The sequence below is a fragment of the Macaca thibetana genome, chromosome 13, assembly GCF_024542745.1.
Source record: "Macaca thibetana thibetana isolate TM-01 chromosome 13, ASM2454274v1, whole genome shotgun sequence".
Lineage (NCBI taxonomy): Eukaryota > Metazoa > Chordata > Mammalia > Primates > Cercopithecidae > Macaca > Macaca thibetana.
The window spans coordinates 100,932,741-101,004,829 of NC_065590.1; positions in this window are offsets into that span (position 1 = coordinate 100,932,741).

Genomic DNA, 72,089 nt, shown 5'->3' on the forward strand with positions numbered 1-72,089 from the left:
TGATCAAAATAATTGGTCTTTTTGAAAAACAGGTTGGGCCGGGCACGGTGGCTCATGCCTGTAATCCCAGCACTTTGGGAGGTCGAGGCGGGCAGGTCCTAAGGTCGGGAGTTTGAGACCAGCCTGACTAACATGGAGAAACTCCCTCTCTACCAAAAATACAAAATTGTCTGGGCGTAGTGGCACATGCCTGTAATTCCAGCTACTCAGGAGGCTGAGGCAGGAGAATAACTTGAAACCGGGAGGTGGAGGTTGCGGTGAGCCGAGATGCTGCCACTGCACTCCAACCTGGGCAACAAGAGCGAAACCCCATCTCAAAAAAAAAAAAAAAAAAAGAAAAGAAAAACAGGTTCAGTACTGTCACTGGCCAGCCCATACATCATAAAAAGTGCTCATTCTAATGACCTTAATAGAATGTGTACAGTTACATGTAACATTTATAAATAGGTAGAGACATGTTTACTAATAGACAATGAATCTTGAGAATGTTTCATATGTGTTCAAAACACATTTAACCACTTTACTTACACTGATTAACACAGGGAAACATCAGGAAAATAGGAACAAAATCAGTTTAAACAGCATGGCTTTAATTTTCTTTGGCTCCTCCATTATTTATATTGTGCTGTCTCTTCAATCTGATTAAGGCTCTTTTTTGAGGACTGATAACTTTCCTAGAGTCCCTTTTATTCCTTAAAAGAAAGACAATATTTTCTTGACAATATTGAAGTTCTTTAGACATTTTTTGTTTCATGTTCTTAGCTTTCACTGTAGCATTTAGACTCATTTCTTGAGGTTCTGCTTGTTTGTTTTTGTTTCGAATTAAGTGGATTTTCTGGTTCAGAGTTTTAGACAATGCCAAAAAATGTAATTAAAATCACACTGGTCACCAGAGGAGACTTTTGGCAAAAGTATATATCATTCCCTTCCTGAAAAAAAAGGACGTTGGCCAACCTAATTCTTATCTAATTGTTTAGAAGGCGCAGGAGCTGCAAACTCTCCACACAACTTGTCTCGCTGCCAGCCCCCCGGGTTTCAGAGGCCTCTTCTTCAAAGTTCAAAGACCAACTTCACATCTTCTGTGAAGCTTATTTTGAATCTGCCCAAGGGAAGCACTTTGAGGTTAATCCCATGGCCTAACTCCAAATGAGGGGCAAATGCATGGCTTTTCTGAAAGACTCACTCAAATCAGAATCTCAGGGCGCTCCCAAGAGTAGCCTTTGACACAGAGAGGTGGCCGGCTCAAGTCAGTTAAAAGGAGCCAGAGGATGATAGACATTTACATTTGGTGACGGAGATGGACCATTTAGACCAGAAAATAGAAGGAGATGGCTTAGTCTGTTTTCCTTTCAAAGATCCCATGATAGAGGTTGCTGCAGAGTCATAGTGAGTTTATTCTGCTTAAGGATATGATGACTAAAGCATGACCCTTGGCAAATTTCCATCTTAATGCACTCATAAAGCAGCTGGAAACTTCACTGAAATAATCAGAAAAAGCTCATTGGGAAATGTTTGGTTGCCCTTTTAAAGAATTTCTACAAACATAGATAAAGGCAGATTGATAAATTCCTACAAATATATGTGAGGATGGAAGAAAGGCTTCTGATAAAGTAACCATAGTTTGTGTTTAAAAAAAGTTTATAATAAATTAACTCTTGGGAAGAGAGGAAGAAGGAAGGAAGGAGGGAGGGAGGGAAGGAAGGGAAAGAGGGAGGGAGGGAGGAAGGAAGGAAGGAAGGAAGGAAGGAAGGAAGGAAGGGAGGGGGGGGAGAGAGGGAGGGAAAGAAGGGAGAGAGGGAGAGACAGAGGAAGGAAGGAAGGAAGGAAGGAAGGAAATAAGGAGGGAAATAAAGGATGGAGAGGTAGGGAAGGAGGAAAGAAAGACAAAAACAAACGGGGAGGAGGGAGGAAGACGGTAGGGGGTAAATGTAAAATCTGTGAAGATGCGCCGGCAGAGGACTGAGGACGCCTTCCTCCCTGCCTGCCTGGATCGTGCCTCACTTACTGGTGAACCTGAAATAGTTACTTTTCCTCTCTAAATCTCAATTCCTTTATCAGCACAAATTGCAGAACTGGAGTAAATAATTTTTAATGTTTATTCATCTCTAAAATTTGGGTGAGTATATGTGTATATGTTGTAAATTGCCCTTAAAACCTGATAGATAGCAGAAAAAACCTTTCTGAAAGTGGTGCGATTATCAGGCTTTTGTCCCACAAAACAAAGAAAACAAATAAACGAACAAATAGTGACAACTTATTACATTTTTATTTTTGCACTTGCAATTTTGCATTTGGAACTTAATCTATAAATGTACATTATTTCTTGGAGTTTCCTTCTCCCTTGGATGGCCCTTGAAAACAACAAACTATTGATATAGAAGTAGAGGTAATTTCCTTTACTCAAATTTTAATTTCTTGAAATCATTTCTAGTTTTTTGGAATATGCTGAAATTTCCACATAAATGATATTATTTGTCTGACAGACGTAAAAACCTCCTGAGTAAATACCTTAATACCTTCTAGAAATTTTAGTGTTTTTAAATGTTCATGTTATAGCATTGATTTTCTTTTTTCTTTTCTTTCTTTTTTATTTTTTTGAGATGGAGTTTAACTCTTGTTGCCCAGTCTGGAGTACAGTGGGGCAATCTCGGCTCCCTGCATCCTCCGCTTCCTGGGTTCAAGCAGTTCTCCTGCCTCAGCCTCCCAAGTAGCTGAGATTACAGGCATGTGCCACCATGCCCGGCTAATTTTTGTATTTTTAGTAGACACAGGGTTTTGTCATTTTGGTCAGGCTGGTCTTGAACTCCTGACCTCAGGTGATCCACGCGCCTTGCCTCCCAAAGTGCTGGGATTACAGGCGTGAGCCACTGTGCCAAGCCGCAGCATCGATTTTCTTCCTTCTGTACCTATGTGGAGTTAATACAGATAAATAGTCACAAAGAAAAGAGAAATTAGCAAATTTATTGATTAGGGGTCTGACGTATTTGTTAGCTTCAGATAGTCTTTATGTCTATATGGCAATGCAATTTTGTACAAATATAGGACAAGCCTTGGTCCTTGGTTGTTTACACTCACTGTGAGGTGGGATAAAGGCAGTGCTGTCAGATCAAGCTCCTCTTATGTTCACGATCCCCCAGCACCTCCTCACTTTGGCACACAGGTTGCTCACAATCTAGCCTCTGTCCTCCTGTGTAGTTTCCTCTGCCAGCACTCCCTTCTCTCTCTCTTCCACAACCCACGCATGTGTGTGCATGCAGACACACACATACCCTCCCTTTTCCCCAAGTAAATTGCATCCTATGGTTTCTTTGACCGTGGTGTTCGCTTTGACTGGGATGCTCTATGCCATCCTCTTTAAGTGGCTGAACTTTATACGTTAAGAATCAGCTTGAATCTCATCTTTCAGGAAGTCTCCCCTACTGTCTTGTCCTTCTTCTATGTTTCTTCAGCACTTCATTGCATCATTTATGCATTAAGTTGCATTATTGGTTTACCAGTCTAAATACAGTAGGGAGCTCCTAAAAGACAAGAATTGCTGCTTCTTTTAGTATCCCCAGCACTGAGCCCTGAGCAGGTATCCAACCAACATTTATAATTTGGGTACTAAGGAGGGCATTTAGATTAAAAAGCAACAAAAGGCATGCCTAATTTAAACTGATAAAGAAGCAATAAATGGCATTCTAACTAGAGCAATGGTGTGCATTCTGGTTACTGAGTAGTTGAATGGAGGGCTCAATGATTGTCTTCTGAAATTTGATATCTGCATCAGTAACTCTGGGTTACATAAGAATGGAAAACTGCACTCCAGCCCTTCACTTCATTGGGTTTTGTAGGAGAAAGTTACTTTAAACCCTCAGTAGCCAGAAGGGTTAACAATGGCTGCCTTCCTCATGTATTGGCTTATGCATGGGGAGTAACTTATAAGCAGGCTGTAAAGACAGACTAAAATCTTGGGTCACAAGTGTATGGCTGTGTTCAGTAAGGGAGAATTAGAATTGAACATAAATTAACGAGGTTATAACCTAGTAAAAGCTTTCCCACAGTGGAAGCTTTTTGAAATTGAATTTTGCCTTACTATGTATTTTTGCAAATCAATAAAAATTAATACTAATGCTTAAGGGATGAGTAAGAGGGGAGAAAACCATGCTTTAATTTCCAGACATCATGCAGAGCGTGCAGCTCCTACAGTGAGGAGAATGGCCCTGGCCCTAGTAGTTGTTGGAAAGGGACTGCAAAGTCCTGGTTCACACACAGCCCAAACCTGCCATTGTTCAAGGCCTTCCTCTAACAATATCCTATACAAGATCAGTGTCTCTAAAAATGATTTGATTTGGGCCAGAATGAGGCTAAAAGAAAAAGAAAGTTCATTTTAGCCGATTTCTCTTTAATGACTTTGAAAGAGGTTGTTTAAAGTAAATTTTTCAAAAAGAAAGTTAAATGACTTTTTTTTTTTTTTTTTTTTTTTTTTTTTTGAGACGGAGTCTCACGCTGTTGCCCAGGCTGGAGTGCAGTGGCGCGATCTCGGCTCACTGCAAGCTCCGCCTCCCGGGTTCCCGCCATTCTCCTGCCTCAGCCTCCTGAGTAGCTGGGACTACAGGCGCCCGCCACCGCGCCCGGCTAATTTTTTGTATTTTTTTAGTAGAGACGGGGTTTCGCTGTGGTCTCGATCTCCTGACCTTGTGATCCGCCCGCCTCGGCCTCCCAAAGTGCTGGGATTACAGGCTTGAGCCACCGCGCCCGGCCGTTAAATGACTTTTTAAAGTGCCATTCAGTGAGAAAACAAATCCACCATGTACTCTCAGATCTGGTGAGAGTGTTTCTGTCTTCACTCTCTGCTGCACGCAGCACAAAGGCAGCTCACCTGAGCATCAGAAAGAAATGAGAAGGGAGAGGCCACCTCTCCTTGCAGGACATGCTACCTTTCCTTCCTGGAGAAAATTGAAAGAGGAGAAATGTGTCACTGCTTTGGTTATGATATCAAATCTGGTGACTCCTCTGTTTTTACTAATGATATTTCCTTTGTCTCACACTCCCTCACCTTTCCCGCTGGGCCTCCAAGTTCCATCTCCAGTGTCCCCACTGAGGCCCCCATGTAGAATCAAGCATGTCACTCTCCCTGCCACAGAGTCCCCAGGACTTTGTTTATAACTGTTTATTCTATGCTCTTCATAACCTTGCCACAGCCTGACATATCAAACAACCTCAGCTTCTTCAGGGTCAATCAATGTCTTTCACATCTCGGGAATAACAAAGCCTAGCGAGACCTAAACAGTAAAGGCATTATAGATGTACACCATGCATTTTTAATGTGTTTATTTGCTTGTTTTGCATTCTGAGTATGTGTGGAATTTTAAGTTAAAATAAGCCAGCAAAGTGTTAACATGGAGTGCAATTGAAGCTGATCAAATATGCAGATATCCATAAGAAAGGATAATAATAAATGAAGATGTTTTCATTGGATGTGTAGTTTCTGTACAGAACTCAACTCTTTGGCTGCTGGATAAATTCTAATCTCTCTGGGAGGATTGTCAAGAAATACTTGCACACTTTAAGCCCAAATGCAAAGTTGAAAATACAGAGAGCTGCAGGTGCCAGTTTTGTTTTGTTTCTACTAAAAATAAATCTTGGCCTTGTGGGTAAAGTCAGAATTGACCTGTAAACAGAAGTAATTGGTGTATCCATGAATAATTTTAATTTTACTATGACTATGTCATACATAAAAAAGTAAATATACAGTTGACCCATAAACAACACATTGGTTGGGGCATTGACCTCCTCCACCATCCTGGCACAGTAGAAAATTTGTTGCATAACTTTTGACTCCCCAAAATCTTAACTACTAATAGCCTACTATTGACCTGAAGTCTTACCAATAACATAAAGAGTGGATTAACTCATATTTTGTATGTTATACGTATTATACACCATATCCTTACCATAAAGCAAGCTAGAGAAAATGTCATTAAGAAAATCACAAGGAAGAGAAAATATATTTACTATTCATCAAGTGAAAGTGGATCATCATAAAGGTCTTGATCCTCAGTGTTTTCCTATGGAATAGGCTGAGGAGGAGGTGGAAGAGAAGGTGTTGGTCTTGCTGTCTCCAGGGTGGCAGAGGTGAAACTAAATCCACATACAAGGGGACCAATGCAGTTCAAATCCACATTATTCAAGGGTTAACTATATATATACATAAATATATGCACATAGAAATATGCTATTTATATATACAGTCATGCACAACATAATGATATCTTGGTCAATAACAGGCCGTATATACAGTGGTGGTCCCCAAGATTAAAATAGAGTATTTTTACTGTACCTTTTCTATATTTAAATATATCTAGATACACAAATACTTCCCTATCGTACTCAGTGTAACGACCTGCTGTACAGGTTTGTAATCTGGGAGCAATAGGCTATTTCATACAGCCTAGGTGTGTAGGTAGCCCCTATCATCTAGGTTTGTGAAAGATGCTCTATGATATTGGCACAAGGACAAAGGCACCTAAGGACACATTTCTCAGATAGCATCCCTGTCATTAAGCAACACATGATTGTGTTTAGGTATATTAATGGTTTCAAAATTAAAAATAAAATCAATTGTACCTGCAACTCAAATTTAGAGTATTCACCTTTACCTCTGAAGTCCCCAGTATACTTCTCCTGACTGTGTCTTGTTTCTTCCCAGAAGTAACTAGTAATCTGTATTTTTACGTATCTTCAGTATTTCCATATTGCATGTCTGAAAACATATAAAAGCAGCAGTCTCCATTTAAAACCTATGTAAAATCTGACTGTTGGTGTTCTTCATGACATGAATTTTTCTGTCAAAATTAAAGTTTTGAAAATCATCAGTTTATGTGTATATCTGTAATTGATTCATTTATTTTACCATTTTACAGTGAAATTTGTACAGATATACCATAATTCATTACTCCAGTTAGTTCTAATAACATTGGACGGTTTCTAATTTTTTACATAATGTGGGAGTTTATGTTCAGATGCACATGGACAAGGCCTTCTTCAGGGCCTCAGTTTAGAAGTATATTTTCCCATATATTTGATAATGCTTGATTTCATCAAACTTTAACATTTTTACCAGTGCGATAGGTGTAAAATGTCACCTTGTGGTGTTTCTCTCAAATAAATTTTGTTATTATGTGTGTATTAGAAATTAGAAAATATAGAAAAGCATCAATATATTAAGATATCACATTCACAACACCCAGAAAGTAACACTTTTAATATTTCAGTACCCATACTTCTAGATCTTTTTAACCAAAGTGAGATCGTACCCCATGAACTGTTTGTAATCTGTTTTTAAAATTAACAAGTTTGAACTTTTGATGTCAGTATATTTACATCTTTTCTCATTTTCATATTTTTGAATAGGCCTCTGTATTCTTTACAGCTAGTTTGCTTGAATTGTTTTCTGATCCAGGACTATGCAGTGTAATCCGTCTTTACATTCTTAACTCTCTTGTATTCTTGTGCAGTCACTTTTTATTATATTTGCTTGCATAAGACATTTATAAGCTATCCCATTTTTGTGGATTTCTCTAATTGCTTCTTCATGGTGTCATTGTGCCTCTATATCTAATACCTGTGAATTAAAGTTATGTGAAAGCTTAATGAATTCAAGTTCAGCATTTGTTTTTTTTTTTGTTTGTTTGTTTGTTTGTTTTTGGCTAGCACACACTACAGGTATACTTCATATCACCTGCAGCCAGAGGGAAAGATATTTGGTTGTATCATAATTAATGATGTCAAAACTGATCATTTTATTGAGATGAAAACAATCAGATCATTTAAGTATACAGGCATATCTCAGAGATATTAGGGGTTGGAGTTGGATTTCACTGCCATAATGAAGTGAATACTGCAGTAAAGGGAATCACACAAAATTTTTTGCTGCCCCGTTCATAAAAATGTTATGTTTACACTATACAACAGTCTATTAAGTGTGTACGAGTATTGCATCTCAGGAAAATTTACATACCTTAATTAAAAATTCTTTGATGCTAAAGAAAGTACCTGAGCCTTCAGTGAGCAGTGATCATTTTGCCAGTGGAGGGTTTTGCTTTGATGTTGACGGCTATTTACTGATCAGCATGGAGATTGCTGTAGGTTGGGGTGGCTGTGGATATTTCCTTTTTTTTTTTTTGAGATAGTCTCACTCTGTTGCCCAAGCTGGAGTGCAGTGGCAATCTCAGCTCACTGCTGTGGAAATTTCTAAAAGTAAAACAACAATGAAGTTTGCCACATCAATAGGCTCTTCCTTTTGTGAAATATTTCTCTGTAGCCCTAATGCTGTTTATAGCATTTTACCCACAAAGAACTACTTTCCAAATTGGAGTCAATCCTTTCAAAGCCTGCCACTAATTTATCAAATTAGTGTATGTAATAGTCTGAATACACTTCAACAAATGTTCATAGTATCTTCAACAGGAGTAGATCCCATCTCAAAAAACCAGTTTTTGTCTTGATCCATAAGAAGCAACTCCTTATCCTCATTTACTCAAGTTTTATAATGAGATTGCAGCAATATATTCACAGCTTCAGGCTCCACTTCCAATTCTGTTTATTTTTTTCCTATTCCCATAGCATCTGAGGTTATTTCCTCCACTAAAGTCTTCAATGCCTCAAAGTTATTCATAAGAGTTGAAATCAACTTCTTTCAAATTCTTGTTAATGCTGATATGTGGACCTCCTCCCATAAATCACAAGTGTTTTTATTGGTATCTAGAACTGCAAATTATTTCCTGAAAGTTTTTCTTTTTATTCCCCCAGATTTATCAGAAGAATCACTATCTGTGACAGCTACAACCATACAAAGTGTATTTCTTAAATACTAAAACTTCAAAGTTGAAATGATCCATTGATCCATTGGCTACAGAATGTATGTCATTTTAGCAGGCATGAAAAAACATTAATCTCCTTTTACGTCTTTGTCAGAGATCTTGGGTGACCAGGAGCATTGTCAGAGAGTGGTAATATTTTGAAAGAATTTTTTATTTTGTCTGAGTAGTAGGTCTCAACAGGGGACTTAAAATATTCAGCAAATTATGCTGTAAGCAGATGCACTGTTACCCAGGCTTTGTTGTTCCATTTATAGGGCTCAAGCAAAGCAGATTTACCATAATTTTAAGGGTAATGGGATTTTCAGAATGGTAAGTGAGCATTGGCTTTAGGTTAACATCACTAACTGTATTATCCCCTTAAAAGTGAGTCAGCCTGGCTTTTGAAGCTTGCAAGCCAGACATCGACTTCTCTCTAGCTGTGAGAATCCTAGATGGCATCTTCTTCTAGCAGAAGGCTGTTTCATCTACATTGAAAATTTGTCATTCAGTGTAGCCACCTTCTTCAATGATCTTGCCTAGATCTTCCAGAAAACTTACTGCGGCTTCTATTCATATATCAGCATTTGTTGCTTCATCTTGAGACTTTTTTGTTATGGAGATGGCTTCTTTCCTTTTACCTCATGAACCAACCTCTGCTAGCCTCAGACTTTTTTCCTGTAGCTTCCTCACTTCTCTCAACCCTCATTGAATTAAAGAGTGTTAGAGTTAAGCTTTGGCTTAAGGAAATGTAGATGGTTTGATCACCTACCCAGACCCCTAAAACTTTCTTCGTATTAGCAATAAGGATGTTTTTTTCTTTCTTATCACTCATGTGTTTACTGGAGTAATAGCTTTAATTTCCTTCATGAACTTTTCCTTCACATTTACACCTTGGCTGTTTGGTGCAAGAGGCTGAGCTTTGGGCCAGTCTAGTCTTTTGGCATGCCTTCCTCACTGAGTTTAATTATTTTCAGCTTTTGACTTGAGGTGAGAGACTTGAGACTCTTTCACTTGGACACTCAGAGGCCATTAAAGGGTTATTAATTGGTTCATTTTCAATAGTGTTGTGTTTCAGTGAATAGGAAGGCCCAGAGTAGAAGGAGACAGTGGGAATGGCTGGTCACTGGGGAAGTCAGAACCCACACATTTATCAACTAAGTTCTTTCTTTTATAGGTGCAGTGTGTGATGCCCTTGGCAAATACAATAGCAACCTCAAAGATCACTGATCACAGATCACCATACCAGATACAATGATAATGAAAAAGTTTGAAATACTGTGAAAATTGTAAAATGTGACACAGAGACAGGAAGTGAGCAGATGGTGTTGGAAAAATGGCACTGGTAGGTTTGCTTGATGCAGGATTGTCACAAACTTTTAATTTGTAATTTGTTTAGTTTTGCACAACTAAACAAAGAACAATAAAATGGGGTATGCCTGTACAGTTATGAATTTTTCTTTGCACTGAAAAATAATTGGTGTGGTGTTACTTTGGCATCAATAATTCAACTAGTGATTTTAATCTCTATATTCCTTGTCTGAATTAATCTCACTATGCTTTTAATTTCAATGTGCCTATCCCACTTACAAAAGGTGTGAAACTATTTATGTATTTATTGGCTACTTAATCTTCCTTTCCTGTAACATACCTATGAACTGAATTTTGATCATTTTTCTATTGAGCTATTTGTATTTTTTAACTGATTTGTAAAATGTCTCTATATATTTTTGACACTAGTCATTTGCCATTCATATGCATTACAGATACTTTCTCTGAGGTTGAAGATGTATTTTTGCAAACTTTGAGTTGCTTTGGGATTAAAATAATTCTTTTGAATTTAAATATAATCAATTTAAAACATTTTTATTTACAGTTGTTATTTTGTGTGTGGTTTACATGTAGTCCTCTCTTCAAGAATACAAAGATGTTTTTCTGTTTTGTTCTATATTTTTAGTTGCCGTTTACATTTAAGCCTTTAAGCCATGTGGAATTTACTTCTGTGTATCTTATGGGAGTGGGATTCTATTTAATTTTTATACTGATTATCAGTTTTCTCAGCTTCATTTATTGAATAATCTATACATCCTCTAATATCGATAATATTAAGTTTGTCTTGCAGAAAATATCCTTATATTCCTGGATCTAATTTTTTTTTAACTGTATGTTACTTTTTTTTCTCTATAGTGTTTGTATTATTATAACTTTTTGATAAGTTGTTCTCTGGCAAGACAATTTTTCTCATGTAGTTTTTTCGTTTGTGTGTTTGTTTTTTTAAGATGGAGTCTCACTCTGTCGTCCAGGCTGGAGCAGTGGTGCAATATCGGCTCACTGCAACCTCTGCCTCCCAAGTTCAAGTGATTCTCCTGCTTCAGCCTCCTGAGTAGCTGGAATTACAGGTGCCCGCCACCATGCCCAGCTAATTTTTGCATTTTTAGTTGAGACAGGATTTCATCATGTTGGCCAGGCTGGTCTTGAACTCCTGACCTCAAGTGATCTGCCCACCTTGGCCTCCCAGAATGTTGGGATTACAGGTGTTAACCACCACACCTGGCCCCATTTAGGTTTCCATCCAGATAGTGTTGGCTGTTCTTGGGCTTTTTTTTCTTTAGAAATTTTAGATCCAGTTTTTAGGTTCTAGGAAAAATCTTGTTCAATGTGTGTTGTCTAAAGTTTTGAATTTTCTGTTTATCCACTATCCTATCAGATAATTCAAAAGTTGAGTCAACAAATTATGGGACGAAATTTTGCCGATTGACACTTGAATTGAAAATTATATGCTTGCAGAAAAAACAAAAACAAAAACCTCATCCTGAAGGAGATTCCACCATAGAGATGAGGATCTGGACATTTCCTGGAAGCCGATGATCCCTTCTGCAGTTTTGCTGAGGATGAGCAAAAGGGAACACAATGGAGAATTAAATAAAGCAAAACAAAATGAAACAAAGACCCACCCCCGCATTTCCTAGAATTGTTCTATACTCATGGTAACCAAGAGCTAGCAGAACTCATTTTAAACTGGTCTAATTAACCAGTGAGAGTTCTATAGTCTTCATAACAAGCAAATGTCAGGATTGTTTTTAAGCCTACACAATCTCTCCAGTGGCAGGTTGCCCTAGTGAAGACATCTCTGGAAGCCAGCCAATCAGTGGCAGCCTCATATGAAAGTCAGTAATGGATACGTGACTCAGCCCAGTGACATCAACCCTGTCCTGGCCTCTATACCCAACACAAAACGTGCCGCTAAAGCTGTAGTTAATCCACTCCCACTTCTTTAAACAAAAATCAACTTTCTCAAACTGATGTCTACAACCTGCTGCCTCAGTAACCAACACAACTCAAGACAAAATATTTCCTAAGATCTGCAGTTTGCTTTACATTGGAAAGACGTGACTGCCCAGCATAGCGATACTTCATTTAAGTAAGCAATGAATTCATATGCATTGCTTCATATTTTCAAGGGAAAATATTATTCTTGACAATCGTATCTTCTTAGAAAATGGCTCATATGGTAGATCAAAGGGCAGGAAGACAAGGGATTTGAAAGAGGAGCCACATAGATGTATCTACATAAATGGGTACAAAGCATGCAGAATTATTGTGTTTTACATTATCATTGTTCACAAGTGTGTCCACAAAGAGTTTCAGGAAGGTTAAATAACTTACCCAGGATTTAGTGAGTAGAAACTCTGGGATTCAAACTTAACCTTCTTGATTACAACAATTGCATCTACTTCATCACTTCTTGTATTCCTATTAGCTCAATATCATATTAACAGCCAGTCACTTAACAACCTGTCTCTTAACAACCAGTATTTACGATTCATCCTTTATAATTCTTGGCTGGTCAAATGTTTCTCCAGTGGGTCTATGAATGGCTAAGACTGAGATTTTGCATGAACCAAACAGCACAGATTCCCACTCATCAAGGCTAATCTAGCTATTGCCATTGTTGAAAGCCCAATATTTCTTCTGAATTCTCAACGTGAGAGCTCATAAAGACCAGGAAACTACTTGGTGGGGGTTGATTTTATTGAATCCCATTTATCCAGTGGAGCAAGTGATTCATCCTTCTCAGATATAAAATACGTCAATCACATTTACAGGAACAGGGACCATGGCTTGTTACGTTAACCCTCTCATGCTGTATCTATTGTAAACCGACATGGAACCACTTTGAACAGTCTCTGTCAGATTGAATAATGCAGGCCAGGAGCAAAGAAGTAGAAAATATGGGATATCTTTGGTGACCCACCCAAGTCTTTTGGCTCGACTTTTTGTCTAGCTATTGTTACAATAACCGGCTCTGCACAGGTGCGGCATGGCAGCACTTTGCCTCAGCTGCTATCTCTAGCTTTCTGAGATGTGTAGGGAGAGGCCTGTACCCATGAATGAATAGCCTGGAAGTGTACGGGCGTTAATGACACAGAGCCATGTGCACCAGTGAGGGAGGGAAGGGTTGGGAAATGGTTGCTTTCACTCTCCCGCTGCCTCATTCCTTTTCCCTGAAATCACTCCACAAAATTTACCAACTGGAAGCAAGCCTTGTCTCCGTTCTGCTTTCCAGTGAAGTTCAGGCAAGACATTATCTACTATTACTCCAGTAGACAAATGAGAAATGTGAGCATTTGAAAGATTAAATAATTTGTTTAAAGCCTCAAAGGCAGTAAATAGTGTGGACAGGATTTAAGTGCATGCCTGTTTAACTGCTGTTTTCAGCAGCATCTTTAAGATGTCAGGATTATTATAAAACATTGCCTTGGAACAAATGACTTACCATTTTTTGAGTGCTGCAGTTTGAAAACTTTCTGTTATTCTATCTATGAAAAGGAAATAATTTAAATAAATCTTAAATTTGAAATTTAATTACACCATCATAAAAGGTTCTGAATATAATATTGACCTAATAAAAATACAAGAAGTGATGAAGCAGATGCAATTGTTGTAATCAAGAAGATTAAGTTTGAATCTCAGAGTTTCTACTCACTAAATCCTGGGTCAGTTATTTAACTTTCTTGAAACTCTTTGTAGAAAAATGTGCATAATAATTTACCTGAAGAATTTATAAAAGGTGTATTAGTTTAAAAAGACATACAGCATTTATCTCATTGCCTGGAATAAAATAAGTAGGCAACAGCCCTATAAATGTTGGTATTTTACAAGACGTTAAGCACAAACCTACAACAATATAAAATGCTAGACAGAATTGAAGAAAAGACAGAAAATTCAATGGTATAAAGCAGTAATTTGTTTGTTGTATGAATAATGAAATAGACATTGTGGAGAGATGGTCCTGGGAACTGAGGCTGGACTGTGTCTCGACTGTGAAAATGTCTTTGGAATTCCTTAAGAGTCTAATGTTGCTCTATTTCCTGTGGACCTCATTCTAGTTACTGGACTTCCTAGGGTAGGAGACCTCCGGGTACAATGCAACCCCAAGCTTCTTGGATAGGAATTATGTCTAAAAAATAACCAGAGAGAATATCTGAAAGAGAGAGAGGAAGAGAGAGGAAAGAAAGAAAGAAAAGAAAGAAAGAAAGAAAGAAAGAAAGAAAGAAAGAAAGAAAGAAAGAAAGAAAGAAAGAAAGAAAGAAGGAAAGAAAGAAAGAAGGCAGGAAGGAAGGAAGGAAGGAAAAGAAAAGAGAGAGGTGGGGGAGAGAGGGAGGGAGGCAGAAAGAAAGAAGAAGAAAGGAAAGAAGAGAATGAAAGAAAAAATAAAGAGATGAAAGAAAGAAGAAAGAAAGAGAGGGGAAGGAGGGAAGGAAGGAAAGGAGAGAAGAAAAAGAATAAAGGAAGCAAGGAAGGACTGGGAGAGGGAAGGAGGGAGGAAGAGGAGGGAGGGAGGAAGGAAGGAAAGAAGAAAGATAAACGGTAGGAGGGGGAGAAACGGTAGAAGGAGAAATTAAGGGAGGAAGAAAGAACTCCAAGGAGAAAGGAAGACCTAAGAAGTGAAGTCCCCCAGAAGACCACTTCTCATGAACTGAACACTTTTAACAGTTTTGCTCCTCACATGAAAACTCTTTGGTCTGTGGTTCGGTTTTATCTTCGGCTCCAGTTCTCAACCATGACAAGGTGTCCTCTCTGATACCAGCCAGGAGAAAAACTCTTCAGTTCCTGTTGAAGTTGAATTTTGTAACCATAAGAGGATGTAGGCCAGAGAGCAGTCATATAGCCGACTCTGGTGCCACTAAATCGAAGGAGTTTATTTTGGGTGGGTAGGTACACAAATTTTTTATAAAGAGAATATATACATATAACTTCAGGGAAAAATCTTCATTAAATAAATTAAATGGTAAAATAAATACAGTCTACAATGCATCAAATATCTATGTGTCTTATTGTCTGAAAAGAAGGCTACTGAGCGTAATAGAACCATATAGAATTACCAGTAGCTTCCAGCTGCAGATGTGTTAGCTGGAATATTCATAGCTAAGAGCTACAAGTCCAGCTAACTTGCACTGAGCACTTACTCTGTGCTAGAAACCTTACGTATGTTGTTTCATTCGGTTCACACAAAACTCTATGACGGGAACCACTATCCCCATTGTACAGATGAGTTAAACGGAGGTTAGGAGAAGAGTTTAAAGAACCCCACCAAGCTCACAGTTTGGAAAGGAAGAAAATTGAGATTTCAACACAAAATGATCTCAGTTCTTTTCAGTAACATTGATTCTGCAGCCAGTTTCATGGCACCGGGGAGCCCAGTGAATCAACGCGAGAGGGGGATTCTTGGCCAAACAGGAGCACAGAGATGGGCCGGGGTGGAGATCGGGAGCAGGTCAGGCTTGTGAACGAGACTCAGATGAAGGCAGCTGAGGGAAATCAGGGCTCTGAGGAGAGCCAGAAGCAGGATCTCAGTCCACTCTGAAATGCGGGAACGGGGAGCAAGGGCGGCCTCTGCTCCTGAACACAGAAAGCCTATCCATGCCCAGAGCTCGGCCGCTCTGGCTGAAGTCACCGGCAGCTTCTGTAGTCTTTTGTTTGCCTCCTGTGCTCCCAGCTTCATGAAGCAGAGAGAAGGGACTTAGTTACGTGGTAACATAGGCAGGGAAAAAAATACACGTATGTTTTTATAGTATTACAAAGGCGCACAGTTACAGTGAAGCAGGCGTGTTACAGATAAAATCCTGAGTGGACTCAGAGACAGAGATCATGTCCATTCGGATAATGCAGAACAGGCTTCTGGCTGGAAGAGGCATTAAAAGCAAGTGGAAAACAAGGACTATGTTTGCCACCATAAAGACATAAGGACTTTGGATTAAATTCCGAGTATAATGAGAAGGCATTGGAGTCTTTGATCAGAAGAGTGTCCAAGCGCGTTCATAAGAGGGATCCCACTGCTTCATGGGGCCTTGACAGCCCATGTGGAATTGTGTGCCTACTTCCGTCAGAAGTAATGTCTATGATTAGTTTCTCTTCCTAGTACTTATTATCACCTAAGGCCTATATTTATTTACTTATTTGTCTGCCTTCTATAAGTAAAATGGAAGTTATGTAAGAACAAGGACTTTGCTTTCTTTCTTCCCTTATCCCAATGCCTAGAACATAACAGCACACAGCTGACTGCTTGATAAATATCTAGCATTTGTCAGTTGTCAATTATGAGGTGGAGGCTTACACAGTCTCTTCATTTAACCGCTGTGTAGACACTTATCCTTGTTCCCATTTTATACAGGAAGGAACTGAGTTTCTACAAGGTTGTAATTCTAGACCGAATCACTTGATCACATCTCAGTGTGTGAACATGTGTGCTTGGAGGTGAGGATTTGGCAGAGGTGGCTTGGCTCTCTGACAACAAGAAGGGGAAATGGGTCCCAAGCGAGCCCACAGACTTTGTAAACTGGAAGGAGCCTGTGTCCTTAGTGGAGTCCTGTGGAATATCACAGACGCCTGGCTACATTAAAAGGCTGAGGTGGTGGTTCTTGAACCTGCCTGCCACTGGACTCACCCGGCCACCCGTCGTGAGGGCAGAGAATTTTATAAATACTCAAGCCGGTTACCCTCCCCGGATATCTGGGGTAGGCAGGGACATTAAGAGATTGGTAGAAAGACCTCCACAGCCCAGGGTGGCTTGAAAGCATCAGGGTGAATTCCGTGTCTCCAGCAAGACACACGGAAGGGAAGTAAAGGAGGGTCTACATACGCTTGGTGGTCACACAGACTGGAGTAAGAAACATCTCAGTGTAATTTCCAGTGGGATGTTGGCCACCTCAGCAAACCCTGCATGGTGGTAATACATGGAGATCGGCCGCATCTCCCGGCCCCCAGTCAGTGCCGGGGTCTCGTGGGCATGCCCAACCTGATAGGATGCAGCTCAGCATTGGCAAAAAGAGGCAGAAAGGAATCAGGACTCAGAACAGAACTTACCTTGAATTGAACAATGGTAAGGAAGCATTTGCATACACCTGGCTGTGTGGATGGAGGTTGTATTTGCCGCGTGTTTGTTTTCATCCAGGACTGCAGGGATTGCACAAGCTGTTTGTGTCTGCTCCACAGCCTCAGTACAAACCTGGAATTGGAATGAAGTCCTTGGAGGGGTGGCTGTGAACTTGAGGGATGAGGTACAGGCAGGAGGGAATTTTCAGAAGTTAGCATGGATTCTGCTAAGAAGTTTGCAGTGCTGAAATGGGGTTTGCAGGAGGGCTGGGTGGTTTGTTAACTTGTCAGCATAGATAAGGCCGTGTGGCAGAAGAAAAAGAGAAAGGTGGAGTCAGCTTCCCTCCCTCCCTGTTTGCTGACAGCTGCTTTCAGGGCCAAAGATAGGAGAGCAGATCCCCCAGCTTCTAAGCCCAACCAAGCCAATCTCCCACTTTTTAAAATAAACATGTGATACACCAGGTTTTGCGCTTCTCCTGTGAGGAATAATCACTCTCAAAGCCAGATATTCTGCGGGTGAATCCTCACTTAATGACCTTGAAGAACTGACAAATTTTTGTAGTTAGACACAAGAAGACCAATCCTAAAAGCAACGACTCTTGTTGTAACCTAGAGTTGGAAATGACTTGACAAAAGGAGAAACTGAGGTGGGGAGGAGTGACCCCCAGCTCTAGTGAGACATTGGCCACGTGGAGATAGAATTCAGCTTTCCTGTCTGCCAGCTCAGTGTTTTGTTGCTTTGCTTTCATCTCATCTTTTCCTGCATTGGTTTCTGTCCTTTTATCATTTTCTTGGGTAATTTGTGTGGGTAAAGGTCTCTGCAAGAAATATAAAAGGAAAGCTAATTTTTAAGCCTGTTACTAATAACATAAAAGCATCCCTGATGTAATTCCTGCCTACAGAAAAAAAAAAAAAAAAAAAAGCAGGCATCCTCTGGTGGCCTGCTTGCCTTTCTGGATCTAGGATTTTACCTATACTGCTGAAGCACCATCTTTTCCCTCTGGAAGTTTTCTAGAACATGAGCAGCTTTTCTTGGGGTTGGGGGTGTCCTCTATGGAGCAGGACTGTGGAAGAGCTGGCTCTGCTGTAGCCTGAAGGCTGGGCATCTATGCAGATTTGGAAGGGGGAGCTTCTGCTTTCACTGCTGATTCGAAGCAGAATAGTTGTAAAGAAATGAAAGAAAGGACCTCCCTGAAATCCAACTTACAGAACCAACGAAAGCTGAAAATCCCACCCAATCCCAAGGGCACGGTTCAGACACGGGGCAAATTTTACAACTGTCAGACCTGACCTTGCCCTGTTCCTTAACGGAGCAGGCCTGTTCCCCTCCCAGTGAGTCCCATTAACCCTTTGAAGATAAATCCTAGGCGAAAATGCTCTTGGACATTCACCTGTTGCAATACGTGCATACGCACAGAACGGAAGCGCTGTGTGCGGGAGAGGCTTTCCGGGCCGTGAGTTTGGATATGCAGAAGTGTTGGGGGCTCTATTGAAGACCTGGGACAGCGGAAGTCTGAGAGTCGTAGGGTGTTTTTTTTTTTTTTTTTTTTTTTTTTTTTTTTGAGACGGAGTCTCCCTCTGTCGCCTACGCTGGAGTGCAGTGGGGCCACCTCGGCTCACTGCAAGCTCCGCCTCCCGGGTTCACGCCATTCTCCTGCCTCAGCCTCCTGAGTAGCTGGGACTACAGGTGCCCGCTACCACGCCTGGCTAATTTTTTGTGTTTTCAGGGGTTTCACCGTGTTAGCCAGGATGGTCTCGATCTCCTGACCTCGTGATCCGCCTGCCTCGGCCTCCCAAAGTGCTGGGATTACAAGCGTGAGCCACCACGCCCGGCCAGTTGTAGGGTTTTACAACCATAAGGCAAAGGGGGCTATGGGACGCTCACGCTGATGAAGGTTAGTGGTTATGGGTTAGGTCCCCGGCTTGGGGGTGAATGCAATGCTGGGCCGTCTATTCCGTGCACCTGCCGGGGAATGCTTGGGGCTTAGCGAGGAAGGAAGACCGGGCACATCGCTGTGCGTAAAGCTCCATCCTAACTCGTGTGTTTACCTCTGCGCAGCAGGAGAACTGGAGGAATATTCCATGAAGTCACATCCATGGTTACTGCTTGGCACTGGGGAAATCATACTCCCCCTGTTCTACTACATTTCTGAGGATTTCTGAACTTTATGTAATAAATAGAAAGTTTGAAAAATTATTTAATGCTTTGCCATTTTTTGCTTATTCTAAAAAAGCATCATTTTATTTTTGAAAATGTACAGAACAGCTTGAACAAAACATTAAAATTCCAAAATTTTATCGCTCAGAACTGCCATTACTAATCATTACTTCTTTCCGTTCGGTCTTTTCATCTACACAAATATGCACTTCTGCACATGGACGGACAGATGTGTATATATTTTATATCATAAAGATGGAATCTTTCTGTATACGTCTTGCTGAATTTTTATAGTTTTTATCTGGTGAATACATCATCATTACATATCTCAAAAAATACTTCATAAAGTGTGTTCAGTACAATGTTTAATTTTTAATTGTTCTATAATGTAACATAAGTGTGTAGGAGAATAAATTATTTTAGCCAATTATTTACATGGGACAGTTAATTTATTTTGATATTGCCATTTTAAATGCAAAAGTATGATGAATTTGTCATTTACAGATGTTTTATATTTGGCAGATTAATTATTAAGATATATTCTGAGAAAAAAATTAAAGAAAAGAGAAAACATGCATTTCTAAGGTTTCTTAATATATTATTAAATTGTCTTGAGGATTGCTCATAACAAAAATTTTGGAGGAGTCTTAGAGTTTCTGCTGCTCCATATCCATGCCCTTCTCAGATATTATCATGGTTTTTATTCTTTCACATATATTGTTGTTGAGTTTTAAATTTATGTGTGTGTGTGTGTGTGTGTGTGTATTCCAGATATGAGTGCTGCTCAGATTTATGGTTTGCAAACATTTTCTACCAGTTTGCAATTTGTCTTTCCATTCTTTTGCAGTCTTTCACATTGCAAGGCTTCATATACATATATATATATACACACACACACACACACACATACTTTAAGTTCTAGGGTACATGTGCACAACATGCAGGTTTGTTACATAGGTATACAAGTGCCATGTTGGTTTGCTGAACCCATTAACTGGTTTTTTTTTTTTTTTTTTTTTTTTTGAGAGAATCTCGCTCTGTCGCCCAGGCTGGAGTGCAGTGGCACGATCTTGGCTTACAGCAAGCTCCACCTCCCGGGTTTATGCCATTCTCCTGCCTCAGCCTCCCGAATAGCTGGGACTACAGGCACCCACCACCTCGCCCAGCTAGTTTTTTTTTTTGTATTTTTTAGTAGAGACGGAGTTTCACCGTGTTAGCCAGGATGGTCTCGATATCCTGACCTTGTGATCCGCCTGTCTCGGCCTCCCAAAGTGCTGGGATTATAGGCTTGAGCCACCGCGCCCAGCCAACTTATCATTTACATTAGGTATTTCTCCAAATGCTGTCCCTACCCCTGCCCCCCACAACAGTTCCGATGTGTGATGTTCCCCATCCTGTGTCCAAGTGTTCTGGTTGTTCAATTCCCACCTATGAGTGAGAACATGCAGTGTTTGGCTTTCTGTCCTTCTGATCGTTTGCTCAGAATGATGGTTTCCAGCTTCATCCATGTTCCTGCAAAGGACATGAACTCATCCTTTTTCATGGCTGCATAATATTCTATGATGTATATGTATATTTTCTTAATCCAGTCTACCATTGATGGATATTTGGGTTGGTTCCAAGTTTTTGTTATTGTGAATAGTGCCGCAATAAACATACATGTGCATGTGTCTTTATGGTAGCATGAGTTATAATCCTTTGGGTATATACCCACTTATGGGATGGCTGGATCAAAAGGTATTTCTGGTTCTAGATCCTTGAGGAATCACCACACTGTCTTCCACAATGGTTGAACTAGTTTACACTCCCACCAACAGCGTAAAAGTGTTCCTGTTTCTCCACATCCTCTTCAGTGTCTGTTGTTTCCTGACTTTTTAATGATCGCTATTCTAATTAGTGTGAGATGGTATCTCATTGTGGTTTTGATTTGCATTTCTCTGATGACCAGTGATGATGAGCATTTTTTCATATATCTGTTGGCTGCATAAATGTCTTCTTTTGAGAAGTGTCTGTTCATATCCTTTGCCCACTTTTTGATGGAGTTGTTTGATTTTTTTTCTTGTAAATGTGTTTAAGTTCTTTGTAGATTCTGGATATCAGCCCGTTGTCAGATGGGTAGATTGCAAAAATTTTCTCCCATTCTGTAGGTTGCCTGTTCACTCTGATGGTAGTTTCTTTTGCTGTACAGAAGCTCCTAAGTTTAATTAGATCCCATTTGTCTCTTTTGGCTTTTATTGCCATTGCTTTTGGTGTTTTAGTCATGAAGTCCTTGCCCATGCCTATGTCCTGAATGGTATTGCCTAGGTTTTCTTCTAGGGTTTTTATGGTTTTAGGTCTAACATTTAAGTCTTTAATCCATCTTGAGTTAATTTTTGTATAAGATGTAAGGAAGAGATCCAGTTTCAGCTTTCTACATATGGCTAGCCAGTTTTCCCAGCACCATTTATTAAATAGGGAATTCTTTCCCTATTTCTTGTTTTTGTCAGGTTTGTCAAAGATCAGATGGTTGTAGATGTGTGGTGTTATTTCTGAGGCCTCCATTCTGTTCCGTTGGTCTATATCTCTGTTTTGGTACCAGTACCACGCTATTTTGGTTAGCCTTTTAGTATAGTTTAAAGTCAGGTAGCATGATGCCTCCAGCTTTGTTCTTTTTGCTTAGGATTGTCTCACATTGTAAGGCTTTTCATATTAATAAGGTTTAATTTATGAAGTTTTCCTTTTATGGATTGTGTGTTTGGTGTTAAGTCTACAACTTGCCTCATTCTGAATTTGACAAATGCTAAGAATTTTTGCATATAATTTCTTCTAAAATTTTATAATTTTAAATTGAGTCCATTACCAATTTGGGGTTAATTTGCCTATAGAATGTGAGGTTTAGGTTGAGGCTTTTTTTTGTTTCCTTTTTTTTTTTTTTTTTTTTGCCTGTACATGTCCAGTTGCTGAGCAATTCTCAAAAACATATTTTGCAAAAAGCCACATTATTTAGTGACTTTATTTAGAAAATCACTAAATTAGTCACTTGCTAGTTTCTTAGTTGCTTTATATTGAGTTTTCAGATATAGTCTGCTTTTATTATTTTCTTATTGCTTTGCTTATTAAACTTTGTTTCCTTTGTGTTATAGTTTATTAGCTTTTTGAAAAAAATTGACAAGTGTATGCAACCATTTAACACTTTGTGTTTGTATCTTATTGCTTATGGTGATTGTAATCTATACACGTTCTAATCTTGGGAACTTATAATATTTGACCTAATATAGGATAATCAGAAAAATGTTCCACAAATATTAGAAACTGAAGTACCATATGCTGGTTGTATGCTATGGATTATATTACATATGTATTAAACCAATCTCGTTATAAAATCATTTATTTTCTTGTATTAGCAAGGAACATCGGTCAGTATTTATATTGGGGATGGTGGGCAGTGGTTTATTTTATGTCAATTAAACATAAGTTGGTTAAGAAACCATATACTATGAAAAACATAGCCATAGAAAAACCATAATGGAATTGGATCCACCTTTCTTCATTTTTACGTATCAGTTATACACTCTCTCCCCTGCCAATACCAGGTTAACTGTTCCCAGTGTAAACTGACTGGCTAATGCCCATATCCCAGTGAGCACTGGCAGCCCAGTACACTGGTTCTTTATCGGACTCATACCTGCATTTATTCTCTATTTGACGTGCATGCTTATTAAGAGCCAGTTTTATGCATTTTCAGTGTTATAATATGGTTGAATTAAATGTTATGTACATTTATTATCTGTAATTGTGAATAGAAAGGTTTTGTAGTTCTGGATTTTAACATTAGACACATTAAGCACTGCTGTCAAAAAAATTGTATTGAACTTAGTAACAGAGTGATAATTGCCACAGCTCGGAGAAAATCAGAAAATTCTAGAATGATAGTCATGCAAATTGTTTCAAAAGGATATCTAAAATTTTGCTTTTTGTCAAAAAAAGGGAAACTGTGAAAGTTAAATTTATAAGACTATTTTCATAAGGCATTCTATTCCTATTAGTTTTGAATTCTTGTATCTCTAGATTTTCATTTTGTTGTTGGTTGTAATAGCAATAGTGGTAAATTATTATTTTATATTATAGTACTTCTATTTCAAGAACTCTGATTTCATCCATCTTTTAAACCACAATAACGATAGTTTTCCGTGAAAGACTTCATGCTAGGTTTCCAAAGTGTGTGTGGATGGAGGCTTCATTTTCAATATCTCTGATGGAACGATGGAAAATTATGCAACCTTTTTCTCATTCTACAGAAAGAGAAAAGGATACACTAAAAGAAAGAATGACAATCATAACACAATGCTACCATCAGAAGAATATTCTCTTGCCTTTCAGCTTTGTAATTCTTCAGTGAAGCTGCCCAGCACGAGATAGAAGTCAGCTTTCCAGAAGCCCTGGCTTCCTTTTCTTCCTCTCATCCCTGAATCTTGTTATGCATGCACTCAGGCTCCCCGCATTTTATAGAGGAGACAAGTAAAGACAAGCTCAGTCCCCTGAGATTTCAGCATACACTCTGACCACTTGCGAAAGCAAATGCTTCCTTCTTAAAATAGTATAAGATGACAGAGAAAAATAAAACATTTACATAATAATGTCAGAATTTTATCTTAATGTGACCTATGAGGTTAAAAGCCTTCCCATTCAAGAGTAGATCAAAGTTATTTGAAATGGAGATCTATAGCCCAGAGGGAGATGGGGGTAGCGGGAAGACATTCGACATGGGATGAGAAGCACAACAGAGACAGAGGAAAACAAGCAGAAAAAAAAAGATGAAGAAAAAGAAAGTGGCAAGATGCTTAATTTGATTTTCCTACTAGGTCAGATTATAGCAGTAGACTGGTAAGTGTAATGATATTTAGTAGGGGCTATCAGAGTTGGTGCTGGTCTCTTTAAGATAGGAAACTGGTTGGTGACTTTTGGGTGCCTACTGCACACCCAGCTCTGTGCTCAACACTGGGGGACACTGCAGCGAGGGGGTCCAGGGTGCACGCTCTGCTCATCAAGCGTCAGCAAGGAAGTTATCATGTGGAGCCAAACTTAATGTCCACACCCACTTTTTCTTAAAAACACGACAAATACTTGATGGATTATAATGACGTTATGCAAGACCCCATTTGTGGATGATACAAAAAGATGTGAAGAATATAGTTCTTGCCATCAAAAGTTAGTAAATGTGTGGCCAGCCATGGTGGCTCATGCCTGCAATCCCAGCATTTTGGGAAGCTGAGGTGAGTGGATCACTTGAGGTCAGGAGTTTGAGACCAGCTTGGCCAGCATGGTGAAATCTCATCTCTACTAAAAATACAAAAATTAGTGAGACATGGTGGTGCACGTCTGTAATCCCAGCTACTCAGAAGGCTGAGGCAGGAGAATCGCTTGAACCTGGGTGGTGGAGGTTGCAGTGAGCCAAGATCGTAATGTGTATTGAAAGAAGTAATGAATGAACCAATGCGTGTATAATCCATACTTAATATTTTTTACCCACCTCTTCTACCTACAAATAAGTAATAGCACAATAAGTTCAACAACTGCAGGATTTTGTCTATCTATCTTGTTTGATTTTCAGTAGCCTCATGTAACTAGACTGATATCCTACTTCCAAAGGTGGAAATCAGTGTATGTTCATATTACTTTAAATGTACAAGTCTTTAACTCAGAGACCATAAATTCACAAAGTATGAATTAAACAAAGGCAATCTGCAGAGAACCATTTTTGGTCCTCATTAGCCTTAGTAGAAGAAGAAGGCAGGAGATTTGTAGCTCAAAGGGATAGAAAATTATAAATTCCCAAGCCGTTCTGATAGGGTTTAGTACAGATTTTGGCAGTGCGAACCCAAATTTCTGAGACAGGTCTCAGTCAATTTAAGAAGTTTATTTTACCAAAGTTAAGGATGCATGTCCATGACAGAGCCTCAGGAGGTCCTGATGGCATGTACCCAAGGTGGTCCCAGCATGGCTTGGTTTTACACATTGTAGGGAGCCATAAGACATCAATCAATATAAGTAAGATAAACATTGGTTCAGTCCAGAAAGGCAGGACAATTCAAAGCAAAGGCGGGACGACTTGCAGTGAGAAGGGGGCTTCCAGGTTATAGGTAGATAAAAGACAAATGTTTGCATCCTTTTGAGTTTCCGGTTCGCCTTTCCAAAGGAGGCAAACAAATGTGCATTTCTCTCAGTGAGCAGAGGGGTGACTTTGAATAGAATGGGAGGCAGGTTTGTCCAAGCAGTTCTCAGCTTGATTTTTTCCCTGTCGCTTAGTGATTTTGGGGCCCCAAGATTTATTTTCCTTTCACAGCAGTCAGGAGGGTAGGGCATCATTTCTGCTGCCTGACAGTTTAGGTCTGCCACATCCAGAGACTCAGCCGGCAAGCCTTAGCAGCTAGAGCGGGAAATTTGTGGACAAGAGAGTGTCTACAACCTCAAGACAGCCTGGAGGGAGAGTGACAGGGCTCTTCCATGGGGGCCAAACTGACCACATCCATAACTTTTAGCTCGAGCATTTGGAGGCTGGACACCCTCGCGGGTCTTAGTAACCTTGCAGTCCTTTAAATTCTGTTACTCAAAGCCACTCCTGTTTGTATATTTTAGCCACTGCAGCTCTGCCTACGGTAGAATAGCTACATGATGAGCAGGGCACCATTACCTGCTTTTTATTGAAAGTCTAGGGGCTTTCAGCTAATTGAGGGTACAGCCCTGAGCACTGCCTTCTCCAAAGTGATGCCATCAAGCTGTCTCTCTGGAGTCAAGTCACTTCTCTCTGATGTCCTCTCTCTGCCAGCTGGGTCGGGTTTTTATAGCCACAGGATGGGGTGGGGCGGGGCCGTGGGTGGTTTAGAAAAGGCAACATTCGAGAGGGAGAACAGGAATGTAAGTTTTCACTTTGGGCCCTGGTCTCAGGTCCTCGCTGGGGACCCGACCTCTTCTGCCCAGAATTCTCTTGCCTCCTGTCCCTATCATCAATAACTACAAAATAAATGTTTCCTGAATTAGTGGATAAATATAAAATATAAAGAATGTGAAAGGATGTTGGGAGGAACCATGACACCAAGTATTAAAATCCGTATGTATATGATGAATAAAGGCCCAGGCAGCATGCTGATGCCTTACTTACTCCAAGTGCCTGTATCACTTTAGTTCTCTGTGTCCTGTTTTCAACAAGGTAGTTTAGAAGAAATGTCACTGGCAATACATCAGAAGTTTTCATAACTGCTCACTTAGGTTGCTAGTTTATTTGTTTTTCACATAGGATGGAAAATTTCCCGTCAGAAATTCTGGATTTTCTGCAAATGCATGATCCCTGAGCTCAGCAGGTGGCTCAGCCGCTCTGGATGTCTTTCTGGAGCTTGGTGGTCTCTCTCTGCTTATATATACTTGTGGTTCCAAGACTCAGCCTCCTTATGCCTCCCACCTCACCCTGCCAACTTCTGTCCTTGCAGATGACCTGTTAGCTCCGTCACAGAGATGGAGACAGGCCTAGAATCATCTCCCTCAGACCTCTTCATATCGCCCCACTCCTCAGTCATTAAAATGAGTACATATTTGACAAATTCTGGCTGTGGCTCTTCCTCTGTCTCTCAATTGCAAGATCAAGTTAGTAACTAACATACTGTCTTTCCTCCGTTCATCTACGGTCCTCTTGCCCAAGCCTGGTGTTGCTCCAATGAGGAAAAATATATAAGGAGAATAATGCACTCACAAGTCACATGCCAAGGAATCTTACAGTCATACCTGAGGGTCAGTGGTCGATAAAATTCAGTGTTGGTCAGATTTTCAGAGATAGCAGGCAAGAGTCTGTTAAGGAACAAGGTGTCTGGTGAGGAGAGGACTCAGCAGCACCAGAGAGAGGGAGGAATATTGCGATGTTTGTGAGAACTGGCCCTCATGGCCTTGGGCATCACAACCCTCCAGGATATTATGCAGTCTGCATCTTAATTACAAATCATTCAAAATACCCTACTCTGGGCGGAGGGTGTACCATAATAGCTAATCAAAGTTTTTGAATAAACTTTCAAACACTTCATTTTGTGTTTGCACTTGTTATTTTTTGTTTTAAGTAGGCTTTGCAAATATCAGCAGAATAACCGGTTTCTACAACTCCAGGACATTTTTAAGTGTCTGCCATGTGCTAGGCATTTGTGCTTTGCAATGAGGCAGAATAGCAAGAGACAGAGCTCCTGCCCCAGGGACTTGTTTTACCTTACTGTGAACTCTCACTCAGCTGTCGTTTCAATCATAAAGAGATACTCTGTCTAATTGATAGCTTCTAATGTTTACAGTAGAGATATTCTTTGACTGAGGTCTAAAAATTAGTTTTCTGCCTGCACTAAGTTAGAGTTGCCTGATAGACCTAAAGAAACAAAATCTTCTGGCTTTGGAAATCAATAATCTACTGGCAGAGCCCCCAAACGTGGTTAACATTAATTAGAATATGGTACCAAAACTGACCACGACAAAGTGTTCCCACATTGCAATTTAATAATTAAGAATCACAGATTATTATATCTTCTTTTTTAAATTTTTATTTTTTGTGGGTAAATAGTAGGAATATCTATCTATATATATTTAATATTCAATTTTTGTGGATACATAGTAGATGTGTACATTTATGAGGTATATGAGATACTTTGATACAGGCACGCAATGCATAATAATCACATCAGGGAAAATGATATATCCTATTACACTTTCTCCTAAAGTTTTAGAATATGATTTTTGGTGGTACGTGACATTATGTGAAGAAAACAAGCGAGTAACTAAAACACACATACAATCTCTGTTTTCTTGCATTCTCCACAAGAGGAAATAAGTTAAAGATGGACAGATTTACACGCCAGTGCTGCCCTGCATGTGTGCAGGATCAGTTTATCTGACTGAGCATACACTGAGAAAGAGCTGGAATCCCACACCCCCTTCTCCAAAAAAGAATTGGAAAGAAAAGTTTTGATGTTTATATAGTTTTAAGTTGGGGTGATTCTTTGCATAACAGTGACACTTCCTTTAAATCCTCTTTTAAACACATAGACAGACATCATGCATGCATATATATAGTGTGTATACACACACATACATTCACATGCATGAACATGCACACGCACACACAAACACACACTTTCCACATCTTACAAACCTACACACATATGCAAGGAAACCATACATCCCAACAATAAGACCAGAGCCATATGCTTTATTTAGAGGTAGAAATTTCAAAGTGAATAGGAAATTTTTTGCCTTATAGTTTGTTTGACAGTATAACTGATTGGATTCATCTCAAATATTCAGCCTGACCTTTATGATTCTGGTATTTGAGATGAATTAGACTTACTCCATTGCCTTGTGGATTTGTTCTATGTGGTTACCTTTTGTGGAACATAATTTGCCCTTTAGTACATAAGCTAAAGTGCTTTTATTATTCCATGTTATAATGGCTTTCCATTGTATTTGTTAAACACTCTAAACCACTGCAGTTGTTTTTATCCTCAAGTATTTTAAGTGCTGTTTCGTTATAGTGTGATCAATCACTTATCTTTTCAACAAATATTTGTCAAACACCCACTAGGGGCAAGGCAGAAGGCTATAGTTCATATTTATCAAACTCAGAACAAACAGGCTCTGTCCTCGAGCAATTGAACTTTCTAAACAAAGTGATGATACCAGGTAGAAGGGAAGTCCAGCAAAGTCCTTTGAGCATCATGAAAGCAAACCTATCACCAATAGATAACACCATAGGATGTTTCCCATAGGAGGGGATCAGGTCAGAGTTGATAGGACTGGGCATGGACAGAGAGAAGAATCGTTGAGGTAGGAGATGCTGGGGAAACAGAGGCCGGAGGCTGCGTTGTGACTTGTCAGTTTCCCCAGTGGCTCACTTTTCTTTAGGACATGACCTACTGCCTGAGTCAGATTCCTAGCCTTTGAGGGATTACCTGGCCTAGTGGGTGAGCTCACACATGCCAGCTGCAGACACATCTGTGGTTAGAACCCATCATCTCCCACTTCCTGGGTGGATGACCCTGAGCAAGGTCTTTATCCTACCCATGTCTCAGTTTTTCTGTCTGTTAACTGGAGATACTAGAAATACTACCTACCTCATAGGGTATCTGTGAGCATATGCATATGCGTTCATGTTCTTAAAGTGATTGGAGCACAACCTAGCCCATGTTAAGCCAATAAATGCGAGCTTTCTCTGCAAGAGATTAGCCAACTTTTTAACTTTCTGATTAATAAAATCTCTGCTCTTCTTTCCTTTTTCCTGAAGGTATTTTTTAAACATTTACCAATGTGCTAGATATTGCTTTAGAACCTGGGGTCTCAAGGATGACTTCATGCCCTCTCACAACCAGTCCTCACATGGTCACAGTCCGGCAGAAGGTGTTGCTCCATATTTACCTCATATTAAGTAAAAAAATATATATATTATTATTAGAATATAATACTGTGAAAGTACAAAGAAGAGAAAAATGATGGAAAGACCAGCTTCATGAGGGATGTGATAAGAGATGTTGGCTTTGAAGGATAAACAAGAGTTGAACAGGTAGACCAGATGCAGAGAGACACATTCTAGACCTAGGGAAGAAGCACAGTAAAACGGAGGAGCATTTAGCAGTCTTCTATGTTTAGTCAGCTCTGGCTGACTGGAAGAGAATGCATTTGGACTTGAGGCTGAAAGGAGTGTCAGGACCAGGATGAAGAGGGGCTGGCTGGCTTCTGATGAATTGTAAGACAGAGACCAAGAATAAAGACAAGATTTGCAGATAATTCATAACTCTTGCTGACTTCTCTAGTAACCCGTAGGGACAGAACTTAGTCTAAAATATCAAATAATTGTGCGGGGCCAAAATCTTCTGGAAAATTAGGATTAAACTTCTTTTCAGCATAAAAGTAGCACACACTCTTGTTTTTTACTTAGCTCCCCCAAATCCCAGAGAACTCAATAGAAAGATGCTTGTGATGAATACCCATCTGAAGAACAGACATTTAGAATTAAATAATTGTGACATCCATACAACAAATAAGAGATAATTCACAAAATCGGAAGGGCTTTAAAACTATGCATTACTTTGTTAACATTTTTCTTTCTAAAAAATTTAAAATTTCATACTATTAGAAATATCTTTTCATGACCAGGCAGGATGGCTCATACTTGTAATCGCAACACTTTGTGAGGCCACAGCAGGTGGATCATTTGAGCCTGGGAGTTCCAGATTAGCCTGAAAAACATAGTGAAACCTCGTCTCTGCCAAAAATACAAACATTAGCCAATTGTGGCGCTGCACGCTTGTAGTCCCAGCTACCCGTGAGGCTGAAGTGGGAGGATCGCTTGAGCCCAGGAATTTGAACCTGCTGTGAGCCATGATTGTGCCACTGCACTCCAGTCTAGGCGAAAGAGTGAGACACTGTCTCAATTAAGAAAGAAAGAGAAAGAAAGAAAGAAAGAGAGAGAGAGAGAAAGAAAGAAAGAAAGAAAGAAAGAAAGAAAGAAAGAAAGAAAGAAAGAAAGAAAGAAAGAAAAGGAAGGAAGGAAGGAAGGAAGAGAGAGAGAGGAAGAGGAAGAAGAAGAGGAAGAGGAAGAGGAAGGAAGGAAAGAAGGAAGGAGACAGAGAGAGAGAAAGAAAGAAAGAAAAAGGAAGGAAGGAAAGAAGAAAGGAAGGAAAAAAAGAAAAAAAGGAAAGAAAAGAAAGGGAAAAGAAAAAAGAAAAATCTTTTCAAATAAAAATTAGAAATCACATATAAGTTTCAGAAGGGCCATTTTTTGTTTTGTTTTGTTTTTGTTTTTGTTATGTTATGTTTTGTTTTTTTTGAGACCGAGTCTTCCTCTGTCGGCCAGGCTGGAGGGCAGTGGCGCAATCTTGACTCACTACAACCTCCACCTCCTGGGTTCACACCATTCTCCCACCTCAGCCTCCCAAGTAGCTGGGACTACAGGTGCCTGCCACCACGCCCAGCTAATTTTTTTGTATTTTTAGTAGAGACTGGGTCTCACCATGTGAGCTAGGATGGTCTTGATCTTCCAACGTCATGATCCACCCACCTTGGCCTCCCAAAGTGCTGGGATTACAGGCGTCAGCCACCACGCAGAAGGGCATTTTTATCACACAGTGATTCCTTCCTTCTCTGACCTCCTAAGGCATTTAAGGTATCTGCCCTATTGTTTGATGCTGAAAAGCTTCCGTCTGGCGGGTGGTAGGCACTGTTGCGTCTGTCGTGTGCTCCTCTCTGTATGCGTGGTTGCTTTTGACAAAGCCACTAAAACACCAAGGTCTTGCTGCTGGAAAAACTAGGGTTCAGGAAGGACAAATAACATGCCAAAGAGGAAGTGGCTGTTAAGTGGGTGATTCATGGTTGAGTCTAGATCTGTCTCCCAAGCCACATTGCTCACCATGGTCCCACTGTTTCCTTTACTTCCCAGGTGCACATTCTTTGGCTGGTTCATGAGTGAGCATGTCACTTCCTTACCAGTTTCCTGGGGCTGCCATAACAAAGCACGGTAGATGTGGTGGACACCTGAAAACCTGGATATTTGTCCTCTCACAGTTCTGGGGGCCAGAAGACCAAGACCCCGATGCAGGCAGGGCTGGTTCCTTCTGAGGGCAGAGAGGGATATTCTGCTCCAGGCCCCTTGCCTGGCTTCTAGTGATTTTCTGGCCATCTTTGGTGTTCCTGGACATGTAGAAGCATGGCTCAATCTCTATCTTCATCTTCACATGGCGTTTATCTCTGGGTTCAATGTCTCATGTTGATGAGGACACAATAATATTGAATTATGGCTTACCTTGATGATCTCATCTTAACTAATTATAATGTAAAGACTTTATTTCCAAATAAGGAGTTAGAATTTCAACATAGGAATTTTTAAGGCAATGCAATTCAATCTTCAACACCCCCCAATTCAACTAGAAGGCCATAGAGATAAAGGATCATGTCTCATAATTTTACGTTTCTACAGTGATGGAACTTAGAAAAAGCTAGGCACCTATAGGTCAATTGCAGCAAAACCATTTTAAATTAGAAACTGGCATTTGGAATTAGATATGAGTGATTCCTATAGTAGGGCAGAGTATGTGTGAGTTAACAGAGTTTGAAAGATGTGTGTTGAACATAACTGTAACAGATGTAACAAAATCCACTTTTACAATAAAGAACACTTTGCACAGTGTATGGTACAACGCCAGTACCTGTTCACAATCTTGTTTCTCCCATTGGAGAATCAACAAGACCTTCAGGAAGTTAGAGAAAAGGCAGATGAGAAGATCTGAGCTACAGTAGGAGAGGCAAGCTGTGAGTCTCAGGAAGGACACCAGGAGGTAGAAGGCCCTGTAGCCTGCTGAAGAAACCACATATTGAGTCTTCAAAAGACAGACCAGTTAATCAGAACCTGGGCCCTGTATCTTTTTTTTTTAAAGACATGTGCGCTTAATCCAAAGCTGATCTCAGAAGAGGGCCAAATGTTGAGTTTAGAGCTTTGGCAGAGCTGAAACCCCTTCCTGCTAAGCGATAATTGATTCTGCATTCCAAGAGTATCATGCAGCCACAGCCAGGGTGGGAGCTGGTGAAGACCATGGAGGTGTGGGTGGATCCTCAGATGCAGTGTAGACACATAATAATACCTGAATTCATGATTGAATTGAGAGAAGAAAGAGAGAGAAGAGAGGGAAAAAATGATGTACAAATCAGAAGATTGTAGTACCTGTGTGATGATTAATAATGAGTGTCAACTTGATTGGATTGAAGGATGCAAAGTATTGATCCTGGGTGTGTCTGTAAGGGTGTTGCCAAAGGAGATGAACATTTGAGTCAGTGGGCTGAGAAAGGCAGACCCACCCTTAATCTGGGTGGGCACCATTTAATCAGCTGCCAGTGTGGCTAGACTTTAAAGGAGGCAGAAAATGTGAAGTGACAAGATGGGCCTAACCTCCCAGTCTGCATCTTTCTCCCATGCTGGATGCTTCCTGCATAGAATATCATACTCCAAGTTCTTCGGTTTTGGGACTTCGACTGGCTCTCCTTGCTCCTCAGCTTGCAGACAGCCTTGTGATTGTGTGAGTTAACACTTAATAAAATCTTCATATGTACATATATATCTATCCTAGTAGTTCTGTCCCTCTAGAGAACCCTGACTAATACAAGCTGGAAAACCCATCACTGAAAGATTGGGAGAAAATATTGGAGTAAAATATCAAGGTAAAATAAATTGCAATTTATCTGGAAATTAAGTGAAACTAGAAAATGAAATCTGAATGTGTTGAAAACACATTTAACATAGAAAGGACACTAAGAGAATGGGTTTTGGAAAGAGAGATGTTGGGTTCGAATCTCACCATGGCCAATTTTAGTTGGTGATTTCAGACAAACCTGTTTTCTTATTGCTGTGAGTCCCCTCATGAGTAAAGATAAAAGACTAAACCCTTCTTTACAGTGCAAGGTAAGGTCTACATAAGATGATGAATGGCAAATGTATACTCATATAAAGAATATCATGCCAAGTGCAGAGTACAGACAAAACAAATTCTTCTTCTTCCTTCTCATACTGCAAGTTTGAACCTGAAATAGAGTCATTTATGCTTACTCAGAAAACAAAAACTTGTTTATAAGATAAAAACTGACTTGGCTCATGCCTGTAATCCCAGCACTTCGGGAGGCCGAGGCGGGTGGATCACAAGGTCAGGAGTTTGAGAACAGCCTGGCCAATATGGTGAAACCTCGTCTCTACTAAAAATACAAAAATTAACTGGGTGCGGTGGTGCATGCCTGTAGTCCCAGCTGGTCAGGAGGCTGAGGCCAGAGAATCTCTTGAACCCCTCACCAGGAGGTGGAGGTTGCAGTGAGCTGAGATTGTGCCACTGCACTCCAGCCTGGTGACAGACCACAGCAAGACTACATCTCAAAAAAAAGGATATAAACTAACTTATGGAAAACAAAACAAAACAATGGCATGTGTCTGACATCTTAGCATGTTGAGTTATCTAGAAAGTCACAATAGAGGAAAAAGATTTTGATTTGCAAGAAAGGCCCTGTCGTAGGTGATCACTTCTTCCTGGGAATGGCCTGTAATGTATGAAGGTCAGATTGACAGATGCACAGAGGACTGGACAGAATCCAGAAGGCAGGATTTCAGCACAGGGCAGGTAGGAGTCCCTTGATGTGGCCTCTCACCCGAGTCATGTTTGACGAAACAAGGTCCTAGGTGGGCTGAGGAGGGTATGACGTGTCGGACAGGGGAAGAGTGGACATGGGGCACACAGGAACGAGAAATTTGCTTACACAATTTGAACCGAACTAGCCAGATTTTTTCTTAATCCATGTTTCTTGATATCTGTATGTTGTTCTCCATACAGAAACCAGTATCAGTCTACCTGAAAATCTCCAAATAAATATAACCACACTTTAATGTGCTGTTATCAAATGGTCATGAACTTTCTCATTGTTTTGCTCTGTCAGGAGAGCCGTTTAAGATTCCTGTCCATGGTGGAAGGCCTGGGCTTCTGGGCAGTGGTGCTGCTGTTTAAATAACCGAGATTATCGGCACAAATGCCAGTGGTCAGCCCTCCTGGAGACGCTTGGGTTTTGTAACATTTGAAGTAGATTTGCATTCTCAATGAAAATTAATCTTTTCTAAAAACAGTGAAATGTACAAGCTTTGTTCAAGTAAACATCAGGAATGTTAACTTTGTCTGATAAAGGGCAGCCATATACAGTCTCTTAGAGAAATATTTTATGCGTTGAAAATTAGATTGGGAAACAAAATTCTAAGAGGAAAACCCCAAAATAACTATTTGCTTCCCAGGCATAGGTCGCTGCCCCTCAAAGATGTGGAGGCACACCCTTCAGCTGTGACTGCAGAAGTAAAACTCTTACTTTCCCCCAAGACACTGACTGTGTTTATTGTCGACTGTTAAACCAGGGGGTGGAAAATCTTTTATGTAAAGGGCCACATAGTAAGTGCTTTGACTTCCAGGGATGTGAGGTCTGTCTCCACTACCAGAGCTGCCTTTGGAAGCAGCCACAGACGGTTCGTAAATGGTAGAGGCAGGAATCCACTTTTGGCTGTTATTTGCTGACACCTGTTAAACTTTCTTTAAAGTTTGCAGGATTTTTTCCACATCGTTTTCAAAGAGATATTTTTAAAAAATTGATTTTTAAAAATATGTACTTTCATTGCTTTTTAGTAGGAATTTATTAATAGCCACATATTTACTAAAATACACAAAAGAAAAATGTAAAAGTTGAGGTAAAGATAAAGTAATAATCTAAAATAATCACTTAACAGCACATGCTTTTATGAAATAAATGCGAATAAATATGGTTTATTGATCTGAAAACTTGGTTTAACAATTTCCTTTTACAGCACTTTGAACATGTGAATCTAAGATCAGTTCAATTTGCTGATTTTTAGTGTCTGTAATGGCTGTAAAAGACACCTCATAGTGATATGCAGAAAGAATTCATGTTTGTGCTTATTAAATTATGATAGTGTTAAATCCCATATGCCTATTAACTAAAAATTGTGTTAAAATTTGTCCTGCAAGTTTTCGTATTTTACAATGTCAATCAGTTGTTCTCCAAACTAATTGGAAGATATTACATGTTTCTATTATTAACAGATGGATTATAATGCCACTGAAACTCTAGATTGAAATTTTTTATAAAAAGTTAGAAACTATGTTTTCAAGATTTCCAGAAATGCACAAATTAGGTTTTTAGTTTTTTTTTTATTTTGTTTAAACAGGTGAATTATATTGTTTTTGGCAATAAAATTACAGTGATGGAGCTATTTCTGAATACCTGTTTATGTTCAGAATGTTCTTACCAAATAGAAATGATTAAAAAAACCAGTTACTTCTGCACTCATCATTAAAATGTCATCTCTGCTCTGAAGGAATAGAGTCTGTTTGCATTCCTGTGGACAGCTGCTGGGAGGCATGGATCTGGTAGTCATTGGCTTGCTTTCGAGTGAGCTCAGAAAGTGCTTGCAATGGAAGCGGAAGTCCCAGCCTTGCCATTCTCATCTTGGGTCACTTGTCCTTGCATTATTAGGACAATTCTAAATCTACTACTTCTCCGAAGTAACCTTCCAAAACAGTTGTCTTTTTTGTGAAAATATTCAGATGGTATTAGAGAATATTATCTGTAAATTCATAAACAAATAAGTAAAATTAAGCCAGTGCAGATGGTCCCCAACTCGAGACTTAAACAATTTTGTGACTTTACAGCAATGTGAAACCATTGCTTTTCACTTTCATTGCGTATTCCATAAGTTACATGAGATATTAAACATTTTATTATAAAATAGGCTTTGTGTTACATGATTTTGCCCAACTTTAGGCTAATGTAGGTATTCTGAGCACATTTAAGGGAGGCTAGGGCTAAGCTATGATGCTTGGTAGGTTAGGTTTATTAAGTGCATTTTTGACTCCCAATATTTTCCATTCATGATAGATTTGTTGAGATGTAACCCATCATAAATCAAGGAATGTTTATCAATCAATTTTATAAAGTTAAACGAATGAGGGTGCTGCTGTAATCTCCTACATAGAATAGCTCTCCTCACACCTTTTTCTAGTTATCTTCCATACGGCATGTGATAGATAATTATCTGATATATGGAAGACTGAGGATGCCAAACCAGTTCATACAGAAATTATCTGTAAGGTATAGTATCTTTGGTCTCACTTGCATAGGGTCTCACTTAAACAGGGGAGAGCAATGTGCCGATAAGCTCCAATGTCACCAGGCTCCTTTCCTCATGTCTCTGCCCACGTCTCCTTCCAGGTCAGCCTTATTCTCTCCAAGTAGCTCCATAAAATGGTTGAAGAAATGGGTTTTAGCAAATGCCAGAACTCGTATCTCAGAGTTCTGTCACCAGAGAAAACCTGGTTTCCTCACTTCACCTTCTTCAGTTCAGAAAGGTCCTAGGCAGGGGCCTGTCTTGTTTGACTTGGGTTCAATCCTGTTCTTAGATGAATCAACTTTTATGGAGCCAATATATATGCAATTAACTTAAGCTATTTTCTCATGCTGGCATAGGATGAGGAAGAAAAGAAGAGGAGAAGAAGGAAGAACAGGAGGGAGCAGGGAAAGGAAAGACATTAACGGCTATCCTCCCAGTCATCTCATTGACTAAGCGATGCCATGAAGGGAGTCTACTGCAGGAGTCTTATCTTCCCCAGTTAGGCTCGGGGGCTGTGGCCCTCTCAGGAAATGGATATCTTTCCAAGCTGAGTCTCTACCACATAAAAATATAATTTTTAAAGCAGGATTTTCAAAGACAAGCTAACTCATTTATGTAATGTTCACTTGAAGAAACAGCTGTCTTTTCCAGTCCTGGGGGAAATTCTGTCTATATTGGATTTATTGATAAATGCTGTTACACTTGGAATATAAATATTGGTCTTTTTAATACATTTTAAGGACAAGTCAAGGAATTTATACACGTTTTTTCTTACACATGGTCTTTGAAACTTAATTTTTTGAAATCTGGTTTTTTTTTTTTTTCTTTTTTTTTTTGAGGTGGAGTCTCGCTCTGCCGCCCAGGCTGGAGTGCAGTGGCCGGATCTTGGCTCACTGCAAGCTCCGCCTCCCGGATTTACGCCATTCTCCTGCCTCAGCCTCCTGAGTAGCTGGGACTACAGGCACCCGCCACCTCGCCCGGCTAGTTTTTTGTATTTTTTAGTAGAGACGGGGTTTCACCGTGTTAGCCAGGATGGTCTCGATCTCCTGACCTCGTGATCCACCCGTCTCGGCCTCCCAAAGTGCTGGGATTACAGGCTTGAGCCACCACGCCCGGCCTGAAATCTGTTTTAACAGAAAATACATTAGTGGATGGGAGGATAGGTGTGGGGTTTCTTTTTGAGGTGATGAAATGTTTTAAAAATGACTGTGGTGATTGTCGCAACTATCTGTAAATATATTAGAAACAATTGATTTATAAAATTTAAGTGGGTGAATTATAAGATGTGTTATTTATAGCTCAATAACACTGTTTTAAAAAACTTAACTTGTTTTACTAAATTAGATGCTATGCTAGTATAGAAGAACGGGGTCAAATACTCAACTGAGTGGGTCAATAAGTCACCGACAATAAGTCATGGTCAGGATATTAAGAATAGTGAAGGATATCATATATCATTGTGACAATTAAGTAGGGAAATCATTAATGAAACATTTCCTCAGTGGTGCAGGAATGAAAATGGATCTCATTTTTTAATTGATTAAAGATTTACTAAGTGTCTTCTTGCTAAGGGTAAACAAAGGTCTCTAGGAATAAAAATACCGTAAGTCCAGGCTCTGCCATTCAAGGTTGCCCCAAATCCCCTCCTATGTTTTCTCCTGTTCTACAAGGCAAATGTCCTCAAGCTAAAGTGATATTTGGGCAAACAGGACAGAAAGAATGAATAAAAGGCTGAGTACAGGCATAAATATATGAAACCATCTGGGTAAGTAGAACCGGGTGTGGAAGAAGAGAAAAATACTGTGACGCTGGAGAATGTGAAATTCTTCTGGGCAAACTTCACTTCCTAAGTGTCCCAGGCAGCCCAAACCTTCACATTCAATACGTACGAACTGAGGGCAATGTGTCTGGGTTGAAAGCACAACGGGATGAGTGAGAGTAAAAGGCTGGGATCCTGTTAAATAGTAACAGATGGGAGGAAAATTGGGGCACGAATTACAAACATAGATCCAAGGTGAATTGATTAGGCAAAGAAAAGAAAAAATAATAATAATTAAAAAAAACTCCAAAAAAAAGGTCACATGTTTTAAAAGGAGGTTACTATAAAGAAGGCTTATGAAGACCCTGCTTCAGTCAGAGGAGTGGGAACTTTCAATAGGCTGGGAAAACAAACTAAGAGAGCCATGATAGCCAAGAAGTAGCCTGGCACTGGACAGGAATGTGCAATCACCATCTCTAAACTACCTGATGAGTTGTAACATATGATGCTTACAAAAAATCATTGGAAGAGGTCACTAGACCATCGAAGACTGAAAGAACTATTTGGATTTTCTGAAATAAATACATAACATATGCAATTTAGAGCCTTGGTAAATTCTGATGATTGCTTTTTTTTTCTCTACTCTCTTACCATACACAAATTGTTGGAAAGCTTTAATTCTAAAAATGTTACATTAAAAATTACTTTCCCTAAGGTGCATGCAAACTTGTAGAAAACTAGGGTAATGGGCATATCAAAATAGCTGGTGCATCTGGATGATTAAGGTGAACAGTACTGTCAATACTAAGTCACAGGAAACACAGAGAAAGGAGAAGATAGGTAGATTCATTGTATTACTGGTCTCTATCCATTATTTATCCCTTTTTCCATTCTCTGAGCTATTTCCGTTTGTGATTCTTCTGAGTAAATAAGTAAATTTTCTTTCTGACCCCTTGACTTTTGATGGTCATATGACCAGCTTTGGCCAATAGAATGCAGTGGAAGTGATCATGTGCCTCAAGACCTCTGCCTTTCTACATGCTTGCTATAGTGGAACAAGCTTGAACTCATCTTCTAGAGATAAAGACATGCGGAACAGAGTTAAAGCTTCTCAGCCATCCAGAGTGGCCATATTAGATCAGTCAACACTCCGCAGACTGCCAGACATGTGGTTGAGCCTAGTCAAGACCAAGAGAACCACCCAGCTGAGCCCAGCCTTGGTCTTTGACTTGAAGACTGCTGAGCTAAATAACTGCCTATTGTGTTAAGCCACTACATTTTGTGTTTTGTGTTATGATGAATTATTGCAACAAAAAATAGCTGGCAACTAACTTTAGTGAGTATCTCGTATTTTTTCTGGTGCTGTGCTTGGCTCCTGCACTAGTGTTAGCTTAAACAATCACTCTCATTGTCTATGTTCCACAAATAAGGAGTCCCACAGAAAGTAAACAGTTTTTCCAGATCACTGAACTGGCAATACGAAAAACGTTGCAAACCCAGATCTGTCTGACTACAAATCCATGACTTACATTTTTCTTACATGTTTATTTTCTACTTTGCTTACTTCTGTTTTGTAAAAATGATCATCTAAGAGCAAAATCATTTAAAAGCAAAAAGACTGAATTTCTAAGACCATTAGTATGTTTGTGCATGTTTTGTGCATGACTGTAAGCTCCTAGCAACCTAATTAAGTAAACTGTAGCACTGATAGCTTAGTGGGAGTGAAATAAAATATTTAAAATTGGCAGAAAGTAGCCACGATTTTTGTGGCCTAATTGTGTTTTGATAATTTTGAATGTCAATTGATCACATATACAACCATGTGGGCCTATAATTAAAGAACTTCCAGATATTTCACATTTATACTATATGATGTATGAACAGATCTGGATTCAAATCCAGTTTCTGCCATTGAAGGGCTGTATGGTCCTGAGCAATCACTAACTGTTAGGTCTTATATCAACTCAGATTGAACTCTACATTAAAACATAAGTAAACCTAATAATTTATCTAAAGTAATCTAATTTTTACATATGGCAGAAAGAAAACATTAAAGTCTCATTCTAAATAGTGTGGAAACACTGCATGCTATTGATTTCTTAGCATATGCAGTAATAGATGGGTGCATGATCACTTCTTTACTGAAGTTGTAGATATCCTGAGAAGTACCTTTTTTCCACCTGTGACAATGGATATGAGATGAAAGTGGCTATAGGATATCTATATGTATATATATATATATACACACACATTTTTTTTTTTTTTTGAGACAGAGCCTCACTCCGTCACCCAGGCTGGAGTACAGTGGCCTGATCTTGGCTCACTGTAACCACTGCCTCCGGGGTTCAAGAAATTCTCGTGCCTCAGCCTCCTGAGTAACTGAAATTATAGGCACACGCCATCATGCCCAGCTAATTTTTGTATTTTTAGTAGACTTGGAATTTCACCCTGTTGACCAGGCTGGTCTCAAACTCCTGATCTTAAGTGTTCCACCCACCTCAGCCTTCCAGACTCTCAAAGTTCTGGGATTACAGGTGTGAGCCACTGTGCCCAGCCATTTTTGATGATTTTTAAATTTGTTATTTTTTATTGCTGATTTTTGAGAGTTTTTTTTTATATATTAGAGATACAAGACCTAGATCAGATATGTTTTGTAACAGTTTCTCCCTGTTTGTGATGTCTTTTTAGTCTCTTAATAGTGTCTTTCAAAGAGCAGAAGTTTTTAAATGTATTCTTTTATCTATTATGCTTTTCGTATCATATCTAAATTCTTATCTAAAAATTCTTTTCTAACCGTAAGTCTATGTTTTTTTCAAGAAGTTTTGTACTTTTAGGATTTACATGTGAATCTATGACGTATTTTGAGTTAAAGTTTAATTATGGAGTGATCTGGGCATAGAACGAGTTTTTTTTCATTTTATTTTTTTACGTGTGCTATGCAATTGCTCGCCACTATTTGTCTAAAAGTCTGTGTGTTCTCCATGGATTTGGCTTTGCAGCCTTGTCAAAAATAAGTTGTCAGTGCACACATGGATCAATTTCTGAACTATTTTCTTTGCCATTGATGTATGTGTTTTTTTTTTCTCCAATTATACACTGCTTTGATTACTCTAGCTTTATAATTCTTGAATCTGGTATAGTCCATTAACTTAGTTCTTGTCTTTAAAAAGCCTGATTCCTTTTCTCTTTAATATGAATTTTGGGCAGGGTATACTTTTTTGATTTGTTCCATGAGAACAGAGCACCACCCTGAGGAGAGCAATTATTCCTCCCTGTTGAAGCAAGACCTTCTGTGTCCTTGACCCAATGCACTATGAATCTTGAGATTTCCTGCCTGGCTGGTGGGAACAGGCATTGTCTCTGGCTGTGTGTGAGCACCGGAAACTGTTAACTTCATGCTTTTGGTGCTTCATTCCTTTGCCTCAAGTGGTATCTTCACGTGCATTTGCTCATCTATGCTCTACTGATTGTTTGAGGGGACCTTCTGTAGACTTTTGGGATGCTGCTTCTGTGCAGCTGTCTCCTCTCCAAAACCTGTTCTTGAGAATCTGAACAGTTGAGGTCTCCCCAGATGTATTCTGTGCCCTCACCTTGGAGAATTTGCCGTGTTCTGCCTGGATTCCCCTTCCCTATGCAATGGCCCTGATACTCTCCCAAGGCAGTAAGCTGGGTGATCCTAAGCCCTACATCATTTGTTTTGTTTTGTTTTCCTTCCAGGCATCCCTGTCTTTTGCTTCTTGATGTACAGTGTCTTTACAAGCATCTTATAAATGTTGTCCATTTTGTTGTTTATTTTGTATGAGAGATAAATCTGATCCCTGGTATTCCATTTTGGCCAGAAATGGAAGCTCAAAGCCACAAATTTTCAGATACTTCTTAAATTTTTTTGTGTTCTCTCGGTATTCAATAGGCAATCAGTGTTTGTTGATCTATCTAAATGTGCTTTGTCTTTGCCATACACCTCAAAATAAAACCAGGAATGTAATGGGACCTGCTGCCAAAGTACTTAGAGTTTACTAAAGGCCATAGGCATGTAAGGAAAACAAAAACCTGTAATATAGCAAAATTTTAAAATAGATATGTCTTCAGGCAGCCTTTGGAGACAAAGGTGAGTTAGAGGAATTAGTGCTGGACTTACAGAAATAAACAGTTCTTGTAGAAAAAAAAAAAAAAAAAAGAAGCACTAAAATATATTTTCTTCCATTCTCTGGAAGATGATCATGTTCTATTAACAGAAATCCTGGAATTCTAAATTTTTTATAAAATTGTATTTGCTTATATTCTGAGAGCTCCCAATTAGGAATATGTTTTAAAGTTGACACTGTGTTAGCATTTAATTGGAGAAACATATTTTTTCTTAGTGGCCACCTAAAAAGTACATATTACGGTAGGATTTATCTTAAAGTAGAAAAATAATGAATGTAGTGATGTATTATTAGCTCTGGTCAGATGCCACCTCCTCTGTGAAGCCTTTTCTACCAGCTGTAGTTCCTTGCAGTGCTTCCAAAGCACTTAGCAACTGTATTAGTCTATTCTCACGCTGTTAATAAAGACATACCTGAGACTAGGTAATTATAAAGGCAAGAGGTTTAATTGACTCACAATTCAGCATGGCAGGGAAGGTCTCAGGAAACTTACAATCATGGTGGAAGGGGAAGCAAACAATCCTTCTTCACAGGGAGGCAGGAAAAAGAAGAATGAGAGCTGAACAAAGGGGGAAGTCCCTTATAAAACCGTCACATCTCATGAGAACTTACTCACTACCACGAGAACAGCATAAGCAGCATGAGGGTAACCTTTCCCATGATTTAGTTACCTCCTAGTGGGTCCCTCCTCCCACAACACATGGGGATTATGGGAACTACAATTCAAGATGAGATTTGGGTGGGGACACAGCCAAACCATATCAGCAACTGATTTGTACTTTGGAGAAAGTGGAGGGAGAGGAGAAAGGGAGGGGGAAAGATGGAAAGAGGGAGTAAAAGCAGAAGGGGGAGCGCATGAATATCTAAACTCTAAAGTATCTTTTTCAACACTTTTACCCCTAAGCGTAATTTTTAATGACTCTGGGACTTCTTTTCTTTTCCTATCAACTCTTACCTACTGACTATAACCTTCAGCCATAATTTTACATTCTTTAACCAGTTAATGCAGAATAAAAGGTGAATTTATAAGGTATTCAGTCCTTTGGAACTTGAGACAACGTTTAGACTACCTTTTTAAACTATTCTCATTACACGCACAAGCAAATTTATGACCAAATGGAAGACTAAGAAGGAATCACTAATGGCTTGAAAAGACATTTTGCAAAATTTTGGGAACGTTCATTTACATCCATTGTATTTAAGTGTTTCTTAAATTAGTTCATTTGGTAATACATTATTCATCAAACCAGGTTATGAAGGGTACTTGAATATCGTAAGTATGTATGTATTTGATATGTAATCATAGTCTTCTATATCTTAGAATTCTCAGTCACCCCACATACCTCCATATTCCCAGTGATCCCATGAGGTTTCATGGAAGTTTTGGACTTCTTCGAGTAGTTAAGCAGGAATAATAACACTTACTATTTACTGAGCACTGACTTTGAGTCAGGTACTATTCTCAATGCTTTGCCTGTACTATGTCATTTAATCTGAGCTATCCTTAGCTCATTTTCTTTTTTATCTTCCAGTGTTTTTGTTTTTCAATTTATTTTTCCATGGGTTATTGGGGTACAAGTGGTATCTGGTCACATGAGTCAGTTCTTTAGTGGAGATATGTGAGAACCTGGTGCACCCATTACCCTAGCAATATACACTACACCACACTTGTTGTCTTTTATTCCTCACCCCACTCTGACCTTTCCCCCAAAGTTCCCAAAGTCCATTGTATCATTCTTATGCCTTTGCGCCCTCATAGTTCCCACATATCAGTAAGAACATACTATGTTTGGTTTTCCATTCCTGAGTTAGTTCACTTTGAATAATAGTCTCTAATCTCATCCAGGTCATTGCAAATATTGTTAATTCATTCCTTCTTATTGCTGAGTAGTATTCCATCATATATATATGTACACGCCAGAGTTTCTTTATCCACTCATTGATTGGTGAACATTTGGGCTGGTTCCACTATTTTGCAACTGTGAATTGTGCAGCTATAACCATGCATGTTCCACTAACTTTTTCGAATAATGACTTCTTTTCCTCTGGGTAGATACCCAGTAGTGGGATTGCTAGATCAAATGGTCATTCTACGTTTAGTTCTTTAAGGAATCTCCATGCTGTTTTCCACAGTAGCTCTACTAGTTTACGCCCATCACCAGTGTAGAAGTGTTCCCTAATCACCACATCCATGCCAGAATCAACTGTTTTTTGATTCTTTGATTATGGCCGTTCTTACAGGAGTAAGGTGGTATCGCATTGTGGTTTTGATTTGCATTTCCTTGATAATTAGTGATGTTAAGCATTTCTACATATGTTTGTTGGCCGTTTGTTTATCTTTTTTTGAGAATTGCCTATTCATGTCCTTAGCCCACTTTTTGATGGGATTGATTGTTTTTTCTTACTGATTTGATTGAGTTATTTGTAGATTCTGGATATTATTCCTTTGTCAGATGTATAGAATGTGAAGATTTTCTCCCGCTCTGTGGATTCTGTTTACTCTGCTGACTGTTCCTTTTGCCATGCAGAAACTCTTTAGTTTAATGAGGTCCCAGCTATTTATCTTTGTTTTTATTGTAATTGCTTTTGGGTTTTTGGTCATGTAATCTTTCCTGAACCAATGTCTAGAAGGGTTTTTCCAATGTTATCTGCTAGAATTTTTATAATTTCAGGACTTAGGTTTAAGTCCTTAATCCATCTTGAGTTGATTTTTGCATAAGGTGAGAGATGAGGCTTCAGTTTTATTCTCCTACATGTGGCTAGCCAATTATCCCAGCATCATTTGTTGAAAAGGGTGTCAGAATGCAGTATACAGTTAGGAAGTTATGAAATACAGATTTGTGAGGAAAACTGCAAGTTGATAAAAGGGAAGCATACTTTTGTAAAATTTCAATATATAGATGGATCTTTACATCAGGCATTTCACCCAGGCCTTGCTGAATTATTTATACTTAATTTGCGAATGTCCATTGAAGATGAATGGCTATCCAGAGCTGAGATTATGTCCTAATGATAAGTACGTAGTACACAGTGTGTGCTAAATTAATGTATCTTGAAATGAATCAGTCTTTCTAGCCCAATAATCATTTTCAAGTTAGTCTGTTATAGGATTTAATAAGCTGGTTTGGACCTAAGAATGATATGTGGTGCCTTCTCACCTCATTTCTTTCTCTAACTCATAGGTCAACAAAGGGATTTTGTGAAACTGAAAAGTCCAGGGTGTTTATCTGGCTTCAGGCTGAGCTAAGTTGAAATGTTTAAAAGTCGTAATGTTAGTGCTCCGCTTCCTTCTGTTGCTTGACTGCTGACAAATTCAGCTTTATTTTTGGCGACTTGAGGGGGCATTTTATCTCTCTGTCTTGTCCGTTTGTCAGTACCATCAGCTATTGTCCTAGTCAGTTTGGGCTGCTGTAAGAGAAAACCATAGACTGGGTAGCTTATAAACAACAGCCATTTATTTCTCATGGTTCTGGAGGCTGAGAAGTTCAAGGGCAGATTTGGTGTTGGCAAGGGCCCAGTTCCTGGTTTGTAAGTGGCCGTCTTCTCACTGTGTCCTCCTTTGCCCATTTTCTGATGAGAAACTGGAAGCACCATTAAGGTGTTGACAAATATTTGCATAACTGACTACAAACCCAGGGTTTAGCACAGGCTTCCTGGCTTACGGTAATGGTGTCATTACCACTGGATGATACTACTATGAGGGGTTTTGTTTGTTTTTGTTTTAAATGTGATGTAGATTTTCCTGAAAACTTAAAACCAAGGTTTTGCCAAGACAAAGAAGCATTTTTTTAACCATCCATTCATAATTTGCTTTAGATCTCATCAAATGGGCACAGTTTGTGTATTTGTATTTGAATACATGTGAGAGTCTATAAAATACTTGGTTAAACATTTCCACTGCTCTTTGCTTTTCTGACCTTGATTTTCAATCTCTCTCTCCCTCTGTACTTCTTTCTCTTTCTCTATTCTCTCTCCCTTTCTTTATGTCAATCTGTACGACGACTTCATTCCCAAATTAGTGTCCAATTCTATGTTCTTATGCATAAAATAAAATAAAATATAAAATAAATATTTTTAAAAAATTAATGTCAAAATTCTGGCATTGCCTTTGATGTGACCAGAATGGGTCTCTGATCTTCTATCCAGATCCTTCCCTCCCCCTCCATCACAGGGCATCCTGCTTATGAATACACATTCATATTCTCGGCTGGGGAAATATTGCCACAGCTCAGCTACCCACTGGGCTTTTCTTTGCTTTTGACAGAAGTTATATAGAGTTTATATTTAAAGAAATAAAAACGAAAGGTTTTTCTGAATTTCTAACAGAAAAATGTTGAGCTTTTTTAATGTTCCACTCACACTGGAGCTTCGTACAGAGGAGCCTAGTGATATCCTTTGCAAACAAAGGAAGCTTTTGGTGGTGCTCTTAATATGAAGGTCAAGGTTTTATTTATATTCACATTCAATTCAGAAAGAATAAAAAAATCAATACAGATATGAAGCCGATATGCATTGTCCACAAGCCCTGGTATTTTTAAATGTGACACAAAAAGACACATGCAAAGGGAAACTTGTGCGGAAGGATTTGGCTCACAGACACTCTCATGAAACTCTACACTTTGCCACCAGTCCTCAAATATAGAATCTGTTCTAGTTACACTTCACTACTTAAGATACACTTCAATTTATTGATTGTTTTCTCTGGTGAATGCATTGAATTAATAGTATTAGAAATAGAGAGACTTCTAATACTGCTTCTTTTTTTTTAGCCATTTCCTTGTTACAGAGGGCAGAGGGTTTACGCTATGTGTATTTCATGAGACTTAGAGTTGCAATGGATCAGGAATGCTCCATGGTTGAGAGAGCCAATGATAATGCCTAGCAGTGGTAGATTTTGGCTCTAATAGCAACGGCAAAAAAAAAAGCCAAGGCCCTCTCACTGATCACATGTTCCTTTGCAGTGACATCTTTCAGACTGTACCTGCATGGTCCATTAAGCATATTGAAAATGAGACAGAATCCCTCAGCCAGGCAGAATTCTTTATCTTCTTTTTATCCTTGGATTTTGACTACTACAAAGAAATCTTAAGGATGTGGTAAGAATTTTCTATATGTCTGTGGATTTGCCGCCTTCTTCTCTTTCTGCCACTAACTTCGAAGTAACATTATTGAAATTGGACATACTGCACACACAAAGCCATGTGTACACATGCGGGTTGTGCCTACATTGTCAGATATTTTGGTTGTTTTTTTCTGAAATAGTATTGTTTTATTTACTAATTTTTAATTGACAAGTACAAATTGTTTATATTTGTGGTATACATGATGTTGTGACACATGCATATGTTGTGGAATGGTAAAATCAAGCTCATTAACGTATTCATTACCTCACATGCTTATCTTTTTGTGGTAAGAACACAAAATTGACTCTCAGCAATTTTCACATATACAGCACACTATTATTAACTATAGTCACCATGTTGTACAATGAATCTCTTGAAATTATTTCTCTTGTGTAACTGAAATTCTGTATCCTTTGACCAACATCTCCCCAGCCTACTTCCCCATGTTCTGTCCCTTGTTAAAATAGTATTTAAACTGCTGGGATAGATGTGTGTGTGTGTGTGTGTGTGTCTGTGTGTGTGTCTGCGTGTCTGTGTCTGTGTGTGTATAAATATAGAAAAGGGTAGGAAATGAAGTTATTTGCTATCATTGTAACTGTTCAAAACAAAAGCAGTTTTGTAATTTCTTGGGGTCAAAAATACAAATCGATCTTGACAGAGGCATCTCGCCCTCACCCAGGGCAACGCTGGTCAGCTGCAAGAGGGAACGAGAAAAACTTCCTGTTTCCCTGGGAAAGAATCAGTGGGCCCAGGAGAACAGGTCTCTCTTGACTCCCCTCTCTCTGTGAGGTCTTTACCAGGCCCAGCCCTGAGCAAAGAAGAGCAGAGCAGTCTGTGCAAGAGGCAGCTGGGCCCGGGAGAGCAGCACCGAAGGCCCTGGGCTCTCCTGGCAGGCTCCTGGGCAGCCAGACAGGTCAAGTTCAGAGAATGTTCACACAAATACTTGGAAAACAAGAATTAAGGTCCTTTATCCGTGGTAATCCCCAGTGGGAAATAAGCCAGAATCTGAGCATAAGGTAATAAAATAAAGGAAGCCCCCAATCGTCCACACATATTGGCTCAGATATGAATTGTGGTTCCTGAGCTGCTTCTGCCGTGGATATCATCAGAGCCACAGCGTTGGCCTATTGAAGGCACAGGGCAACGCTGAGGGTGGATGGAATAAAAACTGAAGAGGCTACTCGAAACCTTTAAGGTTTATGTGCACATTTTAATAGAATACATATTAAAATGATTATATTCTTATATTTTATCTCATTATAAATTAAGCTAATTTTTTCTCATTGGAAAAATAAATAATAGAAATTTTTGACACACCAAGCTATTTTAAAAAAGAAAACTTTACATTTTATAATCAGAAAAAAACTACTGTTAACATTTTTATATTGTTACATCTAGTCTCTGTCTCTGTCATATTAACATATATCTGATGGTTATCTCATACTGAATGTATCATTTTTGTGCCATGCATTTTTCACGTGGCATTATATTGTGAACAATCCCTAGTTTACAAATTGTTAATGAGTATTGTGTTCAGAGACTGTGTACTATTGTACCCTTTGGCTAAAGATAATTTTAAAAATCATTATTAACTGAAATATTAATTTTTTTCTGATATCTCCAAAAATATCAATATTTAAGACTTTGAACATAAAATCCTAAATTACTCCTACAACAATTTTTCTAATTTAGACTTCTGCCAGCAGGATGCCATTGTCGGCATACTCTCCAATATGCTTATGTTTTATTACTATTATTTATTTTTAATTGACAAATAAAAGTGTATATATTTATCATGCACATCAGGCGGTTTTGATACATGTGCACATTGTAGAATGGCTAAATCAAGCTAATTGATATCAGTCTTACTCCGTATACTTACTTTTTGTGATTAAAACACTGAAAATATACTCTTGTAGCAATTTTCAAGTATAGAATATATTGTATTAACTACAGCCACTGTGTTGTACAATAGGCCTCTAGAACTTATTCCTTTTACCTACCTTAAATTTTGTGTACTTTAACATGGCTGTCCTAATCCCTGCCCTGCCCACAACCCCTGGTGACCACCATATTACTCTCTACTTTTGTGAGCTTAACTTTTCTTTTTTTTTTTTTTTGAAGAGACAAGGTCTCACGATGTTACCCAGGCTGATCTCTAACTCCTTGCTTCCAGCTATCCTCTTGCCTTAGCCTCCAAAAGCACTGGGATTACAGGCATGAACCATGTCAACTGGGCTGGATTTCTTATTTATGATGTGTGAAAAAATATATTTGAAGCTGTGTATATGAGTAAGAAACATACTTCATGTTTCCACAAACTTTCTAAAAATCTGTGAAAGAAAATAAACATTATTTTCATGTATTTATATAGGTACATATCATAAACTTATACCATAAACTTTTTTTTTCTTTTTTTTTGAGACAGAGTCTCGCTCTGTCACCCCAGCTGGAGTGCAGTGGCGCTGTCTTGCCTCACTGCCAGCTCCGCCTCCCGAGTTCACGCCATTCTCCTGCCTCAGCCTCCCGAGTAGCTGGGACTACAGGTGCCTGCCACTGCGCCCGGCTAATTTTTTGTATTTTTAGTAGAGACGGGGTTTCGCCTTGTTAGCCGGGGTGGTCTCGATCTCCTGACCTTGTGATCCACCCGCCTCGGCCTCCCAAAGTGCTGGGATTACAGGCGTGAGCCACTGCACCTGGCGACCATAAATTTTTTTAAATGTTAATTTTCTTTCTGGAGAAAAATCAGAAACATATGGTTTTGATTTTTGACTATGAAACATAGTCATTATTTTTTTTTCCCACAAATCAGAAAACTGGGGACCAGAGAGGCTAAATAATTTTCTTAGGAAAATGTAATCCAGAAATAGATATTCTGAGTTATATTCTTGTGATTTCCCTATTCCACCGCAAAAAACGTCTAGCAGGCCAAAACATAGTTTATCTAGGTAGCATTCCTCAACACTAATACTGATCATTAAAAATTGACTTACATCTTGCAATTTCAGGCCTTGATTTGTTTGCAGATCACATAGTCCTCTGGAGAAGGTGTTTTTGTTTTGTGGTTTTTGTTTGGCTGGTTGGCTTACATGTTTTCGTCTCTCTGTTAGGCTTAGTAGATGCTTAGCTAGGAATGTATTTCTGGAAAATAGTAACTAGAGCTGCAGTATGACCCCAAAGGCCCAGAATAGGAACCTGCACTGCCAACAGCATGGAGGAAGTAATAATCTGTGTTTGCTCTTCTCAGGTGTCAGAGTCGGTCATTGCTGAAAAATACACAGCAATCTCAGGCCAACTGACTACTGTCTATGATTCGAGATTCCTCCTTTGCCTCCAGGCTCTGAAAATACATTTTGTTTATGTGACAGAAACACAAAAAACTGGGAGGAAAAGAAAAATTACAAGTCTGTATAGAATAAGCCACATCTTGTCAACTCTCATAGAATATGCTTTCATCTCCTTCGTGGGCTCTCACAGTTGAAATTTTACATTATCCATGTGATTATTTGATTAATGACTCTCCTCCAGTCTATAAACTCTATGAAGACAGTAACCATGATTCTTAAAGAAATAATTTACTAGTAGTCCTCAGTATCTTCTCCTTCATCAGAAACAGTATAAGAATTAATAAGCAATGGCATAAAAGTATTTGTTCATTTATTAAATACATTGTAAGTGCCTGGAGAGCAAAGGCCATTTTGTACTTCTGTGCATTTCTTTGAACAATATGAGGACAATGGAAAGGGCAGGAGTTGCATGAATCTAGCTTTGAATCTCTGCTCCTCCATTTACTGACTGTCATGGAAAAATACCTGATCTTTTGTAGCTTCAATATTTTCATCCTGAAAAATGAATTATTGACGATGATGATGATAAGAACAACCCCAAAATTTCTTCTGAGAATTAAATAACTCTGCAAAATTGTTTAGCCCACCTTGTAGACACCCAACAAATGTTATTTGATTTTCTTCCTACTCGGGGCTTGGCTTCTTTCTAATCCTGTGGCCTCAGAAGGTGCTAAAATACTAGCAGACTGATACGCCAGGATACATGAGTCAGAGATATTGCAGTATTGGCCAAATCTCATATTGTTTTCCTCCTAGTCTCATAGTTGGATTACATTTTCCATTATCTCTTGCAGCTCAGAAGCCACAAGACCGCACTATGATGACAGGACATAGAATTGTTTTACATGCATTTCGGTGTGTCCAGAGCAGTCCTTATTCATGCCTGTGTTCCTAGCGTTATTATGAGCACTGTGCCTTTTAGCCCTCAGAAGTGTCCCAGTTTGGATGACAAATTATATGATCACTCTAGATAGACAATCATTTTTGGGCTGGGCCGTAAACCTTCCCATACTTCCTCCCACTCTTTCTCTTTCCCCAACTGTAGTCCAAGTGCGGTGGACCCTGTGGGGTAGCCTGACTCCCAGGGGATGTGGAAGCAATTGTAAGATGTAAGTCCATTTTTAATGATCAGTATTAGTGTTAAGGAATGCTACCTAGATAAACTATGTTTTGGCCTGCTAGACGTTTTTTGCGGTGGAATAGAGAAATCACAAGAATATAATTCAGAATATCAATTTCTGGATTACATTTTCCTAAGAAAATTATTTAGCCTCTCTGGTCCCCAGTTTTCTGATTTGTGGAAAAAATAATAATAATGACTATGAATAGTCGTTATTTACCATGAGGTCATTTCCACAGGTAACTTATTTAGGTCCATGGATGCCTGTGGAACAGCCACTCTCCCCAGCCCACATTGGACTATATATAAAGTGAGAAATAAGTAAAACTTCTTTTTGTTGAGCTTGTGAAATTTGGGGATTACTGGCCATAGCAGCTAGCCCTTGTTGATTCATTAGACATACCCAAGTATTAAAAAACACAGAAAATATATGAGGATTTATGGCCAAGTAAAATATTAAAATTTCGATTAACTTAACTCATCCACAAAAGAAGCTCAAGGAAGAAACACATAAGTAATGCACACACATATACTTTAATTTGGTTTATTTTTAAATTTATTAATGTGTCTTTCTGAATTTTCAGAAGGATCGTTATTCCAGCTATTATTTCAGGCAATAATTGTGTATGCTTTAAAAATATCATTTGATCTTAAATTTTACAGTTTCTCTCAATACTCGTTCATAAGCTTGATAATGAAGATTTACAGTTATCCTTTTAGTCTGTTATACCTTTGCAAAAAACTTTATTTCAAGGTAATACAAAGAAAATCTCCAATGGTGTTAATGTCATCTTTACTAGCCAACAGTAAGTATTCTGTAATAAATGTCTGTGAAACTAAAGTACTTTTCAAAATTCTATAAAATTAAATGAATAAAATTTGTACATATAACGTTATATAAAAAGATACACCTTCAACTTATACAGAATAGTTAAAAGCTATGTTTTGAAGATTTCATTCCCAACATTTATCACCATGACTGTGCAATGCTGGTAAAACTAGTTAATGGGTCAAATCAAAGTGGCTTTATTGGTCCAACCTGATTTCCTAGCTCTCTTTCCAGAGAATTGGCTTGCTAATATCACACAGTCAATCTTTACTGGGGCGGGGCCTGGAGTGTGTGGTCTTACTGAATTCCTGACTTGAGTGCTTGTTCTTCATCCTTCACACCTCTCTAAATGAGCTCATGCTTTATAGTACACAACACTTTGCATGTTGAAAAGCACTTATTTATTTACTGCTTATTTTGTCATCTCAACAATTCTGTAGCATACGTAGAATAGGCATTTGTGATGGTTAATTTTATGTGTTAACTTGCCTGGGCTATGGGTGCCCATGTAGCAGGCAAAACAGTATTTCTGGGTATGTCTGTGAGGGTGCCTCCAGCAGAGATTAGTATTGTAATTAGTGAACTGAGTCAAGCAGGTGGCCCTCTAGTATGTGGGCATCATCTAACCCATTGAGGATCTGAATAGAACAGAAAGGCAGAGAAAGAGTGACTTTGCTCCCTTTGCGTAAGCTGAGCCATTCATCTACTCCTGGACTGGAATATCTGTCCCCCTTATTCTCAGGCCTTCAGACTCAAACTAAATTCACCATCCATTTCCTGGCTCTCCAGCAGGCTTGTACACAGCAGATTATGGGACTTCTCCGCCTCCATGTGAGTCAATCCCTATAACAGATCTCATTTATATATGAAATCTCCTGTTGGTTCTGTTTCTCTAGAGAATCCTGACTGATATAGTATCATTACCTCAACTTCTACAGATAAAGCTAAGACATCTGGCCACGTGACACACTTGTGACACCTGCAGATGCTTCCTAATGACAGAGCTGGCCGTGCAATGTCGAGCTACTTGTGCTGACTCCCAGCAATTCCTCCTCTGTGCCTCACTGCCCCTCCCCTACATGCAGCCCTGTGTGCCTTCCAGCCCAAATTTCATCCGTTGATTCTAAAATGACACATTAAATATCAACCAACGAGGGCAGTAATCCTCAGGGTAATGCTTTTAAGTGGGAGTGGGGCTTCTGAGACCAATTCTTTTAGTTAAACTTCTCAATTTCTTTAATCCAAAAATGTATAACATTGCTAAGACCTTTTCCACAATGCAGACTCTGACGGTTTTGTTATATAAACTAGAAGCAGAGACTTTTTTTGGAATAAATTAATGATGATGAAGAGTCCCCTGATATTGATTGAGCCTCTGAGATGGATGAAGGGGTGTGAGTAAAAAATCCCTCATGCCTCCCGTGATTGTTGGAAAATGTAGACATGTCCTTCTCATGCTGCCCTCTTCACCCTCTCAGCTTATTAAAATTAATGACTAAGTGTGTGTGATGGTGGCTTGACCCACCTCTTTGTGAGGTGTATGCACCATGTTTTCTACAGTGCTTCTGATGGTAATTCTTCAGTTAAATAATTCATAGTAAATTATAGAAGCAATAGTATTATTGTTTCCTTTAACATTATGAAGGAAGAAGAGATTTACATAAAAACAGTAAAAGGTCAAGGGAAAGGTTATCAGTTATTTTAATTGAAGAAAAATTACATGGTTCATTGAAAACACTGAAACAATAAAAAGTAGATTAATTGTCATCTACTACATTGATAAATATACTAATATCAAATAAATATGTAAACTCATTGCAATCATGCGGTTGGAAGCCATAAAGAAGAATAAATATTTTATTTTGGGGGTCACATGAATTGGGCAAAATCAGAAAAAATGAGAAATATTAGATCATTATTAGGCATATGAAGAAGAGAGATAGACTTTGTCTAAGATCTATGATCTAGGTTGATCATGCCAAAAGTAGTCACATTTCCGTGGCCCAGAGGTGAGGATCACATGTGATAACACATGAAAGTCCTGTGAATATGAGAGTGAAAGGGGAATACTACACAAATTGGAATTATTCACATTAATATAATTAAAACTTTAATTTAAGAATGTATTTTTATTTTTATTTTTTCTTTCTTTTTTTAAATTATACTTTAAGTTCTAGGGTACATGTGCACAATGTGCAGGTTTGTTACATATATATACATGTGCCATGTTGTTTCTTGATTTTTAAATGATTAACTTGTCATTTACATTAGGTATATCTCCTAATGCTATCCCTCCCACCGACCCCCTCCACACAATAGGACCCCGTATGTGATGTTCCCCTTCCTGTGTCCAAGTGATCTCATTGTTCAATTCCCACCTGTGAGTGAGAACATACGGTGTTTGGTTTTCTGTTCTTGTGATAGTTTGCTGAGAATGATGGTTTCCAGCTGCATCCATGTGCCTACAAAGGACATGAACTCATCCTTGTTGATGGCTGCATAGTATTCCATGGTGTATATGTGCCACATTTTCTTAATCCAGTCTGTCACTGATGGACATTTGGGTTGATTCCAAGTATTTGCTATTGTGAATAGTGCCACAATAAACATACACGTGCATGTGTCTTCATAGCAGCATGACTTATAATCCTTTGGATATATACCTAGTAATAGGATGGCTGGGTCAAATGGTATTTCTAGTTGTAGATCTTGAGGAATCACCACACTGTTTTCCACAATGGTTGAACTAGTTTACAGTCCCACCAACAGTGTAAAAGTGTTCCTATTTCTCCACATCCTCTCCAGCACCTGTTGTTTCCTGATGTTTTAATGATTGTCAATCTAACTGGTGTGAGATGGTATCTCATTCTGGTTTTGATTTGCATTTCTCTGATGGTGAGTGATGATGAGCATTTTTTCATTTGTCTGTTGGCTGTATGAATGTCTTCTTTTAAGAAGTGTCTGTTCATGTCCTTTACCCAGTTTTTGATGGGGTTGTTTGTTTTTTTCTTGTAAATTTGATTGAGTTATTTGTAGGTTCTGGATATTAGCACTTTGTCAGATAAGTAGATTGCAAAATTTTTCTCCCATTCTGTGGGTTGCATGTTCACTCTGATGATAGTTTCTTTTGCTGTGCAGAAACTCTTTAGTTTCATTAGATTCCATTGGTCAATTTTGGCTTTTGTTGCCATTGCTTTTGGTGTTTTAGACATGAAGTCCTTGCCCATGCCTATGTCCTGAATGGTATTACCTAGGTTTTCTCCTAAGGTTTTTATGGTTTTAGGTCTAATATTTACATCTCTAATCCATCTTGAATTAATCTTCGTATAAGGAGTAAGGAAAGGATCCAGTTTCAGCTTTCTACTTATGGCTAGCCAATTTTCCCAGCACCATTTATTAAATAGGGAATCCTTTCCCCATTTTTTGTTTTTTTCAGGTTTGTCAAAGATCAGATGGCTGTATATGTGTGGTATTATTTCTGAGGGCTCTGTTCTGTTCCGTTGGTCTATATCTCTGTTTTGGTACCAGTACTATGCTGTTTTGATTATTGTAGCCTTGTAGTATAGTTTGAAGTCAGATAGAGTGATGACTCCAGCTTTGTTCTTTTGGCTTAGGATTGTCTTGGCAATGCGGGGTCTTTTTGGGTTCCATATGAACTTTAAAGCATTTTTTTTCCAATTCTGTGAAGGAAGTCATTGGTAGCTTAATGGGGATGGCATTGAATCTATAAATTACCTTGGGCAGTATGGCCATTTTCGCAGTATTGATTCTTCCTATCCATGAGCATGGTATGTTCTTCCATTTGTTTGTGTCCTCTTTTATTTCACTGAGCAGTGGTTTGTAGTTCTCCTTGAAGAGGTCCTTTACATCCCTTGTAAGTTGGATTCCTAGGTATTTTATTCTCTTTGAAGCTATTGTGAATGGGATTTCATTCATGATTTGGCTCTCTTTCTGTTACTGGTGTATAAGAATGCTTGTGATTTTTGCACATTGGTTTTGTATCCTGAGACTTTGCTGAAGTTGCTTATCAGCTTAAGGAGATTTTGGGCTGAGACAATGGGGTTTTCTAAATATACAATCATGTCATCTGCAAACAGGGACAATTTGACTTCTTCTTTTCCTAATTGAATACCCTTGATTTCTTTCTCTTGCCTGATTGCCCTAGCCAGAACTTCCACCACTATGTTGAATAGGAGTAGTGAGAGAGGGCATCCCTGTCTTGTGCCAGTTTTCAAAGGGAATGTTTCCAGTTTTTGCCCATTCAGTATGATATTGGCTATGGGTTTGTCATAAATAGTTCTTACTATTTTGAGAGACGTTCCATCAATACCGAATTTATTGAGAGTTTTTAACATGAAGGGCTGTTGAATTTTGTCGAAGGCCTTTTCTGCATCTATTGAGATAATCATGTGGTTTTTGTCTTTGGCTCTGTTTATATGCTGGATTACATTTATTGATTTGTGTATGTTGAAGCAGCCTTGCATCCCAGGGATGAAGCCCACTTGATCATGGTGGATAAGCTTTTTGATGTGCTGCTGGATTCGGTTTGCCAGTATTTTATTGAGGACTTTTGCATAGATGTTCATCAGGGATATTGGTCTAAAATTCTCTTTTTTTGTTGTGTCTCTGCCAGGCTTTGGTATCAGGATGATGTTGGCCTCATAAGATGAGTTAGGGAGGATTCCCTCTTTTTCTATTGTTTGGAATAGTTTCAGAAGGAATGGTACCAGCTCCTCCTTGTACTTCTGGTAGAATTCAGCTGTGAATCCATCTGGTCCTGGACTTTTTTTGGTTGGCAGGTTATTAATTATTGCCTCAATTTCAGAGCCTGCTATTGGTCTATTCAGGGATTCAACTTTTTCCTGGTTTAGTCTTGGGAGAGTGTAAGTGTTTAAATTTTATTTTCATATATAAACAGAAACATATATCATGTCAGAACAACAGTTTTTCATCAATTTGATGTCTGATGAATTGAACACAACTATATGATCTAAAAAATATAATCTATTTTATCATGATGAACTATCAGTAGGGCAAATATTATACAGAGAAAAATTGATTCAAAACTCATTGAGGTCTCATTTTACTTTTGAAATCTGAGAAGATCACTGCTAAATGTGGATTTATTTTTTATTTTATATTGAAACTTTTTCCAAGTGAGTGATGTTCTTCACTGAGTAGCCTGAGAACTAGTAATAATGACAAGAATGACAGTTTAAGACAATATCTGACATTTCTTGTTATAGAGAAAAGAAGAAGGAAGGGAAGGAGGAAAAAATAAAGAGAAAAAAATGGAGGAGGAGACATAAAGAAGAATTGACTTAAATAAAGTTATCTTTGTAACTTTTGTATTTGTAGCTTTTATAAGATTAAATTATATAGTAAAAAAAAAGATTTGACCTCTTTGAGTATTCTCAAAGGCCAAATTTCCCAGTGGTATCCCATTCCTGGGGAGTCAAGAAGGAAGAGTGAGAAGTCCGAGTATAGGAGCAACTCCTTGATGTCCTTCCACTTCATACAGCCCTTTACCATGGAGAAAGACATGTTGGAACAGATGTAACCTAGGTTGAAGGAAAAGCACATTCTCTGAACTTAGAAATATTTTCTACATTTTACTTCTTATCCTTTGCTGAAAAATAGTGTATTATTTTGTTGCTGTTTTTATAGTTATGGTTGTATGTAACCTAACTGGTGAGAATGTCTCCCTGATAGATGCTTATTGCTTCACGTCTGCTAAACATAAAATAAGCCTATTAAGCCAAAAAAAAAAAAATCCCAAATTGGCAACATTGATCACACAAGGTAAGTTCTTAAGACTTAGTGTAGTTACTGGGACAACTGATTCAACACCATGTATAACCAGGTTCGCTATTGAGTGATGATACTATGAAATGCAGTAATATGAATAAAAGAAATGAATTAGAAGCCACAGAGGTAAACAGATACAACAATGGTATCTGGTAAACCACAGGTGACAGGTGCATTTATACTGATTCATTTTTTAAAAAGGAATGAACATACTAATACATTCATACAGAGTGATGAACAAGTAGAGTTTTAGAACTACTGAGATGGTACATGGAAGGTATTTTGAGGGTAGTGACATAGCAAATATTTATGCCCCTCTACGCATACCAGCAAGAAATGAACACAAAATTCAAGGGGATGTATAATTAGGGGGCTAGAGAATCTATCACATAAAGTTCATATTAGATTAAGTTGTATAGCTGGGCTAATTGAATTTATTTGGAAAACACACAGAAAAACATTCTACAAACAAAAGACAAATCTGTGGAAAGAGGAAGACTTTTTAGCCAAATATCTAATCAGTCATTAAACTCCACCAACATATCACAGTGATTGCTATATGCCCAGATGATTCATACTTATTATACTAGTCTCCAATATGGCAGTGCCTTGGAATGGGAGATAAAATAAAGATAGAATAAAAATCTAATTTGTGGTAAAAGCAATTTTCCAAACAGCATTGCATGGTAGACTTATTTGCAAGAGACCAGCATTGTTGTTAAACATAGTAATGCCAGCTTCCCTTACTCAACACTTAATATGTTTGACAAAGGTTTGATCTTGTAGACATCTTCCCATGATGAGTATATTTTAGGAGGTTGATGCTGCAGAAATCCAGAGTGATCCATCTAAGCTCCTTTATGTTTCTGGCACAAATTCAATTCTGGGATTCCTAGTTTGGGCTTCACTTTTATTTTTTACACTAATCTTGGAGTTTGTAAAACATGATTTTATTAAATCACTAAAATATATGTAAAATAATCAACTCTAACCTATAAATACACTAAAAATGAGTATTTGTAGAAGCTCAGATACATGAACAACTCTATGCTTTCTAAGGAAAGGAATAGACAGATACTATTATCCCTTTTCCTGACGTTGAATTTAGTTTTAAATCTAGCTGGAAACTGGAAATATAGTCACACACACAAATGCTTATAATTAGAAAAAATAAACATCAAGTTTAATATTCTTAATTTAACATTAAAAGTGACGTGTAGCAGAAAAAGCACAGAGTTTAGCTCAGAAACCTCTAGACTTAGACCTTGTTTTAATGCCTGTAAACTCTATGACTTAGTTGAGCTCAGAGTGTCAGATTCTCCCATGAATAAATAGGGCTATTGTGAGGGTAAAACAAGACCATCAATGTGAAGTCTATTGAATAGTTCAGCATACATGAGTGACACTGCCCCACTGTTCTCATTCTTCCCTGGATTCTATATGGCCTCGTTAGTGTTTAACATCCCAACTCACAGCCCCATTTGCACCCAAATAAGGGACAGATACAGGAATTAGATAGTTGAAAGGATTTATTACCAATGAAGGCTACGTGGGAAGATTTGGTTAACATATAACTATAAGGGCTTGCTGGCACTACCTGCTTACGCCCTTCCCCTGAGTTAAATTCAGATCTTCGAATTGCCCAATAGGTAAACTCAGTGGGAAGGTTTAGATCCACGGAGTAGACACCCAATATGGAGGAAGAATGTCTCCCATTATCTCAGAAGAAACTAGAGGAAGAGTCTAAGCTCTTCAATGCTTAAACCTGTTATAGAGTGATTCTCTCCAATTAAGAAAAGAGGACCCAAACCAGTTATTAGTCAACCAATTAAGATTAACTCAGTTCTTCTTTGCCGGGAACAATGAGTAAGGAGTGGGAAGAGGCTTAGAGGCTTCTGATAGATGGCCATCTGTCTAGGCAATAAATGAAACAAAAATTGAAGCATTCTTTCCATTAAGCAGGCCCCAATTTCTTTAATACATGCCATTTATTCTCCTTCTTCTCTTCTTTACTCATTTTTGCACCAACCTGAATTCTCTTCTACTTCCTACTTTTCTATTCATTCTGCACTTCTGTATCTAATTACAGCCCCCTCTCATTTATTCCCATGGTTCCAACTCAAATTCTATCTTTCTACCTATTTTTTGTTTCTTTCTTAGTAAAAAGTATTTATAATCCTTATTACATCACAACTACTTATGTGTAACAACAGCGATCAAAAGAGCTTACATTTATTGATGATTCACCCTGCGCCAGGGACTATACTAAGTACTCTACATGCACTAATTCATTTAGTCTTCACAATGCCTTGCGATTTAGTGGTGTACTTTTGGGTTCCTGTTGAGGTAACCAAGGCTTATAAATGTGAACTAAGCCCAGGGTCCTAAAGGTCTGACCCTGACTAGACGGTGTAAGCATGCAGTCATGGGCTTGGAGGATTGCCTTCTGATCCACTCCCTCCTTGGGAGTATGAGGTACATTGTTGTCCAGATGAACATGTCAGGACTGTGGTTAAACAGCTTGTGTTAAGCAAGAACACATGACAGAAGTAATGCAACTGGCAAAACAGTCTAAAAATTTTTTAAATTCATTTCACAAAGAAGTTGCACCATGAGGACTATGTCACATTTGCCACCAACACTATGTAATGAGTACCTCAAACAACTTCCTCCCTCTCCACTGGTGAGTAATTAATTCTGTTAATTTCATAGACCTAAATCACAGTCTCTATTTTGCTTAGTATTGCTTATTTTAAGAATTAGTCTTACATTCAGAATCATAATTAGTAAGTCAAGGGTTTATCAAAATATCAATATTGGTTACTCAAGTTTTTCTTAAATTATTTTATTTCTGCCAGGAATAATAATAAGCAAACTGAATCTGTCATGATCACAATTTACCTGTATGGTGCCAAATCTGATCTAGTTACAGTCAAAACAAGAAAAAAATAATGCAATAATTTGAATCACTGTTAAACAGTTCACACATGTGTTTGTTGTCTATCCACTGCACTAGAATTCTTTGAGAGTAAAGAAAGATAGAGAAAAGCAGGTATATGCTAATCATGCTAGGTGTCTTTCCACATACTTCATTGCCCACGAGGGGAGACTAACGAAGGCATCTTTAATGACAGATTCTGGGCAGCTGCAAGATGTCTTTTCTATACACTAATTTATGCAGCTAAGAGATAAGTAAATTAATCTCCATGATCAATCTACCAGATAGCAAGAGTCAAACCCAAAACACCACTCCGTGGATGCAGGAAGGAAATCATCCTTATCACAGATTGCATGTTCTTTGCTTTTTGTTTTTAATGGATCTGGGTGCACCCATGACAGATTTTGGCGATGAGAATTATTTCCAACCCCAGAAAACCTGCCAATTGCTGCTGCTTACTTCTGCTCGTGCCTCTTGATGAGGGGCAACTGCTACGAGACAAATTACATTGTCTGTAATCTGGTCCCCTTCCCCTTAGTCATGATTCATTCTGACAAGGAAAGTTTAAAAGCAACAAGTAAAATATGATAAACAATATCCATCATTGCATAGGGGAGCCTGGCTAAAAGCTTTCTGTCGTTATCAATAATACTGTTTAGTTTTCAGCTCCCCTTGTATTGCATTAGTGGCAAATGTGAATTTCTGTAAGCAGCAAAGGTTCAGTTTGGGCTACCTGTGTGATCCTTGTTTCCAGTGAAACTGTGCCCAGTGCCCTTCTGATGGTCCTTAAAGCAGCCAGTGAGATCCAATAAAGGTTAGACGTGGCATAAAACTGATGCGTGCAACCCAGAGTTCTCTCCTCAACTCTCACTTATTTCTGACTTGATTTACCTAATCAGCTCCTCGTTCTTTTTACTGAGAAGATGACCCGAGATTTCCTTGCATACCCTTGTGTGTGTGGTAGTTCCTGGGTTTTTCTAACATTGGCTTTTACCTTCAAATAATGTTCTGTCCTGCTCTTCTAACTCTTGGGGTCCCAGATACCACAGAAGGCAGTGTTCTACCCAAACCTATAGAAACTCACCTCTGACCCCAGAAATGCAATAAGATAACATCAGTTACAGCCACCCTTTGAAAGAATTTTGCAGTGCGTGAGGTTTACATGTGCAATACAGACCTTAAAAGTTCTTTGTTGAAGCATTCACAAAAATTGTATATACTAAGACATATTATTGTCTACCCACCATGTGCTTGGATTGTCCATTTTTAATTTCTTCATTGAGCAGAATTTCACATCTCATCCCCAATGAGCATTTCTATTTTTTATGGTTGAGTTTTGCCACATTTTTTTTCTACACATAAGCAGCTTTTCTTGCAAAGTAATTACCACATCATTTACTTGGTTCTTAGAATTAAAAAGTGAGGAAGTCATATCCAGAGAACTCAGCTCTGGAGTCTGAACTGGAATCCATTCCGCAATAATTATCAGAGATCATGATCATCTCAATAGCAATTCTCCATAGTTCAAAGAACAGATTAATAAAAAGAGTATTAGGAGTACTTTTTTCCTAGTTTCTTATTTTGTTCATGAGGCCATTGAGGCTTAAGAATGGTGAAAGACTTATCTAACCTCCCAATATCACATAGCATATCAGGGTCAAATCTAAGTATTGAATTACTAAGTTCTGATTCCAGTGCGGGTCTTCTTATGATGTCATAAAACAAATCAAGATTTCAAAAAATAGTTATTTTTAATATCTCACCCACTTCTTACAAAACAGATAATACCTGTCCTACCCACTTCACCAATTTGCTGTGAAACTATAAGATAAAATAATATATGTGATAGTACTTTGTAAATGGTGTATCCTTATAGACATATATGATATTGTTATTATTAATGTAGTAGTTGTAGGAGTAGTCATAGTAGTAGCTGTTCTTGTTTTAGTAATATTAAAATCACCCTAGATTTTCAATATGACTTCGTTATGTAAACCTTCCTTGTTTATAAAATACTTATTTATTTTACCACTACAAAAAATGGAAAAGTATGATCATTTTCATTTCGTTAAAATCTGCTTGAAACCAATGTTTTTACATTAATCTATAGAAACACAATTTCTCTTTTTCCTGATAGAATCAATTGATAGATGCCACAACTTTTCAATGTCTCCTGCATTTCTTGGTAACAGCTCCCTGGTCTCTCTACCATTTAGTTTTTGCTAACTAGCAAACCACCCCAAAACTCAGTGACTGAAACAGCCCAGAAGTGTCATTTCCCACACTTCCATGGTCAGTTGGGAAGTCGTTCTTATCTTTGTCTCTGCAGGCAGCTAAAGATTGGGCTGCGCTGAATGGTTCAGCCTGGCCCTGCTCACATGGTTGGGGTTTGTAGGCTGCTTGGTCTGGACAATATCAACAGGAACACGCCAGTCCACGTGGCCTGTCATCGTCATCTTCATGAACTAGCCTGAGCTTCTTTCCAAGGTGCTCTCGGGGATTCAAATGCAGAAAAAAGGATACTTTTCAAGTGTCTTTATCACTGTTAAATGTTCTATTGGTCAAAGTGAATCATAGATCAAGCCCAGATTCACGGGTGAAGGCATTCATATTGTCATGTTTGCAAACAGTCTATCACGTGTGTTCATATCTCTGATACCCAGAGGGCTGCTTGAAAGCAGCTGTTGAGTATTTTTCTTGTGATCATTCCTACACAGGGCAACGTGGGGCATGCAAAGAAACATCACATCTGGAGCCTGATCTTGTAAAGACAAAGTATGCATAAAACAATTAGCGACTGAAGCAAAAGAAAATAGAATAAAATGATGGCTACTCTAGAGCAGGTCAATACGCAATAAAAGAATTCCAGAAAGTTAAACTCAATGGGGGAACCCAGGGATGACTTTTTGTTAAATATTTATGTTTTATTAGATTTTCTCAACATGTTTTCATGGCTTTAGCCCACCTGGTTTATTTGTTAAAGAAAGCGGTGTGTGTCTGCATATACATGGTTATTTGTGTGTGTATAGGTATTTCCTTCAGGCACCATCACTCTCCTCTCCAAAATGTCTACATTGCACTTAGTGTCAAGGCACTTCCATGTGCATTATCTCCCTTGATCCTTACAGTAGACATGAGGAAACCATCGTTTCCATTATGCAATGGAAAAATGGTCAGAGAGGAGACCCAGGGAGCCAGATGGGAGGCTTGCCAAAGAGTCTGAAAGGAAGGGAAATTTCACTCTTGTGAGGTAAGGACTACAGGCATAATGTCAGGAGAGGAAGTCAACGTAAAGTAAAGATCATGGTGATTAGTCATGCCTTTATTCAGCAAATAGGTATTGAGTGTCTACTGCCATCTCTAACAACACAGAACTTACGTTCTAAGTAGAAAGGAGACAATAAGAAACTTTAAAAAAGGATATTTCTGGAAAAGAATAAGTACTATCAAGAAAATAAATCATGATGATATGATTAGATAAAGAATTACAAAGTAAGGGTGTATGTCCCAAAGTAGACAGCGGGTACAGTGATTTGCAAGCACAACACATTCACAAAAGCCAGCTTTGCAGCTACTCACTGTGTGACTTGAGTAAATATACTTAGCTTTGACTTTGTTTCTTCATCTAGAAAACAGAGATACCTGTAATCAGTCTAGTTTCTTCCCAGAACTTTTTAGGAATCAACGAGATAATGCACGTAAATACAATTCATAGGGGTTATGTCAGAACCTAGTATCATTACTATTTGTGGTATCGGGGGGTGTGTGTGTGTGTGTGTGTGTGTGTGTTTCTTTTTGTAGCAATCACAGTGGAAGCAAAGTTAGATTCCAAATGTATCACAGAGGTCCAACTAAAAGTAAGTTAAGACCAAAGCTCTGGCGGGAAAGCAATCTGGCAAAGTGTAGGCTCTCAACAACAGTTAAACTGAATTCAGGACATTGAGAATATGGAGCAAGATTATTTACGGCTGATGTAGTTAAAAATAGGTGGCATCAGCCAGGCACGGTGGCTCAAGCCTGTAATCCCAGCACTTTGGGAGGCTGAGGTGGGTGGATCACGAGGTCAGGAGATCAAGACCATCCTGGCGAACACGGTGAAACCCCGTCTCTACTAAAAATACAAAAAACTAGCGGGGCGAGGTGGCGGGCACCTGTAGTCCCAGCTACTCGGGAGGCTAAGGAAGGAGAATGGCATGAACCCGGGAGGCGGAGCTTGCAGTGAGCTGAGATCCAGCCACTGCACTCCAGCCTGGGCGACAGAGCGAGACTCCATCTCAAAAAAAAAAAAAAAAAAAAAATTGGCATCCTTCTGCAACCCTGCCTGGCCTTCCAGCCTTTCTGAAAACCTAGGAGTTGTGTTCCACAGAATGATACATGTTTTTGACATGTGTGCCATGATTCATTTTTTTTTTTGGTCTCTGGTGTCCTAATACTGCCGGTCAGAAGGATTGGAACTTCAAGTTAATTTGGTGTTTTTCAACATGTCCTGCATAGGTATTGTTACACACATAACAGCCAAAGATACCCTTTGAAGTGATGAGGTACAAAAAATATCTAAGATAGGGGATTATATCTTTCTTTTACACTTGGTATCCCATTGATGCGGAAGCCCCAGGAATTTTTCCCAACTTGACAGAAAAGTAGGTTAACCACTGCCTCTTTTACCTGTAAGTCTTAGACTTCGGTGAAGTTCTTTTTTTTAAAATGGCAGTGTGAACAGTGCTCAGTGTTCATAACAGCAAACATTTACTGTGCATCTAACCTATTATGTGCCATGCACACCAATCTTTCTTTAATAATTGTTACTGTATATATTGAAGGAATGCAATGTGATGTTATAAGATACATATATATATATAGTAAAATGGTTACTATAATGGAACAAATAACATATCTATGGTCTCACATAGTTATCTATGTTCCCCTCTGTGGCAAGAGCAGCTATCATCTTTAACCTTTCTGAGACTGACCATTCACAGAAGGAAAGCATGGAAGGAAACACTAGCATTCTCCAGTTGAATGGAATGTATGAAATAGCCCATGAACAGTGCCAGCATCGGGTAAACGTAGCGGGGTTTGTCATTATGGTTTTGGTCATCGTTTTTGAGGCAGTCACCAGAGTTTCACACTCTCTGGAGGGGCATGAGAGAGGCTTTTGTAGTACTGAAGATAGCACAACCTCTTTCCAGCCACCACACTTCCTGCCTCATGGGATTGGCCATATTTGGGAGTAATACTATACTAATGCCTCGAATGCTTCTTATCTGTTCCTGGATACTCACTCCCCTGCCCACAGCATGTCTCATTCCATGTTAACTTTCAGGCATAGGAATGGAGCCACATGTTTCTGATACTGATAATAGTATAAGTGCCAAAAGAGTATCAGAGAAGTCAAATGCTGGGACTTATGTTTACATAACTTTAGATCATTACGATGATCCCAAGAAAATTTAAAGTTTATGTTATAGAGGGCTTGCAGCTATTAGAATACAGTTTATACCTAAAGCAAATATAAAAAACAGAACTCAGTGACTTGTTAAAATGTATGCTCTGAACTAAATCACTCCGTCACACAGCACTTGTCCAAGGAAGCAAAAGCCCCTTAAAGACACAGGATCAGGGAGATAGAATCATCTCTCAGCTGTCTGGGGCACTGGCATCCCACTACTAGGGTGGTTGGGACTATAATTCTTAGACCACCTACTTCTAGTTTATTACACTCTATTTTAACTTTGGTTATTATTTGACTGTAATTCAGTTTCTTTCAACCCAACATGGGTAGAAGATGCATGGTCACTGTCAATGACATCAAGACCTAATAGATTTGACAAAAAGCAGAGAGAATGACCTAAACCCAGTAGTTTTACAGTGCTGCGGACTACAGGAGGGCTGTTAGCACTCTGTGGTTGAAATGTGAGACATGTGTGTGAAACACACAATGAGTGTGTTTAGTTGTCGTCAGTGAGTCAGGAAAAGGCCCTTTGAGGAGGTGACACTGAGTCAGGCATTGGAGGAGGCATGTAACATTTGCAGATGTAGGAAAAGCAGAAAAGACAGGCAATTTTCACAGCGGGAGCAGCAAAACACAGAACCATGGGTGTAGAAGTTTACACTTATTTAGGAGAGAATAGTTTTCTGTGGCTGCAGCAGAGGTTTTTTGGAAGCTGGTAAGGGAAGGAGCTGTAAGATACAGGAAGGGAAGGTAGAACCTGCGCTGCAGATCACAGTGAAAGACCTCAAGGCACTGTCAAGTTTGAATTCTAGCACGTAAGTGACAACAAGTGGGATGTTAGAGGATTCTTCACAATATCCACTTTATTCTGACATAAATTCTTATGAGAAAGGGTTGCTCTGATTTGCAGAATCTGCTCACGTATGCTGATCTAGATTGATCCACACGTTTCTGGGAATGTATTGAACAGCGTCCAGATAGTGGGTCTAATTAGGGCTGAGATCCATGGGTGAAAAAATCCCTCAATGAATTATCATCCTTTCTAATGCCATCTTGAGTTTATATAGCATTTGTTTCTCCCAAGTTGTTCAGAACACTTCACATATACCACTGCATTTTTCCGAATGTTTCCGAGACATAATTAGGTGCATGTATCACTGCGCTTATTTTATAAATATTGACATCTGACATATTGATTACAGAATCTGCTTCAGATAACATGGCACCACGACTGTTATCAAATGACACATTATCAGTCATTTTGCACACAAGTAATCATGTAAATAAAAACATTATAAGCAGTTCTCTGTAATTGATTTCACACATTGGATATTTTCTCAATTCTATAGTTTTAAAATAAATTACAACACAATATACAAATTTTCAGCACTACAGAAAAAGTATAAAAGAGAAAAAACGATATGACACATCTCATTGCTAATATTTTGAGATCATTCTTTTTTTTTTTTTTGAGACACAGTCTTGCGCTATTGCCCAGGCTGGAGTGCAATGGCACGATCTCAGTTCACTGCAACCTCTGCTTCCCAGGTTCAAGCGATTTTCCCACCTCAGCCTCCTGAGTAGCTGGGATTACAGGCAACCACCATCATGCCTGGCTAATTTTTAGTATTTTTGTAGATACAGGGTTTCACCATGTTGGCCAGTGAACTCCTGACCTTAGATGATCCGCCTTAGCCTCCTAAAGTGCTGGGATTACAGGCATGAGCCACTGCGCCCAGCCGAGACCATTCTTTAATCACTGTTCTCTGCGGTGGTAGTACAGTTGTATTACTTCAGGACCCAATAAGGTGAAGTAAATATGGAATTAACTAGGTGCAAGTCAAGCAGGGACAAGATGCCTGTGAAGAAGCAGAAATGGTAGACCCTGACGAAATACATTGGGATTTAAGTTAGAACAACATCAGTCCCAGCTACTCGGAAGGCTGAGACAGGAGAATCACTTGAATCCAGAAGGCAGAGGTTGCAGTGAGCCAAGATCATGCCACTACACTCCGGCCTGGGCAAAACAGTGAGACTCTGTCTCAAAAAACGAAACAAAACATCAAAAACATTGTGTAGAAGAACAATTGCCATCTGTAGATAAATTTGGTCCAGTAGGTGAGTTTACAAGCCCTGCCCATGCCTGTTCATTCATCAAGCTATGAGATTAGATAAGCAAACAGACAGGTAGATAAACTGACATATGGAATAAAACAATTTTATAAAAATAGGATCGTGCTGTATTATTTTAATGAAAATTATTGAAATTAACTTCAAATGTAAGAGACATTTTTTAAAAAGCTAAAAACACTCTTTTATATTTTTTAAACATTTGTTTTCCCCCCAAAATATGTTAAATTTAATAAATTTGGTTAATTAAAACAATCAAAGAAAAAAAAACATATTAAGATGGCAGACAGGAGGCAGGACTAGCTTGCAGCTCTTACTGGGATGGACAGAGCAGCATGTGGAGACGCACCACGAACTTTCGCTGCAAGAACTACTGCAGGAATATACTTGAAAAGCTGAGAGAATCCACATACCCTTTGAGGGAACTGGATCACTGCTGCAGGCTCCCTGAGACACTGGAAAACTGCGAGTCTGGTTGCTTTCTCAATGGGGTGGCTCATAGTCTGGGGCACATTCTCAGGCCTGGCCTCCAGCTTCCTGGAAATAGACTCAATGCTGTTGGGGTGGCACAGTGGGGGTGAGACTGACCTTTAAGACTGCGGGCTGCAAATGTGAGGTTAGGGTTGTGACTGCTGGCTTTCCTCTACTTCCCTGGCAACATTTCTGACTCAGCAGAGGCAGCCGTAATCCCCCTGAGAACATAATTACGTTGGACTGGGAGCCACATCACCGTCCCCCCAGCCGCCCACAGCAGCCACAGCAAACCCCACACAAGGAGAGTCTGAGCTCAGACACCCTATTTCTGCCCCTACCTGGTGGTCTTTCTCTGCCTGCCCTGGTAGCCAAAGACAAAGGACAGAATCTCCTGGGAGCTCTATGGCCCTGCCCACCACCTGAGTAACCTGAATACTTAACCAGGTGTCCCTAGGGCAAGTTTGCATCCTCCCTATAGGACAGCACCTGATGTACTCTTGAAAGTGCCACCTCCTGGCTGGAGGCCAACCAACACAAAGGCAGTGCACTGAACAAACAAAAACATAACCAATAACCCTCACAGAGTCCATCCTACTCCTCTACTACCTCCACCAGAGCAGGTGCTGGTATCCACGGCTGCATGACCTGAAGATGGATCACATCACAGGACTCTTTGCAAACACTCCACAGTACCAGCCTGGATCCCAGTAGCTCCACTGGGTGGCTAGGAGCAAAAGTAATCACTACAGTTCAGCTCTCAGGAAGCCCCATTCCCAAGGGAAAGGGGAGAACACCACACCAAGGGAGCACCCTGTGGGACAAAAGAATCTGAGCAGCAGCCCTTGAATCCCAGATCTTTCCTCTGACATACTCTACCTTCTGAGAAGGAACCAGAAAAACAATTCTGGTAATATGATAAAACAAGGTTCTTCAACACCACCAAAATATCATACCAGCTTACCAGCAATAGATCCAAATGAAGAAAAGATCGCTGAATTGCCAGAAAAAGAATTCAGAAGGTTGGTTATTAAGCTAATCAAGGTGGAACCAAAGAAAGGTGAAGTCCAGCTTAAAAAAATTAAAAAAAACATGATACAAGATATGAAAGAAAAATTCTTCAGTGGAATAGATAGCATAAATAAAAAGTAATCACATGTTAGATATGAGTTCTGAATTTCTTTTCAAAAAATCAATACGTCAGCATGTTCAATTATTTGCCTTCTGCTTTTAAACTTAACGTCCTCATAAAGCAACCTTTTTGATTACCTGCTCCACACTGACTCATTCTGATTACCTACTCCACCCTAACTCATTCCTATTACCTACTCCATCCTGACTCATTCCAATTACCTTCTCTGTCATAACCATTTTTCCCGCCAAACCACTCACCTCGTCACTCCCTTTAAATTAGCCAAACAAAATTAGTTTAGCCTGTGCAGTCTCACCCCAGCCAATAAAAAAAGACACAGCAACAGAGGCCACGTTCATCAGGGATAAGAACCCCTTCCACTCCCTTGTCCAAGTGTGCACTCCATCCATAAGGGCACACCCTTCTATAAAAGCACCTTGTCTTGCTAAAAATTAAAGAAAAAAATTATATTCGAGTACTATTTCTTTTGCAGCACCAAAACTTTATTTATAACATCACAATTTCTGGAAATCAAGGACACAAGAGAAATGCAAAATGCACTGGAAAGTGTCAGCAATAGAATCAAGCAAGCAGAAGAAGAACTTCAGAGCTGGATGACAAAGCTTTTGAATTAACCCAATCAATCAAAGATAAAACAAAATAATTTTAAAAATGAACAAAGCCTCCAAGAAGTTTGGGACTATGTTAAATATCCAAATCTAAGAATAATTGGCGTTCCTGAGGAAGAAGAGAAATTGATAAGTTTGCA